This window comes from Panthera uncia, chromosome D4 (assembly GCF_023721935.1).
Source record: "Panthera uncia isolate 11264 chromosome D4, Puncia_PCG_1.0, whole genome shotgun sequence".
Lineage (NCBI taxonomy): Eukaryota > Metazoa > Chordata > Mammalia > Carnivora > Felidae > Panthera > Panthera uncia.
In genome coordinates, this window is record NC_064807.1 from 31,039,455 (window position 1) to 31,111,543 (window position 72,089).

General features: G+C 37.8%; 1 protein-coding gene across 4 annotated transcripts; it reads left to right on the plus strand.

Moving 5' to 3' along the window:
• Positions 1 to 14,364: 14,364 nt before the first annotated feature.
• IL33 (interleukin 33) lies at positions 14,365 to 53,088 on the plus strand. 4 transcript variants are annotated; one of them, XM_049634509.1, is made up of 11 exons: positions 14,365 to 14,426; positions 25,446 to 25,582; positions 27,753 to 27,836; positions 35,171 to 35,297; positions 37,816 to 37,923; positions 44,791 to 44,913; positions 45,463 to 45,594; positions 47,193 to 47,300; positions 48,082 to 48,132; positions 49,079 to 49,176; positions 50,534 to 53,088. In XM_049634509.1, exons 5-11 carry the CDS (start codon positions 37,827 to 37,829, stop codon positions 50,729 to 50,731), a joined length of 807 nt encoding a protein of 268 aa, XP_049490466.1. In that variant the 5' UTR covers positions 14,365 to 14,426; positions 25,446 to 25,582; positions 27,753 to 27,836; positions 35,171 to 35,297; positions 37,816 to 37,826; the 3' UTR covers positions 50,732 to 53,088. The 4 variants fall into 4 exon arrangements, with proteins under 4 accessions (XP_049490466.1, XP_049490491.1, XP_049490482.1 ...); XM_049634534.1 differs by lacking the exon at positions 45,463 to 45,594; XM_049634516.1 differs by lacking the exons at positions 25,446 to 25,582; positions 27,753 to 27,836 and having other exon boundaries at positions 14,382 to 14,426.
• The last annotated feature ends 19,001 nt before the right edge of the window (positions 53,089 to 72,089 follow it).

Here is a 72,089-nt window from a genome sequence, read left to right on the forward strand (position 1 = left end):
TTTTAATCAATATCTATATCCATATCCAAGTCTATATTTCTTCTTTTTTCTTAATAGAGTTACGCTTACAGAGGGCAACTTTGTATGTTAAGCTGCACTGTAGAAGTGTTACAAGACCAAATGAGAAGATGGCTGAGAGTAACATCAGCATTATGGTAGAATAATAATACTTCCCTTGTTTTTGTCCCCCCACTCAATGACAATAATTTTGGCATTTATCCACAGACAAAAGTGCCTTTATTAAAACTGTGGGATCAAGCACCATATAACAAGAGACCCAGGAGGAGTCTCACCCACATGTGTATTGAGCAATAGGTATACAAACTTAAATCCTGGCTGTGGACTCTGCAGTGACCCATGGACCTGCTCCAGTCCTTCTTGGCCACAGTCTGGGACTCCATGAAAAACATTGTCTTAGACAATCACCCACAGATGAGAGAGACTTTGTGGAAGTCCAGGTTTCCAGAGGAGAAGTTCCAGCACACTGCTGAAGAAAAAAAAATGAATTTGGACATACTGAAATGGGTAAGAGAAACAGCTTGACTTTACCAACATCACTTCACCCCAGGCAGCACAGTAAAGGGCCAGGAAAGATCTTCTTCAACCTTTGATGTATCCTGTGGGGGAAAGGAGAGCATGTGAGTGAGCACTGGCTTCCCCAGCTGTGCAGGACACTTAAAAAGGGACTCATTTCTCTCTGGCCCAGCCAGAGTACTGAATCATGAGATACAAAACTTAGGCATGGAAGAGGCAGATATGACTCTAAGAGTGCAGTAAAGGGGCACAGATCTTATTAACTGCATCATTCACCCCATCAAAAAGCCTACTATGGACCACTGGGAATGCCACACCTGTGGATGCCCCCAGCTGGCCCAGAGGCATCCTCAGCATTTCATGAGCCTTGCCCACTCCAGCCCATGACCAGAACCCCATGGTCACTCCTGATAGCAGTGGTGGGAGTGAGCTTTGGCAGAAGCATGTGAGCATGTGGGGAAAGGTGGCCTGAATCTGAGGGCCAGGCAGAGACCATACATTTAAGCTTTAGTGCCATCTTTGGGAAAACAAGGGTGGCTATTAGCACTCAGCCTACTGCAGAGAAGGCTTATAAACTCAAAAATTCTGTCACAAGAGAGCAAGAAGCATGGAGAAGGTGTATCTATAGAAGGTTTGAGAAAGCTCCAGAAATACTAGCAGGGTTAAAAGAATGTATTTCTCACCTCAAGGCAGTTAGTAAAGATGGAGAAGGTGACTGCTACTTCAAATGCAAAGACAACAATGCAACACTTCAAGTAACATGAAAAATCAAAGAAACATGACGTCACCAAAGGATCACAATATTTTTCCAGGGACATTTCCAAAGACATGAAGGTCTATAATTTAAAGAATTCAAAATATCTATTTTAAGGAAATTCAAAGAGCTGTGAGAAAACACAGAAAGACAATACAATGAAATAAAAAAATACACAAACAAGATGAAAAGTTTAATAAAGAGACAGAAACCCTAAAAATCTGATACTGGGAGGGGCCAACATGGCAGAGAATAGGGGGATCCATACTTCCCGTGTCTCTCAAAGAAGTGTAAAAGCCAAAGGACTTTGAACACCAGAGCCTGGGAGGAAAAGAGACTGAATCTACTAGGAAGAAAATGGGAAAGCTGGAAAAAAGATAGGTGGGTAACTGTGAACTGGGGGAGATAAAAAAAAAAAGGCTGCGTGGGCATGGAGGGGAGGGACCCCCTGCTATGGAGAGACAAAGTGGAGAGAAAGAGTGTCTAGGGAAGTGTAGGATCACATCTGGACAGGAGGAAGACCTCGGACTGACACTGAGAGGGATCCAATCTCTGCAGGGCTTTCTTCAGACTGGAGCCAGCTCCCTTGCACACCAGGGGAAGAGAGGAGCCAGGGGCCTGGGTGTGGTGGTAGGTCAGGGGCTGTCTGCAGTTGGAAAAAGTGGTTCCCTCCCTGGAGGGCTGTGTGAGAGTACAAACCTGCCTGCGTCCACCATCCCCGGGCTCAGTGGCTGGGCTGAGGGCACAGTCTGCAGGAGGAAAAGGCGGCCGTCTCCCTGGAGTGCTGTGGGAAAAGACAAAGCCTGGCTGCGTCTGCCACCTTTGGGGCTCGCGGCGAGGGCAGCGGCTCTCAGTCCGCAGTAGGAGAAGGCTGTCCTCCCTGAAGTGTGGCAGCACAGACAAAGCCAGCCAGGACCACATATTGGGCCACACTGAGAGGCGCTTCCCCAGTGCCAGAGCGCACGGAGTAGGACTTTGAATCCTAGCCAAGCACAGGGTCAGGGGAGTTGGCGGGGAGAGAAGGACCGCACCCTCTGTGCCTGCAGCACAGTGAGGACGACTGAAACGGAGTCTACCGGTCCAGCTCCACTCATTGGAGGAGACTAGGGGACCACCATCCCCCCCACACACACACACCACCACCACCAAGGTGGGGCCTCAGGGATCACTCCTGGGGCCCAGAGTGGAGGTGGGTCCAGATTACACCAAACCACGCCCCTTTGCACTGGTTTAACTGCATATCCACCTAAGCGGCACAGACCCTGCAGACAGCTACTCCCGACAAGTGATGCAGCATTGCCTGGATTAACTCTAGGTCAATTCTGGATATATAGATATATCCCCCCCCCCCCCCCCCCCCCCCCCCCGCCCCCCCCCCCCCCCCCCCCCCTGCCATTTCTCCTCCTTATCTCTTCCATGCCCTAGACTGGTTACTCTGGTTACTGGTCTGTCTAAACAGACATATTTAATCCATTGTCTTGATACATGTTCTACACACCTTCTTTACATTCTTTTCTCTCTCTCTGGAATAATCAAGCCATATAGTTTCTCTGTCTGGGTAACTTTATCTTCGTTTCATTTTCCCCACCTCCTACTTTATTTTCCTTTCTCTCTCTCTGGATTAAGCCTTTTAGTCTCTCTAACCAATGTTTATTTTTCCTCCCCACCCCCCAGCCCTCCACTCCTGTCATATCTTTGTATGTTCCCTTCCATCAGCACCGCCTCCAACCTCTTCTTTACTTGTAGTCAGTGTCTTTGGGTGTTTTGTTTTTAGTCTTTAGTTTTCTGTTTTTGTTTATTTGTTTGTGTTATTTGTTTGAGTGTTTGTGTGTTTTTGTCTCCTGTTTGTCTATCTGTTTTCCTTTCCAGGGCTATGCCAAGGGACAAGTCAAAGCACACCTGGTGGAGGGTCCAAAATGTCACTACAAGTAGGATAATAAAATAACCAAAGTCACAACAACAGAGAGCAAGTAACAATCTCTGAAGAAACACCTCCTGAAGGGCCAGGCCCTGGACAGTGTACGACCCTCCTTTAGTAGAGCCGTGCCCGCAGGTGCAGAACACACAACAAGCTTGCAGAACACATAGCAAGCTTTTAAAACACACAAGGTACAGAAAACTAACCAAAATGATGAAACGGAAGAATTCCCCTCAGAAGAAATTCCAGTAAGTAGTGACAGCTAACGAATTGATCAAAACTTATTTAAGCAATATAACTGAAAAAGAATTTAGAATAATAGTCATAAAATTAATTGCTGGGCTTGAAAAAAAGCATAGAGGACGGCAGAGAATCTATTGCTACAGAGATCAAGGGACTAAAAAATAGTCATGATGAATTTAAAAATGCTATAAATGAGGTGCATAATAAAATGGAGGCAGCCACAGCGCAGATTGAAGAGGCAGAGGGGAGAATAGGTGAATTAAAAGATAAAATTGTGGAAAAAAGAGGAAGCTGAGAAAAAGAGAGATAAAAAATCCAGGAGTAGGAGAGGAGAATTAGAGGACTAAGTGATGCAATCAAATGGAACAATATCCGTATCATAGGAATTCCAGAAGAAGAATTGAGAGAAAGGGGCCGAAGGTGTACTTGAACAAATCATAGCTGAGAACTTCCCTGATCTGGGGAAGGAAAAAGGCATTGAAATCCAAGAGGCACTTGGAAGAGACTCCCATCAGACGTAACTTGAATCTATCTTCTGTATGACATATCATAGTGAAACTGGCAAAATATAAGGATAAAGAGAGAATTCTGAAAGCAGCTGGGGAGAAACGGGCCCTAACATACAAAGGTAGACACATAAGGCTAGTGGCAGACCTATCTACTGAAACTTGGCAGGTCAGAAAGGAATGGAAGGAAATTGTCAATGTGATGAACAGAAAAAATATGCCAAGAATCCTTTATCCATCAAGTCTGTCATTCAGAATAGAAGGAGAGATGAAGATTTTCCCAAACAAACAAAAACTGAAGGAATTCATCACCACTAAACCATCCCTACAAGAGATCCTAAGAGGGACTATGTGAGTGAAATGTTGCAAGGACCACAAAGCACCAGAGAAACCACTACAAGCATGAAACCTACAGACATCACAATGACTCTAAACCCATATCTTTCAATAATAACACTGAATGTAAATGGACTAAATGCTCCAATCAAAATACATAGGGTATCAGCATGGATAAAAAACAAGACCCATCTACTTGCTGACTACAAGAGACTCATCTATTGAGTCATCTGAGGACACCTTCAGATTGAAAGTGAGGGGATGGAGAACTATCTATCATGCTACTGGAAGTCAAAAGAAAGCTGGAGTAACCATACTTATATCAAACAAACTAGACTTTAAATTAAAGGCTGTAACAGAGATGAAGAAGGGCATTATATAATAATTACAGGGTCTATCCATCAGGAAGAGCTAACAAATACAAATGTTTATGCACCGAATTTGGGAGCACCCAAATATATAAAACAATTAATCACAGACATAAGCAACCTTATTGATAAGAATGTGGTAATTGCAGGGGACTTTAATACTCCACTTACAGCAATAGATAGATCATCTAGATACAGGATCAATAAAGAAACAAGTGCCCTGAATGATACATTGGATCAGATGGACGTGACAGATATATCCATAACTATGCATCCTGAAACAACAGAATATACTTGCTTCTCGAGTGCACATGGAACATTCTCCAAGATAGATCACATACTGGGTCACAAAACAGCCCTTTATAAGTATACAAGAATGGAGATCATACCGTGCACACTTTCAGATCACAATGCTATGAAACTTGAAATCAACCACAGGAAAAAGTCTGGAAAATCTCCAAAAGCATGGAGGTTAAATAACACCCTACTAAAGAATGAATGGGTCAACCAGGCAATTAGAGAAGAAATTTAAAAATGCATGGAAACAAATGAAAATGAAAAGACAACAATCCAAACGCTTTGGGATGCGGCAAAGGCAGTCCTAAGAGGAAAACACATTGCAGTCCAAGCCTATCTCAAGAAACAAGAAAAATCCCAAATACAAAATCTAACAGCACATCTAAAGGAACTAGAAGCGGAACAGCAAAGACTTCCCAAGCCCAGCAGAAGAAGATAAATAATAAAGATCAGGGCAGAAATAAACACTATAGAATCTAAAAAAACAGTACAGCAGATCAATGGAACCAAGGGTTGGTTTTTTAAAAAAATGAACAAAATTGATAGACATCTAGCCAGGCTTCTCAAAAAGAAAAGGGAGATGACCCAAATAGATAAAATCATGAATGAGAATGGAATTATTACAACCAATCCCTCAGAAATGCAAGCAATTATCAGGGAATACTATGAAAACTTATATGCCAACAAACTGGACAACCTGGAAGAAATGGACAAATTCCTAAACACCCACACCTTTCCAAAACTCAAACAGAAAGTAATAGAAAGCTTGAACAGACCCATAACCAGCGAATAAATTAAATCAGTTATGAAAAATCTCCCAACAATAAGAGTCCAGGACCAGATGGCTTCCCTGGGGAATTCTACCAGACATTTAAAGCAGAGATAATACCTATCTTTCTCAAGCTGTTCCAAAAAATAGAAAGGGAAGAAAAACTTCCAGACTCATTCTATGAAGCCAGTATTACTTTGATTCCTAAACCAGATAGACCCAGACTTTAGCCTCTACTACAAAGCTGTAATCATCAAGACAGCATGGTATTGGCACAAAAACAGACACATAGACCAATGGAATAGAATAGAAACCCCAGAACTAGACCCACAAAAGTATAGCCAACTAATTTTTGACAAAGCAGGAAAGAATATCCAATGAAAAAAAAGACAGTCTCTTTAACAAATGGTGCTGGTAGAACTGGACAGCAACATGCAGAAGATTGAAACTAGACCACTTTCTTACACCATTCACAAAAATTAACTCAAAATGGATAAAGGACTTGAATGTGAGATAGGAAACCATCAAAACACTAGAGGAGAAAGCAGAAAAAGACTTCTCTGACCTCAGCCACAGCAATTTCTTACTTGACACATCTCCAAAGGCAAAGGAATTAAAAGCAAAAATGAACTATTGGGACCTCATGAAGATAAAAAGCTTCTGCACTGCAAAGGAAACAATCAACAAAACTAAAAGGCAACCAATGGAATGGAAAAAGACATTTGCAAATGACATATTGGACAAAGGACTAGTATCCAAAATCTATAAAGAACTCACCAAACTCCACACTTGAAAAACAAATAATCCAGTGAAGAAATGGGAAGAAGACATGAATAGACACTTCTCTAAAGAAGACATCCGGATGATCAACAGACACATGGAAAGATGCTCAACGTCGCTCCTCATCAGGGAAATACAAATCAACACCACACTCAGATACCACCTCATGCCAGTGAGAGTCACTAAAATGAACAAATCAGGAGACTATAGATGCTGGAGAGGATGTGGAGAAACGGGAACCCTCTTGTACTGTTGGTGGGAATGCAAACTGGTGCAGCTGCTCTGGAAAACAGTGTGGAGGTTCCTCAAAAAATTAAAAATAGATCTATCCTATGATCCAGCAATAGCACTGCTAGGAATTTACCAAAGGGATATAGGAGTGCTGATGCATAGGGGCACTTGTACCTCAATGTTTATAGCAGCACTCTCAACAATAGCCAAATTATGGAAAGAGCCCAAATGTCCATCAACTGATGAATGGATAAATAAATTGTGGTTTATATACAATGGAGTACTACATGGCCATGAGAAAGAATGAAATATGGCCTTTTGTAGCAATGTGGATGGAACTGGAGAGTGTTATGTTAAGTGAAATAAGTCATACAGAGAAAGACAGATACCATATGTTTTCACTCTTTAGTGGATTTTGAGAAATATAACAGAAGATTCCATGGGGGGGGGAAAGGGAAAAAAAAAGTTAGAGAGGGTGGGAGCCAAACCATGAGAAACTCTTAAAAAACTGAGAACAATCTGAGGGTTGATGGGGGTGTGGGAGGGAGGGAAGGGTGGGTGATGGCTATTGAGGAGGGCACCTGTTGGAATAAGCACTGGGTGTTATATGGAAACCAATTTGACAATAAATTTCATATTAAAATTAAAAAAAGAATGAATGGGCTAAAGAAGAAATTAAAAAGGAAACTAAAAGTACATGGAAGCCAATGTAAATAATAACAGCACAGCCCAAAACCTCTGGGAAACAACAAAGGTGGTCATAAGAGGGAAGTATATAGCAATCCTGGCCTTCCTAAACAAGGAAGAAAGGTCTCAGATACACAACCTACTTTACACCTTAAAGAGCTGGGAAAAGTACAGTAAATAAAACCCAAAACCAGCAGAAGACAGGAAATAATAAAGATTAGAGTAGAAATCAATGCTATCGAAATGAAAACAAAAACAAAGCAACAACAACAAAAAACAGTAGAACAGATTAATGAAACCGGGAGCTGGTTCTTCAAAAGAATTAACAAAATTGATAAACCCCTAGCCAGTTAGGCACAAAATAAAAAGGACCCAAATAAATAAAACCACGAATTAAAGAGGAGAGATCACAACCAACAGTGCAGAAATACAAACAATATAAGATAATATTATGAGCAATTATATGCCAATAAATTGGGCAATCTGGGAGATATGAACAAATTCCTAGAAACATAGAAAACTACGAAAACTGAAATAAGAAGAAACAGAAAATTTGAACAGGCACAAAACCTGTAAAGAAATAGAATTAGTAATTTAAAAATCTCCCAAAAAACAGGAGTCCAGGGCCAGATGGCTTTCCAGGAGCATCCTATGAAACATTTAATGAAGAATTAACACCTATTCTTTTGAAGCTGTCCCAAAAAATAGAAATGGAAAGAAAATTTCCAAACTCATTCCATGAAGCCAACCGGATTCAACAATACATTAAAAGAATTATTCACCACGATCAAATGAGATTTATACCTAAGATACAGGACCTGATACCTGCAAAACAATCAATGCGATACATCACACCAATAAAAAAAAAAAAAAAAAAGGACGAGAACCACATGACCCTCTCAATAGATGCAGAGAAAGCATTTGATGACATAGCTTGACAACAAGCATCCTTTCTTGATAAAAACCCTCAAGAAAGTAGGGATAGAAGGATCATACCTCAAGATCATAAAGGCTGTATATGAAAGAGCCATTGCTAATATACATCCTGAATGGGGAAAACTGAGCTTTCCCCCTAAGGTCAGGAACATGACAGGATGTTCACTCTCACCACTGTTTTTCAACACAGTATTGGAAGTCTTAGCCTTGGCAATCAGACAACACAAAGGAATAAAAGCATCCAAATTGGCAAAGAGGAAGTCAAACTTTCACTCTTTGCAGATGACATGATATTCTATATGGAAAACCCAAAAGATTCCACCAAAGAACTGCTAGAAATGATCCATGAATTCAGTAAAGTCACAGGATATAAAATAAATACACAGAAATTGGTTGCAATTCTATACACAAATAATGAAGCAACAGAAAGAGAAATCAAGGAATCGATCCCATTTACAATTGCACCAAAAACCATAAAATACCTAGGAATAAACCTAGCCAAAGAGGTGAAAAATCTATACACTGAAAATTATAGAAAGCTTATGGCTTCCAGTAGCATGATAAATAATTCTCTATCCCCTCACTCTCAATCTAAAGGTGTCCTCAGATCTAAAATGAGTCTCTTGTGGACAGCAAATAGATGGGTCTTGTTTTTTTATCCATTCTGATCGCCTATGTCTTTTGGTTGGCACATTTAATCCATTTACATTCAGTGTTATTATAGAAAGATACGGGTTTAGAGTCATTGTGATGTCTGTATGTTTTATGCTTGTAGTGATGTCTCTGGTACTTTGTCTCACAGGATCCCCCTTAGGATCTCTTGTAGGGCTGGTTTAGTGGTGACAAATTCCTTCAGTTTTTGTTTGTTTGGGAAGACCTTTATCTCTCCTTCTATTCTAAATGACAGACTTGCTGGATAAAGGATTCTCGGCTGCATATTTTTTCTGTTTAGCACACTGAAGATATCGTGCCAATCCTTTCTGGCCTGCCAAGTTTCAAAAGAGAGATCAGTCACGAGTCTTATAGGTCTCCCTTTATATGTGAGGGCACGTTTATCCCTTGCTGCTTTCAGAATTTTCTCTTTATCCTTGTATTTTGCCAGTTTCACTATGATATGTTGTGCAGAAGATCGATTCAAGTTACGTCTGAAGGGAGTTCTCTGTGCCTCTTGGATTTCAATGCCTTTTTCCTTCCCCAGTTCAGGGAAGTTCTCAGCTATAATTTCTTCAAGTACCCCTTCAGCACCTTTCCCTCTCTCTTCCTCCTCTGGGATACCAATTATGCGTATATTATTTCTTTTTGGTGTATCACTTAGTTCTCTAATTTTCCCCTCCTACTACTGGATTTTTTTATCTTTCTCTCAGCTTCCTCCTTTTCCATAACTTTATCTTCTAGTTCACCTATTCTCTCCTCTGCCTCTTCAATCCGAGCTGTCGTCGTTTCCATTTTGTTTTGCATTTCGTTTAAAGCACTTTTCAGCTCCTCCTGACTGTTCCTTGGTCCCTTGATCTCTGTAGCAAGAGATTCTCTGCTGTCCTCTATACTGTTTTCAAGCCCAGCGATTAATTTTATGACTATTATTCTAAATTCACTTTCTGTTATATTATTTAAATCCTTTTTGATCAGTTCATTGGCTGTTGTTATTTCCTGGAGATTCTTCTGAGGGGAATTCTTCCCTTTGGTCATTTTGGGTAGTCCCTGGCGTGGTGAGGACCTGCAGGGCACTTCCCCTGTGCTGTGGTGTATAACTGGAGTTGGTGGGCGGGGCCACAGTCCGACCTGATGTCTGCCCCCAGCCCACTGCTGGGGCCACAGTCAGACTGGTGTGTGCCTTCTCTTCCCCTCTTCTAGGGGCGGGATTCACTGTGGGGTGGCGTAGCCCATCTGGGCTACTTGCATACTGCCAGGCTTGTGGTGCTGGGGATCTGGCGTGTTAGCTGGGGTGGGTAGGCAAGATGCATGGGGGCAGGAGGGGCAGGCTTAGCTCACTTCTCTTTAGGTGATCCACTTCAGGAGGGGCCCTGTGGCAGCGGGAGGGAGTCAGATCTGCCGGAGGGATGGATCTGCAGAACCACAGCGCTGGGTGTTTGCATGGTGCCAGCAAGTTTCCTGGCAGGAACTGGTTCCCTTTGGGATTTTGGCTTGGGGATGGGCGAGGGAGATGGCGCTGGCGAGCGCCTTTGTTCCCCACCAAACTGAGCTCTGTCGTCCGGGGGCTCAGCAGCTCTCCCTCCCTTTGTCCTCCAGCCTTCCCGCTTTCTGAGCAGAGCTGTTAACTTATGACCTCCCAGACGCTAAGTCGCGCTTGCTGTTGGAACACAGTCTGTCAGGCCCCTCCACTTTTGCCAGCCAGACTCAGGGGCTCTGCTTGGCCAGCGAGCCGCCCCTCCGCCCCGGCTCCCTCCCGCCAGTCCATGGAGCGCGCACCGCCTCGCCGCCCTTCCTACCCTCTTCCGTGGGCCTCTCGTCTGCGCTTGGCTCTGGAGACTCCGTTCTGCTAATCCTCTGGCGATTTTCTGGGTTATTTAGGCAGGTGTAGGTGGAATCTAAGTGATCAGCAGGACGCGCGGTGAGCCCAGCATCCTCCTACGCCGCCATCTTCCCTCTCAGTCCCTGAAAATTATAGAAAGCTTATGAAAGAAATTGAAGAAGACACAAAAAAATGGAAAAACATTCCATGCTCCTGGATTGGAAAACAAAAATTGTTAAAATGTTGATACTACCCAAAGCAATCTACATATTCAAAGCAATCCGTATCAAAATAACATCAGAATTCTTCACAGAACTAGAACAAACAATCATAAAATTTGTATGGAACCTGAAAATACCCCAATAGCCAAAGCAATCCTGAAAAAGAAGACAAAGCTGGAGGTATCACAGTCCTGGACTTCAAGATGTATTACAAAGCTGTAATCAAGATTGTATGGTACTGGCCCCAAAACAGACACTTCAATCAATGAAACAGAGTAGAGAACCCATAAGTGGACCCACAAATTTATGGCCATCTAATATTTGACAAAGCAGGAAAGAATATCCAATGGAATAAAACAAGACTCTTCAGCAAATGGTTAAGGGAAAACTGGACAGAGACATGCAGAAAATGACCTTTCTTATACCATACACAAAAATAAACTCAAAATGGATGAAAGAACTAAGCGTAAGACAGGAAGCCATAAAAATTCTAGAGGAGAAAGCAGGCAAAACTTCTTTGACCTCCGCTGCAGCAACTTCTTACTCAACACGTCTCCAGAGGCAAGGGAAACAAAAGCAAAAATGAACTATTGGGATTTCATCAAAATAAGAAGCTGTGCAGTGAAGGAAACAATCAGCAAACCTAAAAGCAACTGATAGAATGAGAGAAGATATTTGCAAATGACATATCAGATAAAGGATTATTAGTATCCAAATCTATAAAGAACTTATAAAACTCAACACCCAAAAAACAAATAATCCAGTGAAGAATAGGCAAAAGACATGAATAGACACTTATCCAAAGAAGACATCCAGATGGCTAACAGACATATGAAAAAATGATCTACATCACTCATCATCAGGGAAATACAAATTAAAACCACAATGAGATAACCCCTCACACCAGTCATAATGGCTGAAACTAACAACTCAGGCAACAACAGATGTTGGCAAGGTTGTGGGAAAAGAGTATCTCTTTTGCACTGTTGGTGGGAATGCAAACTGGTACAGCCACTCTGGAAAACAGTATGGAGGTTCCTCAAAAAGTTAAAAATAGAAGTACCCTATGACCCGAAATTGCACTACTAGGTATATACAGAAGTGATACATGTGTGCTGTTTCAAAGGGGCACATGCACCCCAATGTTTTTAGCAGTGCTATGAATACCAAAGTATGGAAACAGCCCAAATACCCATCAACAGATGAATGGATAAAGATGTGGTATATATACACAATATATATGTGGAATATTACTCACAATCAAAAAGAATGAAATCTTGCCATTTGCAACTATGTGGATGGAACTAAAGAGTATTATGCTAAGTGAAATTGGTCAGTCAAAGACAAATATCATGTAACTTCACTCATGAGGAATTTAAGATACAAAACAGATGAATGTAGGGGAAGGAAAACAAAAAGAATATAAAAACAAGGAGGGGGGCAAAACAGAAGAGACTTAAATGCAGAGAACAAACTGAGGGTTGCTGGAGGGCCTGTGGGTGGGGTGATGGGCAAATTGGGTAAGGAGCATTAAGGAAGACACTTGTTGGGATGAGCACTGAGCATTATAAATAGGGAATGAATCACTGGAATCTACTCCTGAAAACATTGCACTGTATGCTAACTAACTTGAATGTAAATTAAAAACGAACAAACAAATACATAAATAAATAAACAAATATATTTTTTTAAAAAGTGTATAAGCTTCTGGGAAGTCTCACCAACCTCTAGCAAGACCAAGGGGGTTTGCAAGGGTTTTGTATCCCTGCTTATATTCCCTGAAAGCACTCCTACCCTCTAAATGTGTGGGATACTAAAGCTTGTCCCTCAGGCTGAAGCTCTAGGCTAAGTAAGCCTTTTTCATAGGAAGATTGGGGTTTTTCTGTCTGTGCAGTGCCTAAGGCTAATGGCCTGCCAAGAACTGTCTTTCCAATTGTTACAGTCTTGGCCACCAGGGCCAGGCAATTAAAGTGTGTCCCCTGTGTGGATTGCACATGCCCATTGGTTTGGGCAAGGCAGCTAGAGATTATAGAGGGTAGGCCACATTCACCAGCTTCAGAAATGCAGCGGGCAAATGTCTTCACTGCATGCCCCTACATACTTTAGGAATGTAGTGCAAGAGTGCCTTGTCTGTGCACACACACCAGCTTTAAGCTGAAAGGTGGAATGTGGTAACTACTTGCTCTTGCTCACTCCAGCCAGGAAGTGGGGAATCACTACAACTGCCTGCGCTCTCTGGCCTAAGCAAGTGCTATAACCATTTTCCTCCTCCCTCCCACACAAGTTGGTGAGAGGGTGCTGTATCTGAGCTCACCTGCCTGTGCTTGCAGGCTATGTGGAGAATGCAACAACTGTATCCACCAGCGTCTCCATTTCCAGGAGGCACCTCAATTATCCCATCCCTCCAGCCAATACTTCCAGATCAGCAAATGGATGTCCTCGCATAGAGTCTAGGTGCTTTTCAAACTGCTGTGTTTTGTTTTGTTTTGTTTTGTTTTGTTTTGTTTTGTTTTTACTGAGTCTTGGGGCAAGTAAGGCCACATGTGAGTTCTCCAAGAAGAGAATCTCAGTTTCTTTTTGCATTTTGGGACTTGTAGATTTCCTGGGGCCTTGTATTTCCCATGTAGATCTCACAGGCTGGAGCACCCAATATTGTATTCTAACCCTTCACTCCTCTGATAACTCCACATTAATCTGGTGATACCTCTTCCTGTTCTGTGTTGCCATGCCAGGGGATGGGGTTTTTGTGAGACTGTGTCTTTGCCTCTCCTACCCATCTTTATGTGGTCTTTTTATCTTTGTTGTATCCTTTTGTTGCTATTCTTTGTTTTGAAGAGCAGTTCATCTACTTTTCATATCTATTTCAGAAGAAAATGATCCATATATAGCTGTAGATTTGGTGTGTTCATGGGAGAAGAAGGTAAGTTCAGGAACTTATCATCATCACCTAAAACTTCTTCCAAAAATTTCAGTATGAACAGTGCTGGGGGTGAAGTTCAACTTTGAAGAGAGCCAAATTGTAATGTGTGGGGGCAGAGGATTGTGAGTTGCAGATGGGAGTGGGGATTGCATGTGAGATAATTCTGATGTGAGTTGGAAATAAAAAACCACAAAACATAAAATCCATAATTGTTTAATTAAATTTTAAGATGGAGATGAAGAGAAGGCAGAAAGTAGGGAATCTTGAATGTTGACAGGATTGTAATTCTATTGGCTCTTTACATGCAATTAAAACCTGCCAAAATCTCACCCACTCGGATCTCCCTCCTTTGGAGATTTGATTCTCTGCCAAACTTTGAGTAATAAATAGAATCTGCAAGCCCTCTGAACACAGAGCTGCTGCTTTTCAGAGGAGAAATCAAAACAAGATTACACGGTAAGAATAAGACTAACATTCTGGTAGATTCTTTTCTCAGGTTTGGCAAAATAAGATCTTGGGAACCATGGAGAACTATTTTTTATTTCTATAAAGGATTAGGCTGAATTGTTGCTATTTATTGCCAATACTAGTAAAAGTTGATAATAATGATAGTTGCTACTAACTTATAATTCCACTTTGATTTCCTTTGGGTGATTTGGAAAATCATTAATAAATTGCTAAAATTGATTATTAATAGTCTTTATAGTAAGTTTTTCTCCCCCACCACAAAACTTCATAAAACAAGTTGATAACTGTACTTCCAAGACAAACCTACTCGCAAATGTTTACCAGTGGTTTCAAAAAAGGAGGACAAATAGAAGAACCGAGAGGGGTCATCCCTTCAAAATCATCTACTCAAAAATAAACAAGTTTTTGAAAAAATAAGTAATTTACATCCTAAATGACTAAATGGGTAAATTCAAAAGCTTATTAGTTTTGCTACTATTCTTCATTTAGACAATTTCATTTAAAGATTTTTTTCTCTTTATTTGTTACTGTCTGCCTTGTGGCAATTTTTTTCTCCTTGCACTTTTCTCTGCCTTATCTTTCCACACATGAATACATACCTCCAGACTATTTTAATAAAGAAAATGGCACAAATCCAAAAGTACTGTTGCTTCACAAAGTTGATTCTAGAAGGTCTTTGGAAATTTGAGAGTTTAGGACTAAGTGTGGTTGGATCTTCCTGACTCTCACTCCCTCCTCAGCACTGTGCTTCTTCAGCTTGAATCATCCCTGTATACTGTGGTCCTATGCTGTTCCCAATATCCCTATCTATTGCTTCTCACATTTGTCTTTAGAATACTTGATGCCCCTCTTTAAATTTTGCCCCAAAAGGGCATGGCTCTGTGTTCAGAAAACTTCAGAGTCCTCTATTTCCCAAAGTTTAGGGTGCTTGAGAAGAATCACATAATTGAGTAATATGCTTAAATAGTTAACTCTCTGAACAAGCATAACTCTGCAGCTCAAATTTCACCTTTTCTCCATTCTTCTCTGAAAGGATCCTAGATTTCCCATCAAACCTTGGCTGGTAGCTACATAAAGCATTTTCTCGGCAATGACCTAGATATTTTTCGATTTCCCATCACTGTTTAGCTTACAATATATACAGCCAGAATGTACCTCTTTCTTTTTCCCATTTATGGAGAGGGAAGAATTCTTAGAATTTTTACTTAGGGTTTGAAACAGGGCTAAAAGTAAGGCAAGAGACTGAGAAATGGAAACTGCCACTCCTGGTTAGGGTCTGCAGAGGGTTAAAGAAACAGAACTTACAACTAACTTCTGGGAATGTGTGTGAGATTCAGTTGTAAAAGGTTCACTCATGGGGGAATTAAATCATTACAAGCAAATACTGTTGGGTGTGTGTATGTGAAGCACAGAAGGGAGAAAAAAATAAACACCAAGGAATATTTATGTGAGTATTTGACAGAACAAGGCCTTTTTTGGAGATACTCATGCAGAATTCAATCTTTACAGGGAAGGGGCGCCTGGGTGGCTCAGTCGGTTAAGTGTCCAACTTCAGCTCAGGTCACGATCTTGTGGTCAGTGAGTTCGAGCCCCGTGTGGGTCTCTGGGCTGCTGGCTCAGAGCCTGGAGCCTGCTTCCGATTCTGTGTCTCCCTCCCTCTCTGCCCCTCCCCCGTTCATGCTCTGTCTCTCTCTGTCTCAAAAATAAATAAACGTTAAAAAAAAATTTTTTTTTTAAATCTTTACAGGGAAGTACTGCAGAAGGGACAGCACTGGGAGGAAGAAAATTCAGGGAATTTTTATGCCAGTAAATCTGATAGCATGAGGTCATTTTTGGAGATGTGAGTGTGACTGTGCCAAAATCTATGTATCTTTCATTCAACAAGTTGAAATTTTGGCAGACATGGTAAGAATCAAGAACGTCTGTCAGAATCTTTCTTATTTATATCACAGCCTATAGCAGGGACATTTAGAAACAAGACCAAAAATAATCTCCTTGAAGAGCAGAAAAAAATCTTAATTCCTTCAAAAAAAGAATGATGCTTGGTTCAAGGACTTCAGGAAATCATGGTAAAAACGTCTAATCTTTTTTTCAGTTTCCCTCTGGGTTCTCTGGTGTTGACATCTGCATGCAAAAGAAAGCTTTAAGAGGAAACAGCCTCACAGGGCAGGCAAAGTTCATTATTGTAGGATAGTAATGGGCAAATAAGGAGTTTGGAGCACTTCCTCCCTGTAACAGACTCCTGGCAGATACTCGCATGCTAGCCTTGTTACTATTGGTAGATCATGCTATATCTGTGAACACTTTTGTTTTTGTTTTTGCTTTAAGAGTGCAATATAGCATAATAGTAAAAATACACATATTTTTTGAGCCAGACAGGCCTTAAATCCATCATCTATCATTGACTACCTGCGTGATTTTGGATCTTACTTAACATTCCTGACCCTGAATTTTTTCCCTCTGGTGCAAGATATAAAAATAAACAAACCAATAATAATAACAACAAAAAATCCTACCTTAGAGAGGTGTTCTGATACCTATAAAGATAAAGCAAGCCAGAAGTAGTCATTAAAGGTAACTTTATTAATCACTGAACATGTACTAAATGAGTTATTTTCCCCCCATTATCCCATTTAATCCTCAGCACTTCTGTAAGATAATAACATTCTCCATTTATAAAGTTAAACAAGTAAGATTTGGAAAGATTGTACTAACCCAAGATAACGCAGTCAGCAAATTTCAAACCAGAGGTTAAAATCCAGAGTTAAGTCCCATGAAGGAAAAGGACCAAGAAGGAAGATGGATTCCAAACAACTTCATTTAGTATGACCTTAATCTTTTTGTAAAGCGATTTTCAATTCAGTTTCCATGATTTCCAAATACAGAAACATGAGTGAGATGACATTAAAACTTTCCACCTATTTTTTTAGGTCTACATTCATTGCCATCTGAAGAAGTTTCCCTGCCAGCCACCATTTTCTTATGTAACTTTCTTTTGCCATTCCTGTTGGTATTGCCAGAACCCACAAACTTGGCTGATTGCTTTCACTTTTAATTAGCACAACAGTCTACATCTAATTCCTCTTCACTCTGAACACCTCAAAAATTAGATGATTGCCACAATTTTCCCTCACAATACTAGTGCATCTGAGACATTTAGCAATCATGTTTTGCTCATTACTTCTCTTGAATTTCCTAGCAAAGATTCAATGCTTTCTTAAAGAGTTTGACAGAGGTTCATTGTTTTGCATCTCTGCTGTGTTCAATATCAACCATTCTAACTTCTTAGCCTGTTGCTCTATCAGTGGCAGTAAGAAATGCTATCAAGCAGTTTATATATTTTTTTTCTTAAAGAGAGTAAGTGATTTTTAAAAGTTTCAAATGTAATGTAATTTGAAAGAAAGAAAGAAAGAAAGACAGTAAGGCAGGAAGAAAGGAAGAAGGAAGGAAGGAAGGAAGGGAAAGAAAGGAAAGAAAGCTACCATACTGTCAATTTTTAAATTTCTCTTAATAATCAAATTTAATATCATCTAATATATGATACAGTTTATTACTAGGTGGCTATTTGGTTGTGAAAAATATCTCTTGGTTTATCCACGGGTGATGATGTTCATGTATGTTCTGATGTTCTGGTATGGCATAAGCAGAAATAAATAAAAGAACCAGCCACATGGAGCATATTCAGCATGCCCGCTGAATATCAGCATTAGAAGGGACTCTCGTTCTCATTTTGGACTATACCAGCTAATCTGGGATAATGTGTCAGTGAGGGTGGTGTGGAATAGCTAAAGTTTTACATAAGTATTAATAATTTGGCCAGTATTTCTGTAACTATTTGATAGACATATCCCAAACATAGGAGAAAATTCCTATAAAAGTTATGCAAGCAGTAATTTCAGTCTTTGTACAAGGAAAAACTTTCACATATTATGAGAAAATATTTACAATTAACTTATGAATATAGGTATTCTGAAATGATATTTTGAACAGAAAACAGTTTTTAGTGCTTTTCTCTTTTGAGCATCATTATGGACTCATGATTTTTGTTGACATTGTTGTAAATAAATCATTTTCAAACTTAACTTGTTTTGATTAGCTATAATTTTTTTATTGTTTTGACTCAAATTGCCACTATTTGGCACATAGAAGCCTTTTTATGCTGGTTCATTTGCTCTTTTATTAATCACCTTAGAACTCTACAAAATGCATCACTGCTTTCAGGCAACAAGTTATTCAGGTTCATCTTGCATTTCTTCTACCTGTAACAGAAACCAGCTATTCTCCAAAGAACTTTGATTTCTTTAGTGGAGAACATTATTAGATTACAAAATATAGGCCCTAGGATATATAGTAGATTATTTCATCTTACTATTGACATTAAATTAGTTCAGTTACAGAGATAGGGGAGAAAATCTGTATATATAAAATCACTAGTTCATTTTGGCAATTTCAATGGAGTTCCAACATCACTTTATTATATACCTACTTGAGTTTTTACCTATTTTACTATGTGATGAGCATGGGATGTTGAATATAAGGGATAAATCACGAAATTCTACACTTGAAAAAAATAATAAAATTCAAATATTTTAATTAAAAATATATTTTTTATTTATAATTTGGCCCAATTGTTTCAGTTTTTTTAAATTTGAAAATGTTAATACCTTATTGACAGTTGTTGTTTTTGCCCCTTTGTTAGCTACATTAGTTACTGGAGGATATGAAAACCTGTTTAAAAGTTCACTTTATAAATAGAATGTTAACTTTGTTCAAAGTGTTTACAAGTCATTTCATTTTGTCACTATTTGTCCAAGCACAATGACCAATATGTATATGTATATGTAATTTTCATAATCAATTTTACACACAAATTTAGACAAATTTATACATGTAAAAGTTTTTGGTAAACAAATCCAGTTGATGTTTTGCAAAAATAATAATATAATAGTATATTGGCAATCTATAGAATTAATTGTAAAAATAGTAATAACAGTACTGCTATTGGCCATCTGAATTTATTTTTTAAAAAGCATCTCAGTTACTTATATGTTTTCAAAATCTTGTCCTGATACAAAATATTTTCAGTTTATCTTTTCTATTTCTGACATACCATGCTTTTTCTCTCATATACAATATGTTATTGTTTATAACATATCAATTTATATATCCATATTGTTATGCCATAATTTTTTAAATATAACATTATTTAAATATTAAACTGTTTAGCTGCTATGGAAAACAGTATGAAGGTTCCTCATAAAATTAAAGATAGAACTACTATATTATCCTGCAATCCCACTTTTGCGTATATATCCAAAAGAATTGAAAGCAAAATCTTGAAGAGATATTTGTACACCCATGTTCAATGCCATATTATTCAAAATAGCCAACAGGTAAAATCAACCTAAATGTCCATTTACCAATAAATGGATAAAGAAAATGTGGTATATACATACAATAGAATATTATTCAATGTTAAAAGAAAGAATCTTGTCAGATGCTACAACATGGATGAACCTTAAGGACATCATTCTAAGTGAAATAAGCCAGACACAAATACTGTATACTATATCAGTCCACTTATGTGAGGAATCTACAGTAGCCAAACATACAGAAACAGAGAGTAGGACAGTTTTGACAGGGGCCTGGGGAAGAAGGAAATGGGGAATTGTGCAATGAATATAGTTTCAGTTTTGCAAGATGAAAAACTTCTACATACCTGCTGCAGAACAGACCTAGTAACACTACTGAAATGCACACTGAAAAATGGTTAGATGATAAGTTTTATGTTATATATTTTTTACTACATTAAAAACTAAAGGAAAAAAAGAACTTTGAGCATGGCAGGGGGAGGGCAGGGGAAATGTTTAAATAATCCAGCTGTATTTAAAGATATGATTAAGACAATGTCCAGAATACATTAGTTGTTTGCCATTTCATTTTAGGATTTAGAAAAAGCCGATGTAGATTACATTTAGGCAAAAAAAAAAAAAAAAAAAAAAGCCAAAGATAATTTGTATCACTTGATATGCTTTAGCTGCAAAAATATAATAATGAATTAGATATGGCTTAAAATATAAGGACACTTGGTGCTTACTTAACAAGAAGTTCTGAAGTGGGCAATACTAGAGTTGGTGCAAAGAATCAAGGACGTCACCAAGACCCAGGCTCTTCTCATCCTTCTGCTCTACCATCTTCAGACTGTCCATGATCTCTTCCTTTATGGGATATTGTTGGCCCAGCTCTGAGAATTACATCTTCACAGAGGCAAAGTCAAAAAGTCAAAAAGTTCTTACTCCTAAGGAGAAAAATTGTCCCACAAGTCCCAGATACGCCACCCCTTTGTCTCATTGGCAAGATCTGGGTTACATGCCTAGTCCTAGACACAGTTGGCAGATAGACAGGATTGCTATGAATGGTTTATGTTTCTGCATATCTAAATTTTGTCTTTGGTGAAAGAAAAGAGATTTGTCAGCTAAGAAACAACATTCATCCTAGGTAACAAATAACTTCCCAGGTTGTTGACATCCTTTGATTTCTGCAGAACTCAAACCATTTTTCGTTTTTAAGAACTTCTGCAAAGGGCAGCCAAACTCTTTTCAAAGTTACCCTGAGGATTCTGCCTTACTCTGAAAAACACCTGAAAAATCTCTTTTAATCTGATTAATTTTCAATTTTTTCAGGTCAGAAAACTAAGTCTTTTTTTTTTCAATATATGAAGTTTATTGTCAAATTGGTTTCCATACAACACCCAGTGCTCATCCCAAAAGGTGCCCTCCCAAATACCCATCGCCCACCCTCCCCTCCCTCCCACCCCCCATCAACCCTCAGTTCTCAGTTTTTAAGAGTCTCTTATGCTTTTGCTCTCTTCCACTCTAACCTCTTTTTTTTTTTTCCTTCCCCTCCCCCATGGGTTTCTGTTAAGTTTCTCAGGATCCACCTAAGAGTGAAAACATGTGGTATCTGTCTTTCTCTGTATGAAAACTAAGTCTTTAATCAGGCATATCAGAACCACTTATTTTGTACAAAGGGAAGAAGAGAATGTGTTCATTTCCGTCCATTTTCCAGTCAGCTCAATGCATTCTTAAACACAGACACTGACACTTCTTTAATTCTTTTTAACCACAATATAGAGGGCTTATTTAATTCTGTCAGTGTCTCTTTGACCACCACGTTTAAGGATATAGAATGTGTACATTTTAGAATTCACTGATAGTCTTCTCTTTCCTTTAACTTAAAAAAAAATTCATTAACATATAACATACACACACAAAAACTGCCCAAATCTGACTGTATAGCTTAATGTTTTGTTACAAGGTAAACCAACCTCAGTAATTATTTAAAGAAATAGGAGTATAGAACTCAGAGTCTCCTTATGCCCTCTTCTAGTCACTACTCTCTACCTCAAGAATAGTATTTTACTTTCTAACATCAAACACCACATATTCAATTTGTGGGGTTTTTGAACTATTTACAAATGAATTCATACAGTATATGTTTTGTGTCCAGCTTTTCACTCAACATTATGTTTATGAGATCCCTCTGTGTAGTTGCACATATGTTTATTCTCATTACTGGTTAGAATTCCTCTAAATAAATGTGTTACAATTTATCTGTTATAATGTAGATGAACATTTTCCATGTTTCCAGTTTAGAGTTATATAACTAAGACTGCTATGAACATTCCCTTACTATGTCTTTTGGCATTTTTATGCCTTTCATATATACCTTCAAGTAGAATTGCTTGGTCAAAAGTATGCGCATGCTCAGCTTTAGTGAATGCTACCAAATTATTTCCCAAAGTGGTTGTAGCAATTTATACTCTAATCAGCCATGTATAATTCCATTTGTCCCAAATCCTTGCAAATACTTGATATTTTCTATCTTCTTCATTTTAGCCATTTTGATAAGCGGGCATTATGCCAGTCTGGGGCAGCTAGTAATTTTTCCCCAGACTTGAGTTAGCTAGCAGACACACTTTAGAAAAATATGTATCTTCCCTAAGATTGTAATTTTGGGGTTGAGGCATTTGCTTTTTGTGTCCCAGTTGCAAAGCAACATTAATGGGTGGGGGGAGGAAGAACCATTATATTGTATTTGGGATTCAGTGGGGAAAAAAGTCAGGAACCACTTTTTTTAAGTGTCCTACCTTGGTAGGAAAAAAAAAAAAGGACTATTCTCTTAACCCCATGGTCACAAATTTAGTTTCGATAGACTATGTGGTTGTTTTGTTTTGTTTTATTTTTAACAAACCTACACTTTTATTTATTTGCTTTTCAGTAAGTTTAAATCCTTAAGGAGTACAGCATCACAGGGATTCTGTGACTTTAGCAGAAAGGTGACTTTGGAATTTGGCATGACTGTACCACTGTTTCCATGAGCGTGAGTTATTTTTACCAGATTACTAGGATTTTTTAGATTACTAAGTTTGTCACCAGGAGTCACTGGGTTGTTCTTTGATTTGTACACATAGATGCATCTCTTGCTTGGTAGAATTCATTTTCATCTCAAGCATAAACACCTTCAATTTTAAGAAGAGCTGTGTGCTCCCTCTGGTTCCAGAGACCCTGCTGATAGCCAGCAAAAATGGCCTTGGACTACAGCCTTCTGTCGTTTTAGGAGTACAGTTCCCAGCAGGTCTCCTCAGGTTCCAAGATGGCAGAAAGAGGTAGTTTTTTTATAGACTTTGAACACAACATACTTTAAGAAAGTTTAAAGTATTGTTAAATCATTATGAGCTAACAATAATCCACCCTGATTATTTTTCTTGATTTAAACATTGTTCAAATGATGTATAATTTAACAAAGTATCTGCTTTGTGTAATTTATCGCATTTGATAAACCAGATCATCTTGAGATTCTGCATGTGACATCAAAATAGTAAAGGCTCATTGGCTGACCGGTTTCTTAGCACAAGGACAATTCTTATCTTCTGGCTGGGTGTCAGGAGACCGAAACTTATCTTTTGCAACTTATCTTTTATATCTATTTTTGAAACTTATCTTTAGTCTTCATAATGTAGCTAGCAAGCACTTGACTAAAAAGTAGTTGATTTCCATTCTTAAAGAGAAAACTTTTTTTAATGTTTTTCTTATTTTTTTAAAGGAGATCTGCTACATTTATCTTCCACCAATGCAAAGTTTTGTTATCTCAGCTGCTGCTTCAGGCTGCCTTCTCTTGCTTCTAAATTTTAGAGACTTGAGTTCCACTTTCCACATGTCCGTAAATATCTGGCTCATCCTTTTAGAAATTCCTCTTGTTATTCCTTAGTTTTCCAAAGCTGCCTTCATATGAAGCCTATTAGTTCCCAGAATCGATTCCAGAAGTATCTAAGTGGCATCCCTGTGCACTGGAAATTGAAGTTAAGTGTACTTTCATTGGCTTTACATATATATCTGTGGTATCTGGAATAAATGTCTCCTCATCAATGTTTTATGTGTTTTATGTGCCAAGTCGACCTCTTTAGAGCCAAGTTAAAGATACATTACATTTTACTCAGAAGATATGCTTCATAATGTAAATCTTTGCCTGTCTAAAACTCATGTATGTTTCTCTTGAATAACAAATGGTAAGTCACTTGATAGAATTTAGGATACTTCCCAAAGACTTGTATCCTTGTTAGGATTTCAAATTTTGAAAATATTAAATTACTTTAGGCTTTGGAATCTGGGGACTATCCCCAGAGTCAAAGCTAACATTAATGGGCAAGTTTTCATCCTTGGTTAAGCAATCTGTTTTGCTTATATTGTTGCCAATTCAGAGATGTTCTTAACACTTGTTGGTACATATTTGCAAAGAATTAGGCAAGACTCAGAAATAAATCTCCCATACGTACATATACATAGATGCAATTACTATCTTTTCATGAACAGAGATGACATATTTTAAAATATATACAAATGTTATACACATTTGTCTTGGGACACTACCTTTGCAAGTTGTCTTCCTTTGTGGATCTAGGTACAAATAAAAATTTAAAAAGTAAAACAAGCCAGGTCTAAAGCAGTGAACTGAAGCAAGACAGATTGTATTTCATCTCCAGTTTTGAGAACTAATTCACAACTTAGTGACTCAAGTCAATACACATTCTGTGGCTTGGCATCTGCTTTTTCCATGTGCGTGACTCTGAAAAGCATTTGTCCAGGTTGAGATTTTAGATCTATCTGCTCCCACCTTGTTTTTCTGCCACCTTATACGGAATGTTCTGCCAGAACTATTTTCTGTGACTCAGCTTTAATTACATCTTCTAAAACCTTCCTCATTATTTAATGGATTTCTTTAATTTTTTAAACTTGCTTGGGATTCTTAGATCTGAGGATTGGAGTCTTTCAATAATTCTGGAAAGTTCTTAATTTTTATTTACCTTCAAATATTTTCCCTTCCCTATTTTATCATCTTCTTCTAAAATTCCAAATAGATACACATTAGACTGTCCAATTCCGTCCTTCAAGTTTCTCACCCTCTTTTTCATATTTTCCATCTCTATGTGTCTTTAAATTGTTTTCCAATGAATATTTTCAGATATATTTTCTAATTCATGATTCTTCATCTAATTCACTATGTGTAATCTGCCATTTAATCTGCTATTTAATGAAGCTTTAATTTCAACATTGTATTTTTTATTTCTAGATATTCTATTTGGATCTTTTTCAACTCTAAATTTTCCTTATTCATTTTTTTCAATATTTTTAAAACTCTACCTAAAGATATTAAAACCAGTTGTTCAATATGTCATTTCTGATTGTTCTAATACATGAATCAACTTTCAGGTTGGCTTCTGTTGTCTGTTCCTTCTGTGGCTTTCATCACGTTGCCAAGTATTTTTATTTGTTTTATAAATCTTGACTGCAAACTATTCATTTGCCCTGGAAATTTTTCTGTGTGGATGAATACTTTATGGCTTGGGCTGCAGCTGAGTTCATCAAGATAGGATTTGTGTTTGCCTTTCCCATTTGTCTTGGGATACTACCAACCTAAAAGCATTTGATATTTAATTCTCTATTTCAGGCTTTTGGAAACACACAGGTACTGTGATTTCAAAATACAAACCCGTGTGGGGGCTGACTTTTCATGAGGAATCATCCTCAGAAGAATGATTTTCCCTCCATCTAGTGCCAGAGCTTCCTAGCAGTCCCCTTCTGCAGGTGAGGTTTATTTATCTCAACCACCCTTACACTTCAAGTGTAGCCCTTTTGGTGTTCAGATTTAGGCCATGCAGTTTCCTATTAGGATCCCCATTTTAGGCATATCCTGGACTTTATCTCCTGGGCCCTGAACTTCATGTAGTTGTCTAACCTGTCTCTAGAATATAGTAGATGACTTTAGGAAAAAGCCAAGGTTTCTTGTCTCCCAGTATTTTGAACACTATACATTCTTTACTTTCATTCCAGTTCAACAAATGAGTTTGAAAGATTTTTTAAATATTTCTTTCAACATTTTAGAAGTTTTAGTAAGGAGGATTGGTCATAATAACTAATCCACCATCATGCTGAAAAGAGAAGTCTCTGGTTAGTTAACATTATAATGAGCAAATATTAAAAATTTAAACATATGAACAACATTTATATTAGTAAATTACTGATTTGTCAAATCCTTTTGGGGTTTCTAAGCAATATTTCTTTTTCAGAAAAGGTTTCTACTCATGAAAAAGTTTTGAAAATTCCCTCTTCCAGCCTTAAAGTATAATGGTTTCTTCTTATGATGTTGCTAAATCTCCTCACCAACAAGACCACCAATGATGGTATACGAATTGGACTTTAGTCTCACTCTCCCTTTACAGGGTTAAATAATCCAGGTGTTATGGATTTATGCCATATTCTCACCCCCTTAATTTGTTTTCTTGTATCAAAATATTCTTGACCAAGTATACTTTAAGCAGAAACCAACTATGGGTAAGGAGTTTCTGCTCTGGTGTGAGGGATCGGGGGGAAGATGTGAAATCCAAAAGAAACGCCTTTCTAGAGCACCTCATGAATTCTGAAAACATTTGCTTCAGGTTTTAGCCAAGGGACCTTGGGCAACTTACTTGACCCTTCTGTGCCCCAGTTTCATCACCTGTAAAATAGGGAAAATAACAGTACACTTTTGACAAGATTGCTATGATAATTGAATTAGTTAACTATATAAAGCATGTAGTACAATACTTAGCACATAGTAAACACTATACAAGGGTAAATTTCTAAAAACACAGAACTTTTAACTCTGCATACTCCTATTGCATTTTTTATGCTCCACTAAATTTTTACAAAATTCATAATTTGTATATTATTTGTCCAGCTTTACTTAAGATTTTTTTTAAGTAAACAAAAAAAGATCTCAACTTTAAACCTCAGAATTAACTAAAACCAAAGACGTATTTGTTCCATGTTGTTTCTTTCCCATACATTGTTTTCCTCTACACTTAAAAGCTTCCTGAATCCATAAAAAAGAAAATATATACTACAGACTCTATAGACTTCCTCTTTCCCTATAATTTTGCCCTAAGACACAATGTACCCAAATCAATGGCTTAACTGGATTTCAGATCTGCCTTTGCCAGGACATGACCCCAGGTTAGTTAATTGCCCCCTTGTCTAACCCCATTATGCTATTTGCTGTAAGGTAGTGGAAGGAGAAGAGAAGGGTACAGGGCTGAAGCAGAACTTGTGCAGTTTTCTGAGGCTGACATCTTTTGGGTGGGCAATGGGCTGGTACAGCTGCTGGTATTGAGGAAGCAGGCCCAGGGAAAGGAGAAGGAAGAGGCTGAAGTGGAATCCTGTATAGGAGCACAGGAAGGAGTCAAAGGGATAGGAAGACACTGGCTTTCATGCACCCTCTTCATTTTTGAGAAGAGGAAACTAAGACCGAGAGAGCTGAAGAGCCCTGCAGAGAGGGAGCAAATCTTGAATGTAAGCTTAGGAATGGAGGTCATTCTTCTTCTGTTTCTTCAAAAATTGTTAAAGATTTGGTTCAACACGTAGCTAGATCTCCAAAGTATGTGAGACATGGGGAGGGTCACTGGAGGGGAATAAAAACAATACATTGAACTGAACAATTCGAAATGTTTGGCCACACTAAAACCACAGGGCCATAGACCAAACAGAAAGTCAGCTTCTTTGAATGCTTTAGAAAGAGCATTGACCCAAGAACAAGAAGACCTGGGTTTCATTAGACTGAGTCATATAAAACTGTCATCTTTGTAGGTCAAAATGTAGTAGTGCCAACTCTATCTGTTCAACTCACAGTTCCAACTCTACCACTCAGTAGATGTTTGGGATTTGGACAAGATCTCCACATCTCTTCAGTGGGTAATACCTGCCTTACCTATTTTTTCAGGGTTTTGCAAGGACAGATCCAAAGTACACAACATTTACTGAGTGCCTGCTTTCAATAACTGCTTGGGAAACAAAGATGACTAAGGTACAACCCTTATTTCTAAGGAGTTAGCATTCCAGCAGAGGATATAGGAAAACTAATTTAGTTGGATATGATAAGCAAGTAAGAAAAGGAAGCAATAAATTCTGTTTGATTGTGGGTGGTTAGGGAAATGAAGGCATTTGAACTGGGCTCTAAGGGTTAAATAGAAGCTTCCCAGGCAAAGAGGAAGAGGCATCTCTAGCAAGAGGAACAGCTTGTACAAAGGCATGGAGGTATACAAGTGTGTGGTGAATTGAAGAATAGTAAGCAGTCCAATGGGTATAAAATGTAAAGTGTGTCTGTGTGGGAGTAGGGGGGTTACTGTTGTGTGAGGCTACAAAGGTTGAAGGGGTAGGTAGTGTCAGTGAATAAAAATGACTGGGTAAGAATGCATCCAGGAATACTGTGGGAAAGCATAGAAGTGCTTTACAAATGCTAAGTAAAGAACAAAAGAAATTTTTCCTAAAATCTCAACATCCCTCCCCTCCTGTCACAAGGAGTTCTGCTTGAATCATATACTGATTTGCCAAATTTCTTTGTAGTGTTTCCTCTCCTTGGGAGAAATGTTCTCTCCTGGGTCCAGGTAAGAGGCATGTAGAAACTTTCAGAGTGCCAGGGAGTCAGGAACAGGAAGTGATTCAGTTTGAACAAGGACAATGCTATCTCATTGTTCCCCAAATTTCAACCTCCCCTTCTGTGACATCACTTTTTCTGACCTCCCCCAAGAAAGAAGTGAAACCACTATACCCAAGGGAACAGAGGATAATGTGATCACCCTCCCATCTCACCCTCTCCCTCCTGCTCCCCTGTGAAATCTCCCAGAATGAAATCATATAGCGTTGTCAAACTTAATCATTCTCCCCATTTCCTGTCCCTCCTACCAGCCAAGACAAGTTGTGGGGCACTGTCTTCTTCAGTAATTTTCTAGTACCCAACAAGAGTTTTGATGACCCCTCTATACCTTCATAGATCTGCTCATGCAAAAGTATGTAAGCTTTACAAGGTGGTGAATGGAATTTAAAACCCAAAAATTTAATTTCACCTCATTTTACGAACAGTTCCCATGGAATAAGAGAAAGAACCAGATGGACTTAAGTTCAGATCCTAGCTTTGCTACTTACTAGCTATGGGGTCTTTTGCAGCACACTTAATCTCTTTGAGTCTCTATTTCCTAAATTTTAAAATGGTACTCAAATACCAGGGTCATGGTAACAATTAGAGATAACATATGGAAAGCATCTGGCCCACAGAAGATGCCCAAGACACTGTAAGTGCCATCACCATTATCATCACCACCACCATTATTAAGAGCTTGAACTAATGCAGACTCCTTGCTGATTTCATTTCTTTCCTCTTCCTACCCTCCATCTATTCCTTATATGACAGCCAAAGCAGTCTTTAAAAAATGAAACCCAAGTCACATCCCATATTACTTAAAAACACTTCATTGGCTTCCCACTGAATTTTGAATAAAATCCAAGCTCCTCCTTCTGGTATCCAGGGCCCAGCCCTACCTGGCTTCTGTCCTCTTCTACTGCCAACACCATTACATTATACTCTCCTCATTGTCCACTGTGCTCCAACCATACTAGCCGTCTCATTTCCAAATACAACAAATTCTGTGAGACCCTTTGACCCTGGGGTTTTTTCTGCCCAGAAAGCACTCTCTGTCCCCTCCCTTCCATATATTCTTCACACCCTTGGAGTGCAACATAAATGCCACTTTCTGTGACCACACTACTTTAATACTACTGTTTATCTTCTTTACCAGCCTAGTTCTTATTTATTTATCACTGTTTATAAATGATTTATTTGTGGGGTCATGATACCACCATTCATGAGTTTGAGCCCCACTGACAGTACAGAGCCTGCTTGGAATTCTATATCTCCTTCTATCTACCCCTCCCCCACTTGTCCACACACTCTCTTTTTCTCTCTCTCTCTCTCGGTCTCTCAAAATAAAAATAAACTTTAAAAAATAAAATAAAATAAATGATTTATTTGCATGATTATTTGTTCAACATCTATTTCTCCAAAAGAGAGTGAACTGCAGGAGGCAGGAAAAACTTTGTTTTGTTCACTGCTATACCCCAGCACCTAACGCAGCACTAGACAAGTGTTTGAGTTATTACTGTTGTTATGATTACTCAGCAGCACTCTGTGGTATAGTATAGACATGTACAAATCCAACATCATTTGGGACTTTTCTTGGGATATTAGGAGGGCAGAATTTCTTTACAATGATTACTAGGCATGTTTCTTTTCTTTCTTTCTTTAAAAAAATTTAATATTTATTTTTGAGAGAAAGAGACAGTGAGAGCAGGGGAGGGGCAGAGAGAATAGGAGACACAGAATCCAAAGCAGGCTCCAGGCTCTGAGCTGTTAGCACAGAGCCTGATGTGGGGCTCAAACTCAAGAACCAAGAGATCATGACCTGAGCTTAAGTTGGACACTTAACCCACTGAGCCACCCAGATGTCCCAAGACTTTTTTTTTTCCCCCAAAGCATTTAGCTACTTTCTAGGGCATCAAATGTTGAACTTTATATTTTGTATTCCAAAATTTCCATAATTAACATGTATTTTTAATAAAAATTTCTTATAAACTCTACATGTTAATGACAAGCCTCTTCACAAGAAATCAATCTAATCAAATGAATTTATTTTACAAGTAAAATTCACAATCAGGAAAGAAAAGTCAACAGCCAACTTAACATTATAAAGGGTATTGGTATTTTAAAAAAAGGAAATTGCTTATCAAAGGGCATTGCCTGACATATGAGAGGTGGTTGGTAATTCAATAAATGATTTTCCAGTTGATCAGATGTAGATAAGAAGACACAGTGAAATGAAAATTTTCATGCAGTGTCCCATGGGTTAATGGGGTTGGAATACATAGTCCTTGGCAAGTAATGGGCACTTGATATTTGTTGAATGCATAAGTTTCTGGAAGACTTTGCCAGGCAAAGAGACAAACATAACACTGCAGTTTGGGAAATGACTACACTTCATACATTTTTGTTTTTGTTGCTCAGATGTGAATCACCAACTAATGAATTTCCATGCAAGATATTATTTCTTGATAGATTAAAATCTTCTTTCAGGTTGTTTGGGGTTTTTTTTTCTTTCATAATTTAAATGTGTGTCATTTCCTCTGGAATGTCATCTCCCTCCTTTTTTTCCTTAAAAATGTCCTTCTATTTTCCTTTATTAACTAAAATGCAGCTTCCCTTGGTGACAACACTATTCTCAAAACCCACACCCTTTCTTTGTGTGCCCATCTCCCAGGGACAATAGAGAAGTGACACATTTCTTATTTTTTACTGCTCTTGCTAACCCTCACCATGGGTCCAACTACCTACTTATGTTAATTCCTTTCCATTCAGGTTGATAGAGACCCTAAAGTCCTTTCCTGTTTGATGGTGCCTCTATTGAGGTCAACTTTGGTGACTCCAGTGCCTGTTTTGATGAGTCTTTAATATTCTTCTACAGTTCACCTGCAAAAGCTAATCTTGACTACCACTATCATCAGAACTTTGCAATCTCCAAGATAGAGAACATTCCTCAGAATTCCCCCAAATTCCTCAGTTTACAAACAACCTCCAGTCTTTCTACTTCTCCCACGCCAATTTTTAAATTCTTTGTAAAATCACCTTTTAAATTGTGGTAAACTTTACCATTTTAACCATCCTATGTATACAGTGCAGTAGCATGAAGTACATTCATATTGCTGAGTAACCATTACCACAATCCATCTCCAAAACATTTTTCATCTTCTAAAACTGAAACTCGATATCCATGAACAGTGGTTCCCCATTTCTTAGTAAATTCTTTTTTACATTCTCTAAGGAACTGTTTCAGACTTTTCCTACTCATCCTCAGAAATTAAAACACATGCTTACTTCTCTTAATTTCTGTAACTCTCCTCACAACTTACTTTCTGAAGATGCAAGCCATTTTTACAAGACTGTCAAGTTCTTGTCCCTTAAAACTTTACATCTCTACCATTCTTTTGCTTTTCCTCCTCTACTACAGAAAGAAGAATGCCTCCTCCTTTTCAAAGCCAACCCCTCCACTACTGCTCTCTCCTTTCACTCTGTTTCTTCTGGGACTTTATTATATCAGTTTTCTCCTTTTTGTTTCTCTCTTTCATTTTCATTTTCTCTTTGCATTGTAACATGTCCGAGAGTCCCATATTCCAATAAAAAACATCAATAATAATATTAATAACAAGTATTAAGTTCCCACTATGTGCCAGGTACTGTCCCAACTGCTTAAAATATATCTTCTCATATAATTCTCACAATGACCCACTGAGTTCAAATTATTATGAAGAAAATTATTATGATGAAGAAATTGAGAGTTTAGAAATATTGAGCAACTTGCCCAAGATTGTCTAACTAGTAAGCAGTATTTTCCCTTCTCCATGCTATTCTAGCAAGATTCCATTGTCTCTTTGTTTCCCTTTCATTACTGTATTTCTTGAAAAAGTTTCAGTTCCTCCTCTACACTATGCAATCCACTGCAGTTTCTTGGAGAGTCCCACGCTTAATGGTCTCTCTAAAAGGTCTCTAATCCCCAGCTGGGTCACTGTAGTGCTCATCACCAAATGTTGCTTTTTGGGATGGTTTTCTCTCTTAGTCTTCATAATATATGACCTCTTTTTTTCTGGTTCTCTTCCTAGTCTTTTCTAACTCCTTATCTTCTCTTACTCTTTAAATGTAAGATTTCCTATAGTTCCATCTAGACATAGCCTGCTTCCTGTTCCACATTCAGCTGAGACATTCTCATTTGCTCCTACATCATCAACTCTCATGCTGTAACGAAGAACAAATCCACACAGCTAATTCTGGCCTCCCCTACCCACCCACAACCTAATTCCAGCTCAGTGCTGAAATTTCCATGTAAGTGCTCCTCAAGTATCTCAAACTCCATCTGCCCCACATTATACTCATTACCTGTGCTTGACAATGGACTCCCCACCTGAGTTTCCTACCATGAACCACAGGCACCCCCTTCAATTCCCTTTGCCTCCCTGCTATCCCTGTCCAGAGCTGATACAAACACATCCAAAAAGAGCTATGAGGGCTCTGTAGTGGACACAACCCTGAACTGAGAGTGAAACTTGGGTTTTAATCCTGACTCAGTCACTAAGAAGCTAAGTGACTTAGTGGAGCTAGAACAGGGATCTCTGGGGCCTTTTATCACTCTAATATTTAAGGACTTATGACCTTCATCCCCTCCTTACTGGCCTCACTAACATTGCCCTGACCCTGCCCTCACTGCTTTTTGCCTGGGCTATTTTAATTGGCCTCCTGACTGACCTTGTTTCCTGTCTTTTCTTCTTTCATTCCTCCAGACACAACCATAAAATTACAGTTTTTATAATATAATCATAAAACACAGTTTTTATATACTTCTCACTTATTTAAAAAACTTTTAGAAGATTCCTGTTGGCTATGGGATAAAATTCAAACTATTTATTTCTGCATTCATAGCCTTTTGCATGTTAGTTCCAACATAACACATGAAACATCACTTTGTCTAAATTGGATTACATGTGAGGTTGGAGATAAGCACTGTAGGAAAAAAAATACCTTATTCTTCATAGTAAAAGTAATAGTGTATCAAAGATTTAGGTGTTTAGTAAACGATATAATTTTAGGAAATGGTATAATAAATTTATTTATAAGTTTAGAAGACGGGAGGTATTTTGAAGCAGGATGCAAAATCCAGGAATTCTAAAACAGTGATTAAATTTGACCACATAAGATTTGAAAATTTATTTACAGCAAAAAATGGAAAAAATTTCAACTCATACAGAGATAAGGCTTTCATTTCTTAATTTACAAAGGATTCATATAAATCAATAATTGACAGAAATTGAGGACAAATAGATTTTTAAATATTTATTTTTGAGAGAGAGAGAGAAAGAGAGAGAGAGCACACATGGGTGTGAGTGGGGGAGGAGCAGAGTGAGAGGCAGACAGAGGATCTAAAGTGGGCTCTGTGCTGACAGCAGACTCAGACTCACAGGGTTCAAATTCACTAACCATGAGATCATGACCTGAGTTAAAGTCTATGCTTAAATGACTGAGCCACCCAGGCACCCCAATAACAAATACATTTTGTTAAGTTGCTTCATTTCACTAAATAAAATTCAAAACCATGAAATATTTTCCTTTCTTTAGAAAAGCAAATATTTTTTAAAGTTTTTATTTAAAGTCCAGTTAGTTAACATGCAGTGTAATATTAGTTTCAGGTGTACAATATAGTGATTCAACACTTCCATATAGCACTGGAAATGATCTCAAGTGCACTCCTTAATCCCTATCACATATTTCACCCATTCCCTCTCCCACCTCCCCTCTGGTAACCATTGGCTTGTTTTCTATAGTTAAGGGTCTATTTCTTGGTTTGCCTCTCTCTTTTTTTCCCCTTTGCTCGTTTGTTTTGTTTCTTAAATTCCACTAGAAAGGCAAATATCTTACAGGTGATGACACCATTGCTGCTAAGACAATGATGAAAAGGCATTTACTTGGATTGTTGAAAAAATTTGGAATTCAATGGGAAAATATCTATCAACATGTAAGATGCAAGAACCCTTTGATTCAGCAATCCCAGTACAAGGAATTTGTGCTACCAATGAACGTACAAAGGTTTACCAAGAATCACAACACACACACACACACAAACACACACACACATGTCAGCTGCAACATTGGTGATATTAGAAAAGAAGAAAAGAAAGGGGAAAAAATAGAAACAAGTGTTAATAAAAGATTGGTATGGGATATTTATATAATTGAATGCTAATTATAATGCTTCCTGTAAAAGAATATTTCTGACATGTATTCATGATGTAGTATTATTGAAAAATCAAAAAAGCAGCTTATAAAATAAAATTTGTGGAAGATTCTATTTTTTTGGAAGATTCTATTTTTATGAAAAAATAGATATGCATAGTATTTCTACATTGGAGAAAGAATGTCAGGAAATACAGCATATATGCTTTCCTATCATTTACCTATCTTCTGAGAGCATGTACATCATTTTTATAATCAGAAAAAAAATTACCTAAAGTTTTCAACTTCCCAAAAGAAAAGAGAAAGGCAATGAAACAATCTGTGCCCTTGTATGATCTACATTGAGCAATAAACAGTACCTAGAGTCCATGTCATAGAGGTTTCATAAAAATTAATGATTAACTGAGTATAACTCATTGAAATTGCTGCAGTTAAAATAATCTAAAAGTTCTGTTTAGGATTTGACTGTGGGAATAAAATATACTCCCACTCATTCTAACTAGCACTATTTACACTGCCTCATTCATCAAAAGCTGTCACCCAATGTTGCTTAATCCAAGTGTGTATATATAAGTGGAGTTGAAATATAACTGCAACTACTACCAAACGTCGATGACAAGAAACTTCATTTGAGAGCAGCCCTTCACGTTTATAACTAAGGTGAGTTATAACCGGTGTATAAGAATATTTGCCTATGTTTTTGGGAAAGGCAGCATGAAGGAACCAATGATGTTTATATTGCTATATTTTCTGAAATATTTCTGATTTTAAAATAGGAAGGTAAAGAGTAAATTTTAAGTCTGAAAAAAGGTGAAAAGAATGCTTGTATTTTTTAAAGATATGTAGGTTGTTTAAAGAAATGCTTTTTTTCTTTTTGAATAGGATTTGAAAATATTTCTTGACTATGCTTTTGACTTACCATTTGATTCTTAAAAAGCAGCTAACTTTCTCTGTGTCAATGACTGCATTGTAAATGTGGTATTTCAGTTGCTTATCTATGTTGCTTAAATCAGAAAGCTAATTTTGGTTTAGAGCTGAGTTCCTCCAAGTATGCTATCTCAAATTAGCCCATGCTAATAGATAGTCCATGTTAACAGGGTTGTTAATAGAGGTGGTGGGGGAAGTTACAAGATCAAATAATAACCCAAAATAATTAAACTAAAGTACCTATGAATCGTCAATGAAAGACTGCTTACCTCTTCACTCTGGTAATGTGGTTCTGACTTCACAAGAGGTGGAATATAAATAGGGACATTTCCTACATTTATTTGAAACAGTTTGTTTTGGGTTTTATTTTTTTTATGTCCATCCAGGAGTAGTTTTTTTCCTGGAATGTAAGGATGCTTGGATAAAAAAGGAAACAAACTTAAAAACGAGTGTTATAATTTTCATTTTATCAGTATTGCCTGCACACCTACTGTGTGCAAGGTATTATTTGAACTATTTTCTATACATTTAAAATTTAACTACAATAATACCAAACTATTCCACATGTTATGATTACAAATTACCATATTTAGAAATTTATTATTTTCAAAGAAGTTGGACAACTGGCCAAGCATTTGAAACTAAATTCCAAGTTTTGATTATTTTCTTCTTACATTTGGAGGAGGAAGAGAGGAGATAGGGTGGGAAACTCAGGCATAAAGAAGGAAATCAGGAAACCAGATTCTGGTCCCAGTTTTGCTTTTGTGATCCTGGGCAAGCCACTTAATCTTTCAGTCTTAGCCTACTCATCCATTGTTTTAGGGGTTCAGGAAAATGATATCAAAGATTCTCTGCTTCTAAGTGTTCTTACCATTGAAGAATTTTGCTCATGAAACCCAGTGTAAATAAGATGGTTGCATGTAATATTATCCATCTAAACAATAACAACAACAACAAAAACAATGGAATTTCAACCTATGTGAAGTCCAGAGACAAAAACAAAGTTGTATAATACAAGTAGAAATAACTATTAGCAGAGTTTCAGGCAATATAAGGGAGAATTTAAAGCTGAAGAAATGCTGCTCTCTCCACAAATCACAGCACCACTGCCTTACCTTGATAATGAAGCCAGTCTGTGGTACCTTACTGAAAGAATTTGAGTTTTTCTGCAATTTATAATAGAGAACGCAACATTCTTTCAGTAACATATTGCCACCCAGTTTGATAGTCAAGGTGCAGCAACCATTAATGATCCTTGCCTGAATAAGTATTAAATTGGAAGCTACAAGACTGTTGTTTTTCTAATTCTACCATTCTTTCTATAATGAATAAATCCCTCATTCATTCATTCTTGAGAAATTCAAGACTGGTGGGTTTCTTTTTGCATTAAATGCTTTATAGTAAATTGCCTTCATTTTTCTTTTTGATGCTCAGATTATGCCAAATTTGGCCAGTGGGAAACCCTTTAAGGGCACTCCTGTGTCCTTTTGACACAGCCTCACAAATTTTTGAATGACACATGGCTTTTTGGCATTACTGAATGCCAAATTTAGGGGTTCAGGAAAATGATATCAAAGATTCTCTGCTTCTAAGTGTTCTTACCATTGAAGAATTTTGCTCATGAAACCCAGTGTAAATAAGATGGTTGCATGTAATATTATCCATCCAAACAATAACAACAACAACAACAACAAAAACAATGGAATTTCAACCTATGTGAAGTCCAGAGACAAAAACAAAGTTGTATAATACAAGTAGAAATAACTATTCCATATTCACTTCTACATTCCCAACCCATATCTAGAGTTCTGGTTCCTTTTAGTGAAAAAACTGTTTTTAAACTAAGATGGGCATACTGATATTGCTGATTCAGATTTAGCACAACAGAGATTTTCCTTTGGCTTCTTATATTTTATATTTGTATCTCCTTTCCCCTGTGGTAAAAATCCTGTAACATTAACATATCTACTTATTTGTTCTATACTCTAGTATAGAAAAAACTGTTTCAGAATTCCAAAATCAGTAATGCCACCAACAAAAAGCCCAGTAAGTAAAGGTTAAGATTTCTTTGCAGTTCTTTTTGTCCTCTGACTATATTCCAATATAGATATATTTTCAGAAAACTATGTTCAAATATTATTGAAATAATTACTTTCCTTATGTGGCTGTTATTAATATTGAGTTTGCCACAGTTGTTTCTGTTTATTTTCAAGTTGAGACAATTGAACTAATATTGCATTTTAACCTACAGAAGCCTGAAAAATGAAGACTAAAATGGAGTATTCAACCACCAAAATCTCCCCAGCAAAGATGAACAGCTCAGCAGGCAAGGCTTTGGTAAAATCTCCCAAGTTGGGAAGTAAGAACTTAAGCATTTCTGATTGTTTTACACACTATATTCATCTGTTATCAAATCTTTATGATTCTGATGTTCATACATGATATCTTGCCAAAAGCTACTAAGAATACAAGAGCTGAAATTAGGAAGGATGGCTCATATGTTTGTAATACAGCAGTCTTTGGTTTTAGACAAACTATATATAGCCAACTTTTGCTTATTTGATACATACCAGGACAAGAATGGTTTAGGTAATTTAAACCTGCTAATAGTGATAAACATGAATAACCCTTAATATCAATCCCTTCTTTCTACCCACACCTCTTTCTACCTAACCCAAAATCTTTTTCCCAGATCAATAAAATTTTAAACTGATTTTCTTTCATTCAACAAACATTTATTATGTATAAAACACCTTTGGTGTACTGTGGTCTTGACTTGCAACTTCTGATAAGGGAGAGAATAATAAGTGAAGATATTTGAATAATACATGCCCCAAATAAAGCGGAGTTGATCAAATGATGCTCAAGTCTATCCAATTGAAAACTCAAAGGAATTGGCATAAATTGAAGGGTAAATAAAGGCAGGTAGTAGCCATAGTTTTAAGATGAAAGAGCTAATATCTTTGATCCTGAAAATCATCCTAGAAAAGAATTATGCAAATTTACACTCATGTTTTTCATACAAAAGAGGTAACACCAAAGAAAGTTAATAGAAGTCTGCCAAGACTGGAGAGAAAATAGAGGATGAGGAATGATAGTGGGGACTGGCATATCTTTGTTCTTTGTTCTCTTCATCTCTTTGAACATCGTTAAGGCTAGAAGAGAGCAGTGGTAAAGAATATCATTTTCTGTCTTCCCTAAGGCTGTGGCCCACCCATGCTGTTTTTAGTAACCAAGGAAAACATTAATTTAATTGTAGTTTCTGAATGGCCAGAAAATCACAGTTAAGTTAATCCTTTTATTTGTGTCTGAATCAAAACTCTGTGTAGAAACAGTGACTCAGTGGAACTAACTCTATGTCCTCTTAATAAAGAATGTGTTTTCTTTGTACACCAGGAGATGTGGCCGCTTTATAGATACTGGAGTGGAGGAGCAGGCTGGAGTTTATGCCAGAGTTGCTGGCATTGATGCAAAAATTAAAATGTAGCCCCTCCTTTAAGGGTGCAGTGGCCCTAACAGCTTACTTATACCATTTAGAGAAACATGATAAAGATAATCCCCAAATCATGCATATGGCTTTGGAATACAGCACATTATTCTTATTGTCCCTTAACAGATCTTCTTTTCCAATAATATTTCTCAGTTTAACACTAAGATTTTCATTATTTAGACACTGTTGGATAAAATTTCAACAAATATCTATAAAGTGTGTGGCAGGTGCACTTCTCAAAACTCAAGGTGCAAGTAATATTGTATCTTATTTTTCTAAATTAACTGCTGTGAGCCTCCAAGCAACAAAGCAAGAAAGCTCATTTTTGTTCCTTCTCCTTTGGACTGGCAGGATCTGATACAATCACAAAGCCAGAAAACTCAATATCGGCTAGAGGTATACATACAATCAGGTTCCATATGAGTTTGGTCACCACTAAGGTACTTCATCCCTAGTACCAATAAGATACAGGACTTAATGAGCTAGAGAAAAGCCCCTCCCCAAACTCATTTCCTTCTTAGTTTCAAGGAAACTACTTGTAGAGTCAGGCCATTTTCCTCTGCTACTTCTTCTCCCCTACATTCATCAACACTTTCTCTGTCCTGACAATCCAGCTTCCTAGTGAATCTAGCCACCAGTCACCGTATGAGAGCCATGGGACAGATCCATCCAGCAGAAGTATTTTATCTGGCCTGAACAGTATATAGTTGTTTTTTAATTGAGGAAACATTTAAAAATTAGAAGATTGTGCATAAAAATCTCCATATCTTGAAAAATCTGAAAATCTAGCAACACTGGGTCCATATCCCTACATGGCAATAATTGGCAATAGAAATGAGTAGAGGTCACACCCTTTAATTTGAGTTATGTCCATGGAATATCTTCTGTTACAGTGATGGAGCTCAACTTTATCCTATGGACAGTAAGAAACCATTGAAAACATTTAATTGGGGAATAGCAAGATTTTTTTTTTAAGATAGAGTGCATGAGCAGAGGAAGGAGGCAGAAGGAGGGTGCATGAGCAGAGGAGGGAGGCAGAGAGACAGAGAGAGAGAGAGAGAGAGAGAGAGAGAGAATCTCAAGCAGGCTCCATGCTCAATGTGGAGCATGATGCTCCCACAACCCTGGGATCATAACCTGAGCTGAAATCAAGAGTCAGATGCTCAACCAACTGAGCCACCCAGGCACTGGATATTTTTATTTTAGAAAGATCAATCACATTGATGGTGGCATATAGAGTGAAGGGGCAAGAATAGAAACAAAAATGGGTTAGAAGTCCACTGCATTCATCTAGGGGACTGATGATGAGGGCCTAACCTAAAACAACAGAATAGGAAGGAAGAACTAAATTTCAGATACATTCAGAAAGTGAAATCAATAAGATTTAATGACACACCACATAAATTGAGGCATGGACAGAGATGGAAAAATAGAAGATTCTCAGCTTTCAGGATGATTTAAGAATGGGCAGACAATGGTAGAAAGTGGTACTGTTTTTCAAGATAGGATTTCAGGAGGAATATATTTTGGGTAGAAAAAGATAACGAAGGGTTGATTTTTTTATGAGTATATTTGAATTTGGAGTAGGTGTTGGTCATCCAGGTAGAGATGTCTAGAATTCTGGTGGCTCTACATAGATAGATACAGAGATGCTGTAGGATAACTTAAGTCAAAATACCCTGTGAAGAAAGAGCAACAGATAGGAAACTCAGGAGACAGAACTAAGGGACAGTTACAGTTTGGGGAGTCATCAGTGTATAAGAAGATGTCATTGGAGCAGGCTTGCCCAGAAAAAAAGTCTAGAGTGAGAGGAAAGGCAAAGGACAAATTTTGAGGAACACCAATATTTTAGAAGCAGCCAGACAAGGAGAAAACCAACAAAGAAGCAGAGAGATGGATGATCAGAGAGAAAAAAGGAGAACATAAGAAGACTGGTGACATGACAATAAGAAAAGAAAGAGTTTCAGAGAAGGATGTGGTTGCCAAAGTCAAATGCCACAGATAAATCAAGGGTAGTAAGCAGTGAGGAGAGACTGGTGAAATAAGTGTTTCGGAAAGAAATGAAAGATGAGTGATTCACTTACGTAGTTCCTGTCAGCCATAGTCTGGCTCTCTTAGTGACAGAAGTACAGAAAGATTTCCAAGCCCCTTCCCATTTACTCACCAGAAATGCGTGAAGGATTTCATCATGTTGTTGCTATGATGAAATTACTTATGAGAATTTCCTTAAAAACCACCTGAGACACTGCCCTCATACATGAGGCAGGATAGAGACATAGGAAGTGGCAACAGCCCTTACATAAGCTTGAGTTGGCCTTTTGACCCCAGCGGAGAACTCTCTCTCACAGAGTCCCCAAGGCCATGCCAGCTTTGTGCTTCCCGTCTGAGAACACAACCCTCACAACCATACTTTCAGCTGCCCTGAACACGAAAGTATACCTTCTTACAAATTCTCCCAATGTAAATTATCTTCAATACTTCAAAGAATTTTTTAAGTTTATTTATTTATTTTGAGAGAGAGAGAGGGAGAAGGGGAGAGAGAGAGAGAGACAGCATGAGCAGGGGAGGGGCAGAGAGAGAAGGAAACAGAATCTGAAGCAGGCTCTGAGCTCTCAGCACAGAGCCGGATGCGGGGCTCAAACCCACGAATGGTGAGATCATGACCTGAGCTGAAGTCAGATGCTTAACAGACTGAGCCACCCAGGTGCTCCGTCTTCAATATTTCAAATGTAGTCATCCCTCAATAAATTATACTAGTGTTCGTCCCACTAGATGATAGCCTCTACATCAATATCTTTAGCTCCTCTCTTCTACACCCATAATACTTCCTCAATATCATGACTGTTACTTCTAACTACCCAAGACCCACATCCTGCTCCCTACAGGATCCACTCTCAATGTTAGACATGCCTGTCAGTTATGTCCAATGGGATTCTGAATATAACATAAAGATAAGCATGTAAAGAATGAGCATACTTTCAGTATCATCTTATGCCTTTTAGTTCTGGAGAGACAATGTGAAACATTTAATAAAGTATTTTATTAAATTAGTCGTCAGGAAACTAAGTTCAATGCTGGCATTGGCATAGGTTTATAAATTATCCTTGCAATTGTAAAAACATTACATAAATGTGATACTACAGTTGATATTTATAAATTTGATGCAATGATAGGGAGTTCCAAGGTAGATGTTAGTATAATTAAGTGGTCTTGCCCCATTCAGAGTGTTGAAGATACCTAAAGGCAGATGCCCATCTGAATTGGAGGTAAGATATAGATAATTCAAAATAGTAAGTTACAAAAGTTTACTTAACTTTCAAAAGTATATCAGGAAGACAAATCTTCTAGAGAATTAAAAGGAGGAGGGGTGCCTGGGTGACTCAGTCTGTTAAGTGTCTGACTCTTGATTTTAGCTCAATAATGATCTCGTGTTTCATGAGATCAAGCCCCACATTGGGCACCAAGCTGAGTATGGAGACTACTTGGGATTCTCCCTCTCCCTCTCTCTTTCTGCCCCTCTCCCACTCTCTCTCTCTCAAAATAAATAAGCAAACATTAAAAAATGTATATCATAGAATGGATCCTAAAATCATAATTTTCATTTTCTGAATCACTGAATAATTGAAATTTGGCTGTATTGATACAAATTGCTTGATAATTCATTTACCAAAACACTAAAAGTTGAGATGCCATGACTCAAGTGTTACAACTTTCTTTTCCGTTTGACTCTGAAAAACCTTTTATGAATTTACAAGTAGAAAATTTAATTTTTTATTTGAGACTTTTTCTTTGACTAAATGAAAGAATTACTAAATAGGTGATTAAATTTTTTACTTTAACTGATTTAATTTGGATTTGTATTATGTTAGTTCCTAAAATTGCAGTGTAGCATTTTCTTAGATGGAAGTGGATGGAAAGAGTAGCTTTGATGCTAGACATACTTGAGTTACAACTTCTCACCAGATCTGTAACCTTGGGCAAGTGTGTTTGAAAATCCATGATGGGCCAGGAACTGGGCTTTACTTAGTCATTTCACCTAAACCTCTTAGCAATTTTCTGAGACAGATTTGGCACATGACCCAAGGACCAATGAGGTTAAGACGCTTGGCCAAGATCACACTAATCTAGTGTTGAGATGTGGATATAAACAGCAGCTGAGTTGCTCTTTGGTTTTGTTTTCGTTTGGAATGGGTGAATGAAACCAACTGTCTTCTAATCCAAATAGAGTATCTCCTTAGAGAGACCCAGAGTCCACCAGCTTGTCTTTCCCAGACTCCTCATAAAGGTAACGATGCCCTCCAAAGGTTCACAACATGCACTCTTGGAAACACAGTTTGGCCTCTGGGAAGACCAATAGCTATTCTTTCATTGCAACAAATCAGACAAGAATCTGCCTTTAATTCTAAGATAAAATAAAAGAAAGAGAAATACCAGGAAAGTGAAGAGCTGTGCCCTGGAGCTGTGTGTGTGTGTGTGTGTGTGTGTGTGTGTGTGTTGTGGGGGGATTCCCTTTACTGCTTAAAAAATAACCAGCAAAAGCCAAATTTGTCATTCATATTTTTTCATGACTCACTAATTCCTCCTGCTGATAAGTATCAGAGTCCTCTTAAGAGTTTTCAGAGCCTCTGATCATCACTTGGAAAATGAGGAGAATAACTTCCTTGTAATATTATTGTAAAGGATTAAATGAAACAGTAAGTAAAATTACTAGCACAGTGCTTGGCGCACTGTAGACATGCTAATATTTGAGAAGGGAGCAAAAAAATACTCAAAGGAGAAAAGATGGTCTCTTCAATAAATGGTGTTGGGAAAACTGGGTATCCGTATGTAAAAGAACTCACAAAAACTGACCTGAAATGGATTAAAGACTTAAATGTTAGACATGAAACTCTTAGAAGAAAATAAAGGAAAAAAGCTTGAAGACATGGGTCACTTATTTTTAATATCAATAACCTCTAGAGACTATAGCCATTCTTCTAAAATTATTAAAAGTGTATTCTAGATAAGTAAAAGAAGATTACAGATTTCATGTGATCACAAAAGTTAGGCAAAGATTGATACATGCTTGATGTAGATCCACACTCCCTTATATGGAATTCTGAAAACCAAAATTTTTTTCTAAGGACCTAAAATTTTCCATAACTCATTTGGAAATAAAATACAATCTGAACTCATGTGACAATTAAATCCTGATCTGAACCAACGTGAAGTCTTTATTTATTTCACTTTATATGAATTTTCCTATATTTCACTTTAAATCATGAATTATTTGGTTATGAGTGCTGCCCTAGTCCCTGCTGGGAGTACTACATATATACAGCATATAGTCTACCTGACAACTCTAAAATCTAAAAAATCTCTGAATTTGGGGGCACCTAGGTGGTTCAGTCGGTTAAGCGTCCGACTTCGACTCAGGTCATGATCTCATGGTTTGTGAGTTTGAGCCCCATGTCAGGTCCTGGGCTGACAGCTCAGAGCCTGGAGCTTGCTTCAGAATCTGTGTCTCCTTCTCTCTCTGCTCTTCCCCTGCTCATGCTCTGCCTCTCTATCCTTCAAAAATAAACATTAAAAATTTTTTTAAATAAAAAACTCTGAATTTTGAAACACAACTGGCCCCAAGCTTTCTGATAAGATACTGTGGATCTTTAGTTGCTTTCGTGGACTGCTATGCTCAGGGTTTGTAAAAAGATAAATATGGATGGAATGAAACAGTATCAAAATTTTTCAATTGTTTAGAATCCCAGCAGAAGGCTGAAGAAGTTTGCCAAATGTACTTTATGCAGCTACGTTCTGGCCTTATAAAAAAGACAGCCTGTTATTTTAAGAAAGAAACCACCAAAAGACATTCAACAAGAAGAGGTAAGGGGAAACTACATTTCCTGGTAATTTTTCAATATAGTAATGAGCATCTATTAGCCTTCATTTACCACATCTTAGATATATAATGTTTTCCCTCGACCAAATTTTCCTTCTGAAAAATAGTAAGGATGCTGAACTATTTTCTAGCCATTTTCAAAAGGACATATAAAGAGTTTTATAGCATGGTAGAAAAAGTCATGTCATAATAAGTGAAAACAGAGTATATTAAATTATAAATATATTTACAGTATTTTACATTTTTTTTCATTTAAAGGTATTAAACTAAAATGTTAATAGCAGTTGTTTTTTTTGGGGTGTTGAGACCATGGATCACTAGTTTTCTCCCATCTGGACTCCAGTGAGTGTACCCTACTGTGGTATAAGTGTGCCAGGAAATATTGATCCCTTCAGACTGTGGGGTGGCTGAAGCCCTGGGGTCAGTCATCACTGTCAGCAAGCAGCTTTGACTCAAAATCCTCAAAGTGGGGGTAAAGGGTTTGGGCAGAGTGGGTACTGACAATCCACTCCTACTCCACCCTTATCCTACAGCTGGAAAGTATAAAGAACATCTAGTATTCACTGCCCGTCATCAGCAGCTGGAACGGCCTGTGGAGGGCTTAGCCTTTGGTGTGCCTATGGTCCAGAAATGCTTTGGAACAACTGATGTTCCAAGTATCCAAGGTATGCCTGGTGATGGGCATGGTGTGGGTGTGAGGAGGGAGGTAAGACACAGGACCATGACAAGTGCCACTTCAGGAAACAGCTTCAAGTCCATGCCTACTTGTGTAACAGAAACTTCTGTCCATTTGCTGTCATTGTACCCATTTAGTGGTATCCAAACTAGTCATAGTGTAGCTGCTCTCACAATATATGTGCATTCTATAGTTAGCCCTCCATCATTATTTTGAAATGCTTGTCATGGGTTGGAATCCCATATACATTACTCCTGGGGAAAATACATAATCCTTCAGGGGAAAAAAAAAACACATTTCCTCCCCAAATTTCAACATTTTGACAATGAAAGAAAATGAAGAACTATTATATTTTTAAAATATAATTTCAGCTCATAAACATTTTAAATAGTTGTTAAATTGGTTTTAGATTGTATCACCTACTTGTGCAAGTAAACCCCAAGTTGATGGTAACTATCAAGAAATGAGGAGATCATTAAGAAAACTTGACCAGGAATGGCATATTGCCATTTCAAGCATAACTCCTGATATAAATATCTTAAGTTTCCAGAAACATACTGAGGTTTCTCATTAAGAATTTATGCTAAGCAAAATAAGTCAATAAAAGAAAGACAAAAACCATATGACTTTACTCATATGTGGAATTTAAGAAATAAAACAGATGAACATAGGGGGTAAGAGAAGAAAGGGAAACAAACCACAAGAAACTCTTAATAATAGACAACAAACTGTGGGTTGATGGAGAGAGGTGGGTGTGAAATGGTCTAGATGAGTGATGGGTACTAAGGAGGGCAATTGTTGTGAAGAGCATTGGGTATTGTATGTAAGTGATGAATCACTGAATTCTACTCCTGAACCCAATATTGCATTGTATGTTAACTAACTAAAATTTAAATAAAGACTTTTAAATAATTTTACTTCAGAAATTCATATACACATTCAATATTTAACATTCTTCTATTTTGTATATTATTTCTCTTAGCACAATTCTATAATATAAAGAAAATGTAAAGATTTTTTTTCTTCAAGGACCAACATAGGTCCTAATTCTACACCAGTTTACCCCAGCGTGCCATAGAAATATTATCATTTTCTATGTGTGCTAGGACATTGTTTTAAAAGTTGAGAGTGCTGCTGTAAATGTCTCTGTTATTTAGCCAGAAGACAGAATGGGTCTCCACACCTTACAGATGGGTATTCATTTAACCATGTCTCTCAAAATACAGTCCCTTCTTGTCCACAGTCCCCTTGACCATAAGAAACAAGGAAGCTGGCAAAGTCTGTCACTTTTCCAGCTTACTTCTCTCCATAAAATCCTCCCATAAACACACTAGCATGACCTCCTATAGTCTTCATGAAGGAGACCAGCATCTTTAATCCCATTCAAGCGACATACCTCCGCCTTTGAGCTATGTTAAGCTTGCACCAAAGGCTTTTATTTATCCAACAATGGTGGACAAAGTACAGCTCAAATTGGAAAAACAGAAACAAAAACCTTAAACAAAGTGGTTTTTTTTAATTGCTGAGGATTGTTCATGGGAACAAGATATTTTGAATTTTTAATGGCAAGCTTTTCACTTGTTACAGAATATTCTGCTTCCCTGAGCACATACAATGATCAATCTATTACTTTCGTTTTTGAGGATGGAAGTTATGAGATCTATGTAGAAGACTTGGGAAAAGACCAAGAGAAAGGTAGAATATTTCCTTTTGTCTATAATGATATAATGATGACTAGTAAAGTAAAAAATAAATTTACCAAGCCATAAATAATGTATTACTTCAGACATGACACATAGATTTCATACTGTGTGCTAACTCCAATACATTGGTGGACATGCCTAAATATCACTAAGTTGAAGAGAATTCAGAAGCTTAGTGAGGATTTAATAGGAAAGGATGCTGATATTGAGAAGCGGTATCTGTTGTGAAAGATGGAAGAGGGATTCCTGGGTGGCTCAGTCAGTTAAGCATCCAACTCTTGGTTTTGGCTCAGGTCATGATCTTAGCGTTCATGGGATTGAGCCCCATGTCAGGCTCTACACTGACAGCACAGGTCAGCTTGGGGTTCTCTCTCTTTCTCTCTCTCTCTCTCTCTTTCTGCCCCTCCCCAACTTGTGCTCTCTCTCTCTCAAAATAAATAAACTTAAAAAAAATGGATGAACCGACCACATATATTTGCTACTGCTAATTACCTGCTATGTCTTTCCAGTCCTATCAATATCACCAAAGTACAATCTCAAATAAGAGAATATACCAGTGTTATGGACAATTTGTTAAATATTTTAATAATAACTGTGTTAGAGAATTCATCAGAGCATATTCATACATTTTTGAGACCTTCCTTAAAATCACAAAATTTCTTTAATTGATGTATAATAAAAGAGGATATTGTCTGACGTTATGTATTTTTTAAAACTGAAACATTTTGATAAAATTGTATCTTACTGAAGGGATTTTATGCATTCTCTTTCAGATAAGGTGTTATTCCGTTATTATGATTTCCAACCTCCCTCACGTGAAACAGGTAATTTGGAAGACTAGGTAGCTGTAGTACTTGAATTCTTGAATTTGGGGCAAGGACAAATCCAAAAATGCTCCATAAAAAAGGAAGGCAGTCTCAGAAGACTCTCTCCAGCCCAGCCCACATTCATGGTTAAATCTTAGATTCTTAGAGGATTTATTCCATCCCATCCATTTGCAGTTTAATAACTAGGATGAAGGTTTACATTTAAAAAAGATCCAGGATAATAGTGGTTTAAGCTACATAAAACTTCATTTCTATCTTAGCCAGGATGAGAATGGCAGTGCTGCTCAACAAGTTGTCCGGGGACCAGGATCCTTCTCTCTTTGTCACTCTGCCAACATCTACATGGTTCAAGATTACTTGCTACCTCAGCAATGCCCAATCAGCAGGACAGTGGAAGACAGATGCATGAATTATCTTTCCCTTTAAGGACAAAACCTTGAAGTTGCACGTGACACTACCATTCACCTCACATTGGTCAAAACTTGGTCACATTGCTACACTTAGTTACAAGAAAACAGACTGGGAAATGTTCTATTACACAAGGAGAGTAGTTGGGATATTGAAGGAAAACTATCAGTGGCTTTACATGGAGACAGGGAAGCTGACACCCAGACAAATAACCAATAGAGTCATAATTCTACAATTAGAAACCAAATAAGAAAACTAAGGAGCTTAAAAATACCCCCAAATTGTCCAATGACTCTTTAGGAGCTTAACATTACCCCCAAATTATCCGGTGACTTTTTAGTTTCATTTGGGTACAAATACTTCTATAAGACATGTTGGTTAATGAAGCAATTATTTTACATCACATCTTGGATTCTTTTCCTAGGTGTTAAATTCATTTCATTAAATTGAACTTACTTGTTCAATTCTTAGCTTTATAATTTAGATTTTTAAATTAATTTATTATTTTTAATTTACATATTTTTTTAATTGCAAGGTGATGCTGATGATGGCCATACGTTATTGGTAAATCTGAGTCCTACAAAAGACAAAGACTTCCTGCTGCATGCCAATAACAAAGAACACTCTGTGGAGGTAATAGAAATATTCACTTAACTGTCATAATTGACTCCACTCTGTTGTGCAGATTTGGGTGTTTGGCACAGTTCAAGGAAAAAGTTTTGTTTCTGCTATTGTACATAAAACACAGTTACTACTAATAACTTGCTTCTGGAATAGGGAAGGGAGGGAAATGGCATGTATAGCCTTGCTACTTAAAGTCTGGGCTCTGCCAGTAGTGCAGAATCAGCTGCGAATTTGTTAGAAATGCAGAATTTCAGGCTTCCTCAGAACTGAATGCGAATCAGTGTTTTAACAAATCTCCAGGAGACTCATATGTGCATTAAAGTTTGAAAAGTGCTACTATGTAGAATGATCTGAAATTCTATCTACTCAGCTTTAGGAACTACTTTGTTTTTCCAGGAAGCATTTCTTAATAAAATAGTTTTCTTAGGCAAATGCAAAAGTAATTTTACACTCCAAGCCTGCTAAAGGGAAAGTCATAAATATTTCCATCTGCCAAGATTTACAATTATCATTATAAATAATAATCTACATTCTAATCATAGGATTCACTACACAGCCTTTTTCAGTTAGTAAATGTTAGTATAATATTGGTCATGATGAAGAGTTACAAACATTTTGAGGAACAAACAAGCCAAAGATAGAGACCAGGAAGAAAACATAAGAGTATAATATAGATGACAAATTACATAAATACAAAATTATAAATCTAACTAATGCAGCCATGTAAGGTATTAACATAAACACTGGATGGTACCCCACATCTTCCTTAACAAATGCTCCTCAATGTATATAACAGTGTTTGGCATATATAATTACTCAATAGTAAGAGCTAACCCATACAGAACTCTCTTATATGCCAAATACCATGCTAAATGTTTTACAAGCAGTCCCCTTTAATTCTTGTAGTAATTCTATGATGGAATTATTGTTTTTGTCAGATATTACTGTATAACAAACCATTCCCAACACTTACTGGCCTGAAATAATAATCATTTATATCACTCACATGTAGAAAACAGATTAGGCTAAAAAATTGAGGCTTGAGAAGTAAAGCAATGTGCACAGGACTCAGAGATAGTACATGGCAAAAGTGGGGCACAAATCCTGAGCTGCTGTATCCAAATCCAGTCATTCTAAGCTACAAAGCATCTCAAAGTATGTAGACCATCAGTAAATTAAATTAAATCCACCCCACTTCAGCCCTCTACTAGCTTCTTCCTACCCCATTCCCATCCCCTACTTAGTAAGTAGCCTTGCTAGAAATACCAAGTTATAATTATTTCTCTTTAGTTTCTAACACAGGGAGGTGAGGTTGACTATGGATTTCCCACTCACGTACTGATTGCTTTCTTTCTTGTTTCCTCAGCTACAAAAATGTGGAAAACCATTGCCAGACCAGGCCTTCTTCCGCCTTCATAGGAAGTCTTCCAAATGTGTTTCATTTGAATGTAAGAATGACCCTGGAGTGTTTATAGGAGTAAAGGATAACCACCTTGCTCTAATTAAAGTAGAGGATCAAACTGAGTATTTTAGTACAGAGAATATCATATTTAAACTCTCTTAAACTTAATGTTATGGAAAGCTGTGGATCTTGTGTTGGATAACTCAAATAGCTACCACTGGAGAAATGATCGAGAAATAAAGAGGTAACATTCAAGGGAAATGGAGGGTATTTAGTATGCTATGGAATGTTTTTCTCATTATGTGTAAATACTTTTTTATGGTCTTTCATTTCTGCATTTTATTTCCTTCTGTATCATTACATATTCAATAGGATATTGCTAAAGAGACCTCAGAAGAGGTACAACCTGAACTTTAATTTTTTCTACTTTCAGTACAGAAAGAACTTCATATTAGAGCTGAAACCTCTGGGGAGAAGCAAGGGCCTTAATCCAAGTCTCATTTTAGACAGGGATCCATTTTAAAGAGCTACATAAAGACAAAATTTTCCCTGGTTCCAAACAATGAGTTCAAACACTAAAGCTATTGGTGAAAATACAACCAAATCTATTTGGACTGACCATTTCACAACTGGAATAAAACACCAAATTTGTTTGAAGATGCCCAAAACTTCAGATACCTACCTACATAGGTAGGCAGATAATATAAATATATGAAATGACAAAGACAGTCAAAACATTAAGAAAAATAAATCCAGTATTTGTAAAGTAAATAGTTTTGCCTCTAATTGTTTGTAAACTGCTGATTTTTTATAGACTTAGTTAAGTTTAAGCAAAGCATTCTTATATTAGGAAATGAAATAAATTTTAGTTCAGACATATAATTGAAATCATTAGGAATATCCAACAAATTAAAACGTTTTTTTAAAAGCACTGAGACACAACTTATTTTAGGACATCCAAGTACCATGGGATCCAAGTACCACAGTGAATTCAGAAATCCTCTAATCTACTACAGCCTAGATAGGACACAGGATTATCATCACAATTTCAATAACTGACTCTTCCTGATGTTTGTAGTATACTATGTCCTTCTGACCCTATTCTCCAGGGATCTATGACTTTTGATATACATATCACCCTGGACAAAATTTCTTCTAATACTTTCTTCCCATGTATACAAATGTTTTTCTTGTCCAGCTTTCCGATTACCCTACTTATTATGGCATATTTGTTTGACTTTTATTACTTCTTTATTCTTTTGACCAAATGTGTTCTTGATATACCTTTTGTGACTCCTGAGCTTCATTACAAATCACTTGATATCTGGATGCCATTTTTATTCTACTTCATCTATCTGATGTTGTAGAATTTCATATAAGCCTATTAAAGAGCAATATTTTTTTATTAAACATCTTTGCATTTTACATTACTAAAGTAATAAAATTCATACTCAACCATATAATAAGATTTTTCAACTACTAAAGGAATAGTTTTGCTTATTTTAAGGCCTTAATTCTACTATAATTTTTCCTAGGCTTAACACTGACAATAAATGATAAAACTAATGACAATACTTATAAAACGCAACTTTTTCTGAAAGTGTAGGCTTTTTAATTTTTAATTGTTGAGATCTATTAGATTATAATGCTGGTGGAACATAAGATTAAAAAGGCTGAGAATTACTGTGTGAGGGTAAGCAATTATAAACAATAATAAATCTTTCATTACATTGCCAATTTTATTATTTTTTTTGTATATTGTTTCAAGTTTCTTTTTTTTTTTCAATGTATGAAGTTTATTGTCAAATTGGTTTCCATACAACATCCAGTGCTCATCCCAAAAGGTGCCCTCCTCAATACCCATCGCCCACCCTCCCTCCCTCCCACCCCCCATCAACCCTCAGTTTGTTCTCAGTTTTTAAGAGTCTCTTATGCTTTCATTGCCAATTTTATTATGGAGACAAAAATAAACGCAGAATCTATAATATCCGCTCTGAAAAACACTAAATGTTAATCATATGCATCTCTATGATATACTTAAAATTATTGTTTTTAAGTAACCAGATATATCTATTACATTGTTTAAGTTCTTGAATAAATTATATTTTTCAAAAGTCTGTGAGGCCACGTTTTTATCATAAAATGACTCAATATTCTGAAGTTTTTAAGTGAAAGTAAGTACACTTTACTCCACCAATGTTGGTATATGGAGTAGGTCATTTGTCTGATATTTTTGGTCATTCAAAATTAAGTAAGATATTTCAGAAAAGGGATTGTCTTTTACACCTTTATATTCCCAGTGCCCATCATACTGGCCAGCACAGATGAGCTATTTGGTGACTTTTACCCCAAATCAAACAGCCAACATACACCTGCCAAAGGAAATTTAACCTGACCTCTGATCATTTAGGTATCTTTCAACCTGGTTATCTTATTTTTCATGTTCAATTCTCCTTTTCTAAAAAACACTTTGTACCATCACTATACTGAGTATTATTTGATTAAAATATTTAAATGTGTGATGGTCTTTTGTCACTTACTTTCATGTGTTTTGATGGTCGATAACACAGACATAACTGGAAGGAATTTTTCCATTTCATTGTATCAGAATAACAATTATGCCAAAACTTACTTTTCCCTCATTTTATTCATATTCATTAGATTTTTATGTATTTATTGGATACCTTGAAATACTGTCAAGAAAACTTTATTTGAATAAGTAATATGACTTAGAATTGGAAAGAAAATGAAGTAAGAGTTAAGATTCAGCGAATTTGGAAAAATGCTAATTTAATTAGAATGCAACAGCTTGACGGGGTGCCTGGGTGGCTCAGTCAGTTAAGCATCCAGCTTCAGTTCAGGTCATGATCTCGCTGTCATGGGCTCAAGTCCTATATTGGACTATGTGCTGACAGCTCAGAGCCTGGAGCCTACTTCAGATTCTGTGTCTCCCTCTCTGCCCCTTAACCACTTGTGGCATCTCTCTCTCTCTCTCTCTCTCTTTCTTACAAAAATGAACAAACATTTTTTAAAAAAAGAATGCAACAGCTTGATTAAAATCTTAAAAAATTGAATTATAACCACCACATCTGCAAAAAAAAAAAAAGCCAAAAAATAAAAACAATTTCAACCTTTATGCCTCATGCTGAGAAATTGCATGATGGATGGGAAAATCTTAAACAAGGGTACTCAAAATTCCTCCCCCATCCCCATCATACAATGACCTATACAGCCCAGAAGTCTTGTCCTCTAGCAGTTGCTCCCTTAATACATGTCATGCATATTGGACTTTGCTAGGTAGTATGAAAGCACCTCCCCCCCCCCCCCCAAAAAAAAAAACCTAAACTATGCTCCTTGTCCACATGGAACTTAAAACATGTACAATTTATGTATTAACCCCCAACTCTGCAGTACACATTTGCACAAAGGTAAGATAGATCAGTGTGAGTTTCACATTAGAGAAAGAAATAAGAGTGAATTCTCTACCCTACTACCCACCCTGATCTATTCATGTATCCATCCTCAAGGTTATGTTATATAGGTTCCTTCTACAGGTCCCAGTCAGGGTTGGGATTAGGGGGTTTAGGACTCTGAGAAATGGATGCAAGAGATAAAAGTTAAAGCCAAATTGGTAGAGATAGAATCAATGAGGTACTTCCTGTTGAGGTGCCAAGATGATGAAACACTTGTCCAAGTCCAATTATAGTCCCTAGCCCATATGGTATTCCCATAAAAAGAATGCATGAATCACTACCCAGCATAGTAAGAACATAGATTTGGGGGCACTTGGTTGGCTCAGTTGGAAGAGTCTGCAACTCTTGATCTCAGGGTCATGAGTTCAATCCTCGCATTGGGTGATGTTACATATATACATACATACATAAACAAGGAAACTAAACAATTTTTTTTTAAAAAAGAACATAGGTTTGGTTTACTGCTTACAGGCTGTGCAACTTCAGCAAATTATGTGAACTCTCTCAATCTCTGTTTATTCTCTGTAAGGTGAGAAGTTACCAAATATTGTAGTTGTTTACCTAATATCCAACACCACTATCCCCACTTTCTTAACAGGATTAAGCCTTCCCAGACTCCCATGTAGTAGATATGGTAACCACTTGACACCGTTCTGAACAATAAAATATAGGCAGGATAAAGTTTTGAGAAAAACATTTATTTATTTATTTATTTATTTGAGAGAGAGAGAAGAGAGAGCCAGCTCGAATGGGGGAAAGTGACAGAGGGAGAGAGAGAATCTTAAGCAGACTCCATGCTTAGCACAGAACTTGACATGGGGCTCGATCTCACAACCTTGGGATCATGACCTGAGCCAGAAATAAAGTCAGACACTTAACCGACTGAGCCACCTGGAGCCCCAAGAAAAACTTTTTTAAAGGGACATATTCAACTAAAATGCACTTTTTGTCTTTCACCCTCTCTGCCTTCCTCTTACCTAGACCTAGACCTAGACCTCTTACCTATATGAGGCTGAATGTAGAACAGCCAACTTCTGACCATGGGGCAATGAACATGGGGATAAAGGTCAATACATTAAAAATGGTAGGGAGGAAATATGGACGAACGCTGGTGTTGTGAACAATAATGGTGTTCTACCCAAATCCCCTTGTTGGATCCCTTTATATTGAATTCTTTTATTACATTTCTGTGTGTACCATACACCCATATAAACACCACCACCACCACCACCATCTGTGCACTTTCAATATCCATCACTTACAGTTTTTCTTACAAGAATTGTTTTTATGGTACTGATGTTGCTTTGCCCTCTTGCACAGAGAGTTGAAAATTTCTGCTAGTTTGCATTCCTCCCATCAGCCTCACGAGACTTTTGGAAGTTTTTGCTTGGGTCAAAGAACTCTATCTTAAATTTCACTCAAAAATTCTCTTAGAGGCTTCATGCTGAAGCTACCCTCTGCTGGACTTAAGCATGAGATCACATTCTTACTTAGATTCCTGCCCATCCCTGTTCTGCCCAACTCCCTTAGCAATCTTTCTTGGGAACATTTCCTTAGTAAATTGCATGCTCATGAATCCCTAACTCAGGTCCACATCTAGGGAGCATAATGTAAGACAGCGGGACATGTGTGCCACTGTTTTCTGCTGTGCTAGTCTTGTAGTATTAACTGCAAACTTTCTTTTTTTTCTGTTTATATATATTTTTAATATGAAATTTATTGTCAAATTGGTTTCCATACAACACCCAGTGCTCATCTCAACAGGTGCCCTCCTCAATAGTCATCACTCACCCTATCCTCCCTCCCACCCCCCATCAACCCTCAGTTCGCAGTTTTTAAGAGTCTCTTATGTTTTGGCTCCCTCCCTCTCAAACTTTCTTATTGAGAGAGAAAAATAAATCCATGTGTGCTTAAGCTAGAGATCGGTTTTCTTTTTAATGTGGCTTCAAGCAAACTTCAAACACTAGGAGATGATGGGAACACCTGCTTCTTAGGACACTCATAAGAATTGCCTTGCACATTGCAAGCTCTCAGTGAATGTTAACTTTAAAAGGCAGGAAAACCTGACTGATATTAACTGAGAACAATGTTTCTTAGGTACAATTAGCACATAGAGAAACATGCTCAAATTTCTCTACAACTTTAATAGAAGTTAACCTGTAAGAGATAAAGTGTGTGTGTTGGGGGAGGATAGGAATCAGAATTAAAGAGATCTGACAGGTATAGAAGTAATCCACCAACTTCATAGGTGTTTATTTTATTATACTTCTTTACCTACAAGTTACATATAGTCTTTTATAAGTATAAAATATTACATTATAAGTAAAAAAGTTTAATAGTAAAAATGAAAAGACCCATATTTCTTCAAAAGATAATTTGATAGGGGCACCTGGGTGGTTCAGTCGGTTATAAGTGTCCAACTTCAGCTCAGGTCATGATCTCACAGCTTGTGAGTTCAAGCCCCGCATCAGGCTCTGTGCTGACAGCTCAGAGCCTGGAGCCTGCTTTGAATTCTGTGTCTCCCTGTCTCTCTCTGCCCCTCCCCCCCTTGTGCTCGTTCTCTCTCTCTCTCTCTCTCTCTCTCAAAAATAAACATTAAAAAGTATTTTAAGATAATTTGATAAAAGTACAGATGTTTCAAGATATAGGAAAGATATAACTATAAAATTATGTAGTAATATATTAAGTAGATTGGAAAAATGATAGAGGAATCAATGAAACCAAACGCTAGATATTAGAGAAAAATTAATAAAATTGATAAGCCTCTAGCCAGACTGATCAGAAAAACAAAAAGAAATAATACAAATTACCAATATTAATAATAAGAGAATTGGCATTACTATAGACTCTAAAGATATTAAAAGGATGAAAAGGAGAATACTATGGACAACATTTTGGTAATTTCAGTGAAAATAGACAAAATCCTTGAAAGGCACAAAATATTAAGACTCGCTCAAGAAGAAACAGACAATATGAATAGCCCTATATTCATTTTTTAAAGTGAATTTATAGTTTAAAATGTTTTAACAAAAAAACTTCAGTTCAGTGGTAAATTCTTTCAAACATTTAATGAAGAAATAATATCAATTCTAAGCAAACTCTGTCAAAAAATTAAAAAGGAGAGAATTCTATTGAACTTATTTTATGAGGCAACCATTACACTGATATCAAAACCAAAGATATTACAAGAAAAGAAAAATACAGATCAATATTTTCATGAACATAGATACAAAAATTCAAAAATTTACATGCTAAAATTTTAATCAATCCACAAATATAAAAAGTAGATGTATAATATATATAAGGATATGTATTATATGTATTAAAGGGATATAAGGGTATATAATGATCAAGTGGGGTTCATCCCAGGAATACAATGTTAGTTTAATATTCAAAAATTAATGTAATTTACTATTTTAACAAGCTATAAGAGAAAACCATATGATCATCTCACTAGATGCAGAAAAAGCAGCTGACAAAATCTAACATCCATTCCTGATAAAAACATCTATAAGGGAACTTCCTTAGCCTGATAAAGGGCATAGACCAAAGCAAACTTACAGCTAGCATCATAATAGTCTAAGACTGAATAGAAGACTGGTTAAGATCAAGAACAATAAAAGGAAGTCAGTCTCACTACTTCTGTCCAGAATTTTTCTGGAGGTTCGAGTAATTGCAATAAGGCAAGACAAAGAAATAAATAATCCAAATTGGAAAAGAAAATGTAAAACTGCCTTTATTTAAAAATAAGATGATCATCCATGCAAAAAATCCAATGGAATCTACAAAGAAGCTAATAGAACTAATGAATTTAGCAAGGATGCAGAATGATACAATATCCATACACAGAAATCAACTGTATTTCTGTATAATAAAAGAAAACTGGAAATTGAAAATTTTAAAATACTATTTATAATACAATTAAACATTTTTAAATACTTAGGGAGAAATATGACAAAGATGTGCAAGACCTATAAACTGAAAACAACCAAACACAACTGAAAGAAATTAAGGAAGACCTAAATAAGTGGAGGGATATACTTCGTTTATGGGTCAGAAGATCTAATATGGTTGGGGTGCCTGGGTGGCTCAGTCTTTTGAGCATCCGACTTTTGATTTTGACTAGGGTCATGATCTCACAGTTTGTGGGATTGAGCCCCACATCGGGCTCTGTGCTGTCAGCAGAGCCTGCTTGGGATTCTCTCTCTCCCTCCTTCTTCCACTCCCCAACTCATGTGCTCACTCTTTCTCTCTCTTTCTCTCTCTCTGTCAAAACAAATAGTAAACTTAAAAAAAAGAAGACATAATATGGTTAAGATGTCCATTTTTCCCAAGTTGGTATATAGGTTTAGTGCAATCCCAATCAAAACCCCAAGCTGATTTTTAAATTTATATGGAAATTCAGAGGGCCTAGAATTGCCAAAACAATTTTGAAAAAAAAATTTTTTTTGTCTACTACTTACTTGCAAGGCTTGCTATAAAGCTACATTTATGTGGACAATGTGGTATGTCCATGAAGATAGAGCATAGACAGTTCAGAAATAGACTTAATCATATATACACAACTGATTATTTACAAAACTGCAAAGACAATTCAATGGAAAAAGGAAGTCTTATCAACAAATAGTGTTCATACAATTGGATATCCATATACCAAAAAAAAAAAAAAAAATGAATTGGTCCAAGATGGTGGCATAGGAAGACCCTGAAGTCCTCTCCACCCACAGAAACACAAAATCTAAATGCGTACATATACAGCAATCTCTCCTTAAGAGAACTGAGGGCTGATTGAACAGTTTCTGTATAACAAATGATAGAGGGACCACAGAGAGAAGGGTAAGACAAATGGTGACACAATAATTATGGGAACACCACCCCCCAGGCAGCAATCTGAAGTAGGTAGGGACATCAACAAGTCAATAAGGCTTCCCCATCTTGGCACAGCAAAACTTTCAAGGAGCACCTAGTTTAAAGGGACAACGAGACTATAAGTTAAAGAAACCTATTTACTAACTCTAGAGCATCTGCAAAACAAGGAACTGCTGGAAATCTCTCTCTCCTGGGTTGGAGGTGCTGGCAACTGCCATTTTTTACATTCCCTTTCCACCTTGATAGCATGGAGTAAGCATGATCTAGGAGCTCTAGAGGGACTAGTAGGGCCACCCCAGCTTGCCCTGGGCCCTGGCCCATACCAAATCCAGCTGTCCCCCCAAGGTAGCTCTGTTGCAGCATGCCCTAGTCCTTCCACACACACACTTTTGCCAGCCCACTCCATCTCCAGCCCTCAAGCTCAAAACAGAAAATCTATAGAAATGAAAAGTAGATTAGTGTTTGCCTGGAGCTTAGGGTAGAAGCAGAGAGTGACTGCTAATGGACCAACGGTCTTTTTAAGGTGATGGAAATTACCAAAAGTTGGATTGTGATTATACAACTCTGTAATATTAAAAATCATTGAACTGTACACTTATAATGAATGAATGTTAAAGTACATAATTTATACCTCAATAAATCAATTTAAAAAAAGATGTTTAAAGTAAGTAAACATACATCTATCATATGATCTAGCCATTCCACTCTTAGGTATTTACCCAAAAGCAATAAAAGCATATTTCTATACAAAACATGAATGCTATTGTTTGCAATAGTAAAAAACTGGAACCCAAATATCCATTCACTGGTGAATGGATAAACAAACTATAGTGTATCTATACAATAAAATTACTCCTCACCACCAACAAGGAATAAACTATTGAGATTCACTACAACATGGATGATTCTCAAAATAACTAAGCTGAGTGAAAAAGCTGGATTAAAAAAGAAGAGTACATACAAAATGATTCTATTTATAAAAACTTTAGAACACGCAAACTATAGTAACAGAAAGCACATTAGTGGTTGGTTGAGGATGGAAGTGCACAGGAGTGGGGAAGAAAGGAGCAATTACCATAGATCAAGAGGAAACTCTGGACATGATTGATATGCTCACTAACTTGACTGTGCTGTGAAGGTGTCTCAGGAGCATTCATATATCAAAACTTACCAAATTGTCCATCTTAAATTATGTTTATTGGTTATCTATTAAGCTTCAATGAAACTATCAGAATGCTTAAAGATATTTAATAGGCTACACTATCAATAATTAATAACTGTATTTTTGACATATTTTCTCTTATTCAGTTTCTTATTGTATTGTCCTTAAAGTTATTCACCACTAACTGCTTAAAATACGTGATTAACTGAATTAATAAAAACTGCAATAGAATAAAGAAGTAACCCACCAAATGATGTTGCATGTTGAACTGAACAACAACACAACAACACGAAAACTAGTTTTTTGGTTCTCAGATCCAGGTTGGAAAATCATGGCCTTAGATTTATCAGTAAGTTACTTTTAACATCATTCAGCATCTGTTTCAGTCTGTGAAGGGGAATGACAATAAGATCTGTCGCACAAAGCTGTTCTGAATATTAAATAAGGTAATAAAATGAAGGTGCCTTAATGCCATGCCTGTTGTCTCACAAAAATTCAATACATGGTTATTCTTCTTCTCACTTTTCAGACATAATCTGGATGGGAGAAGCATTTGACTAAATAAAACTGTTTCTAAGCAATTATCTCAAGATTGTGTAAACAGGAGGTAGGGGTGGAAATGGATAATTTCCAAAAATTGGGTAGTATTTATTTAGAACTCTGGCAAACAAGAACTTCAGTTCATACAGAGATATATTCCACAGTGTAGGTATTTCCAAGACCTAGATGAGATAGCACTTCAAACTATTGCCCTCCTCCAAAAGCTAACAGTTGCTATCATTGGATTGATGGAGTTGTGGACAATTTTTATTTTTATCTTGATATTAGCTTATCTTGATAGCTAACTGCATTACCTGAATTCATTACAATGAGCAAAGATAGTGAGAAAAATAGTTTTTTCCATTTTGAAAATGAAATTGATTGAAAAGAAAATTAATAAAAAAACACTTTATACCTATCAAGGCGGGGGGGGGGGTGTTTAAAAAAGGAAAATAACAAGTGTTGGCAAGAATATGGAAAAATTAAGACCTTCATACAATATTTGTGAAGAAGTGAAATGGTACAACCAGTATAGAAAAGTTTGTTTATTCCTCAAAAAGTTAAACATAGTTACTATTTGACCCAAATTCTACTCCTAGGTGTATACCATAGAGAAATGGGAAAATATTCACACAAAAAACTTGTACACAAATGCTCATAACAGCACTGTTTATAGTAGCCCAAAAATAGAAATGTCCATCAACAGATAATAACCATACAATGGAATATTATTCAGTCTCAAAAAGGAATAAAGTACCAATAGATGCTACAACATAGATAAACTTTGAAAGCATTATGCTAAGGGAAAGAAGCCAGACACAAAAGGCCACATAGTATGTGGTTTCATTTATATGAAATACCCAGAATAGTCAAATCCACAGAAACAGAAAATTAGTGGTTTGCAGTGAAAGGGGGTGTGGGCCAAGGCCAGTGGAGAAGAGCATGAGAAGTGGTTGCTAACAGGTATGAAATTTCTTTCTGGAATGATAAAAATGTTCTGGAGTGAGACAGGGATGGCTCCACAATATTGTGAATACAATAAAAACATCTGAAATGTACAGCTTAAAATTGTGAATTTTATAGTGTGAATTACACATAGTTTTTAAAAATGACCCTGTTTGGTATTTGTCTTTCTCTGCTTGACTTATTTCACTTAGCTTAATACTCTCTGGCTCCATCCGTGTCATTGCAAATGGCAAGATTTCATTCTTTTTTATAGCTAAGTAATATTCCAGTTTGTGTGCTTGTGTGTGTGTGGTGTGTGTGACATCTTCTTTATCCAGTCATCCATCAATGGACACACTTGGCTGTTTCCATAATTTGGCTATTGTAGATAACACTGCTATAAACATCAGGGTGCATGTATCCCTTTGAATTAGTTATTTTTGTATTCTTTGGGTAAATACCTAGTAGTGCAATTGCTGGATTGTAACAATTTTTTAAACTTTTTTGAGGAACCTCTATACTGTTTTCCAGGCTACCTGCACCAATTTGCATTCCCACCAACAATACAAGAGGGTTCCCTATTCCCACATCCTCACCAACACCTGTTCTTTCTGGTGTTGTTGAGTTTAGCCATTCTAACAGGTGTGAGATGGTATCTCATTGTAGTTTTGATTTGCATTTCCCTGATGATAAGTGATGTTGAGCATCTTTTCATGTGTGTGTTGGACATCTGGATGTCTTCTTTGGAAAAATGTCTTCTGCTCATTTTTTAACTGGATTATTCAATTTCAAGGTGTTGAGTTTGCTAAGTTCTTTATAGATTTTGATTACTAACCCTTTATCAGATATGTCATTTGCATATATCTTCTCCCATTCTATAGGTTGCTTTTTAGTTTTGCTGATTGTTTCCTTTGCTGAACTTGTGATGCACACTGTGTGTTGTATGGAAGTGTTGAATCACTATATTGTACACCTGAAACTAGTATTACTGTATGTTAACTAACTGGAATTTAAATTAAAGCATTAAAAATTTTTTAAATTAAAATGACCTTGTTTAGAAGTAGTAAGCTACTTAGTTTGCCACTACTAGTATAAATAATAGAGCAGGGATTAAATGTTATAAATATGAAGATTAAGGCTCAGAGGGATTAAATGTTGACTCTCTTCCTTTCAGACCTAGTTTGGCCATTAGGAATAAAAACCTTCTCAAAGTTGTTCAACAACAACAACAACAACAACAACAAAAACTGGTATTGGTTCACATTCTTGAAAGAGAATCATATTGCCCCAGTATATCTACCTATCAAGCTATACTTGATTGCTGGTCCATCCAGTCACTATGGCCATGGGGTCGCATTCTCATAATATAGATATGAACACCTTCATCAGGGACTACCAATTGAAATGGCTGAGTTGTAGACATCCTAGAACACATCTCCTAGTTTATGCCAGGCCCACAGTCAGTGAGTGGTGGAGTCAGAGAACCTAATGAGAAAGAAAAATCAATACACCTGATGGCTGAAGAATCAAAATTAATTCCTAGATATTGAGCCTGAGAGACTGGGAAAAATGAAGTCGCCAGAAACAGAAATGAGGAGGTGGGAAACAGGAATTAGTGGTAAGGAAGAGAATGGGTTTGTTGGAATAGTTTGAGTGTGAGCTGAAATGATCATGATAAGGAAATAAAACCAGAAATAAAAATGGTGTAGTCCACAACCTTAAGTATAATTGGTGATCAAAACATTAGTTGTCTTCCACCATCCCTTAATTCAATCCTACCTCTTACACTTTTCCACTTATTCTTGATAGACAGTCCTATTGTCATATTACATTGCAAACAGCCTCAATACAATAATTAGAATGTCCAGTTCAGTGCAATACTCAAATCTCTGAACTTAATTTAGCATCACATCTTTTCCCCACCCCTACCCTTCCTACCCCCCACCCCAAAATCCTGCTTCAAGTTGGGGTGAGGAAAGGGACTTGGCCTTCTGGTTACATTCTCCTTCACTTGCTACCTGAAGACTTGCTCTCCCTAGGGATTAAAGTTGGGTGGGGAGCGGGGAACAGACAGAATGAAGAAGAGAGGAGAGGTGAAGAGATAAAACAGTTCTTTATTTACTTGTATGGCTTCAAGTTTGCCAGTCTTAGTAGACAATTAAAGCTGATATATCCCTGAACCAGACTGGCAGATGATTAAAGTTGATACTTTCTTTCAAAGTGCCCTTTAAAGATCTCCTGCTGGGCTCCTCTCTACTGCTGCTCTCCTAAACAGGTTGTAGGGTTAGAAGTGTTGGAATATATTACAGTTTCTTCCTCAGCCCCTTGTCATTAGCTGATACACCTTTATCTTTTTTCCACTGGGGTCTCCTTGCCCTCTCACAAATGTCCCCTTGATGGCTTTCTCTCCTGCATGGCCCCTTCTGGTCCTCAAGAAACACTCAGACATTTATTATTGACCATTTCAAACACATCATAAGCTTAAAAAGTAGTCTCATAATAGAATAATGAGGACCCATCAGATAGCTCTAATGGAGAATAATCAATAATCCTCCATTCTTATTTAGTTAATTCCCCATTCCAATCCCACTAAATTTTTGATGTTGTTGCTGGAGTATTTGAAGGATGTAATTTCTCCCATAAATACCTTAGTATCCATTCTCTCTGAATTCACTGTTCTATGGTTTCATCTTTCTTTCTCCTATCCCTCCCCTTACTCTTCCCCACACATATCTTTACACACATATTCTATCAAAACTGTTCTAACAAGGTAGCATGAATACATCTGAAATGAAAAATCCAATATTCACTTTTCAGTCCATTTCTTCCACTGCTCCCAGCAGCATGTGTTCTTCTCAACCACCCCATTCTTATTGGGTAGTCTCTTTTAGTTTGATTTCTCTGATATACCTCCCCAGCTTCTCTTCCAACTTCTCTTACCACTCTTCTTCGCTTCCTTAAACATGCTCTTTTTCTCTCTGCCATCTTGAGTATTTGTGTTTCTATATAAGAATATGAGACCCACTTTCTCAGATAAGCAAGAGCTTACTTAGATCCTAGACCCAGGCTGGGAATACCACGTCTGAGTATATGGATCATTTAAGAAACACAAGACACTTTCTTCTACAGCCTGGGGTGGTAACCTGACTGCCAGCTGAATTTACAGCCATGAGTGATGTGGTTTGAAGTGTTGGTGTTCAGACCCAGGGACCAAGAAAGAATTCTTGAGATGTCTTTGCTGCAAAAAGGTGATTTTATTAAAGCACAGGGACAGGACCTGTGGGCAGAAAGAGCTGCATGAGGTTGTGAGGAATAACTGATTATACATTTGGGAGTTGGAGGAGGTAAAGGCAAAGGGAAGTTTCAAAAGGGGCTTTCATATGTTAAATAAGACTCACAGGATCCTGGAAGCCTAGATATTGTCAAGCTAAGGTTGTTTTTCCCTCTAGCAAAGCATTAACATTAAGACAGCTGGAGTTCCTGGAAGAATGTCATACTCTGCCTGTCTCAAGTTATACGCCAATGGGCTGTGGGTTAAATGGAAATTTAATTTTATCTACAGTTCCTTTTGCCTTTGTTTCCCACATCAAGGAGGACTATCCAAACCTATTGTCAATATAAAAGTGTGTGTGTGTGTGTGTGTGTGAGAGAGAGAGAGAGAGAGAGAGAGAGAAGGCCGGTGGTGTTGTTGGAGAAGTGGATAAAGTACACTAAAGATGGCTGATTGGACTAAAACAAACTCTGGTCTCTAGCTTAGAGACCCCTCCTCTGGGCTCTTCTTCCTTTGCTGCGTGCATGGGAAAACCATCCCCCCCCCAACACACACAAATATGGAGGCTGATAACTATAAATTACCCTTCCCGCTCGCATTCGGAGCTCAGATCTTTGGAGAAACGGTCTCCTCTGAGCCCGCTGGTGTTAAATAAATCTCCAATCCACCAAGGTCTCTGAGAGCCACTTGGTTTTTCTGCCAGAGTTTCAGCCTGATTCCATAACAAATTTGGTTCCCTGACTGGGAAACCCAACAGCGCTGGCCCATTGTTGCCACCAGTTTGGGAGAAGAGCGAGGCAGTTACAGAATGAGGGATCACAAGGGAGAGTGTGCACCCTGCCTAAATTTCAGCAGTCTCCTTCTCTGTCCCCTTCAGGCCGGCCCACTCCACCGTTCCCACCAGACTTGAGGATACTTGGCAGGTGAGGACCTGGACCCCACTGTCGAACAGTAAGGCTGGGGCCCAATCTAGTCAGGCCTACTTGCAAGAGTGGAAGGGGGACCTGATCACTACCTGAGACTTCAGAAGTCTCACAGGTAGGGATTTTATGGTAGGAAATATAATAACCTCTGGTGTGTATGTGAATGTGAATGTGTGACTCGGTCTAGCTTGCCTGCTGAGTTAGATTCTGTGGCTCCACAGGCAGGTGCCCTTGGGGTCCCCAGGGGGGCATGGAGTCTGAGTGGGTCCATCTGTGATTCCATGATGGATGGCACTCGGTGTGGCGATATCAGAATGGTTTCTGATTGTGGGTGGCAGGGCTGGGACCTGTGGGCTGAGCGTCGCCTAGGTTCCTTCAAGACACAGCCAGGCGGGCATCTGGCTGGTCTCCTCACTGGAGGGGATGCCCCTGTCCCTCTGTCTTTGTGACTCTGCCTCACAGGAACATTGTGGGGTTGGGACAGAACAAGGAGAGCCAGGTAAAGGTTTTAGCTGCTTTATCCGGAGACTCACCCAGGGAGCCAAAGGAGCGACCCACCGCTCCCTTAATGTTACCCTCTTCATGACTCTTTAGGCTCCCTCCCCCCTCCCGAGCTTGAAACTCCTCCCCTGGTGGACTGCTGCCACTGCTGCCCCAGCCAGAGCGCTGCTGCTGCTGCAGCAGCCGCCCATTTCTCCTCCCCTTCCAGGCCAGAGAACCCTCCCCCACAAGGCTCATGGCCAGATTGCACCCTAGGCCAAGCACAGGCGCCCTCCATCAGGGGCAGGCGCTCTCCAGATGCCAGTCCACATCCACTGATATCAAGAGGCTCTCAGGAAGATCAGAGCAGGGGTCTGACAAAGCCATAAATATGCCCAGTAGCAAGGGGGGATGCCCAGAACATCCTTAGCAAGGGGTCAATGAACCTACTGCAAGGGGAAAGGACATTAAAAAGAATAAGTGTCCCAACCAGGGAAAGTCCCCAAAACCCAGCGGAAATCAGGAGGAACCTCCAGAAGGGGACCTTGTTGGTCTAGCTGAGACAGAACCAGACTAAAAGGGGACACTGACTCTCTCTCCCTGTTCCTCTGCTTAATAGATGTGAGGGATTCTCCCTCATTTCCCAGGTTAAAAGCTATAGTTGGAGCCAACTGTGGTTAGTCTACCTCAGGACAGGGACTTTAAGGAATATTCCCAAGAAGTTGCTGCTTCTGCCTTCCCCTTCCCCTCATGTTTCTGCACCAACTTGGGTGTGGTCCTATACCATCCTCAGTGTCTCAGGCACCATTGATTCCTCCTTCCACCCTCCAAGTCAAGGAGCAAAGTGCACCCTCCTTGGACCACCCATTTCAGATATCTCCACTGGTGCCCCAAATGAAAATTGACAATGGGGAAAAGTTGATTGACTTTTAGGTGGATGCAGTTAAACATATTCGATGTTTAAACTAATCTAAGTTTATTGGACCTGTCTTTAAAGTTATCAGCAAAGGTCAAATAAGCTCATGTTATTTCTGTTGCAGTTTGTTAATGATAGTTAATTTTGTTTGTCTCAAAGTTTTCATGGGTAATTGTTAAGATAACTTTCAAGGTCCTTGGCAACCTGAAACTTTCCAAATAGTATGGAATGCTAAAGCTTTGATTATTGAACATAGGTTTGTGTTTTTAACTTCTTATTGCTGAGAAATTAAGGCTATTCAGACCTATTGGAAAGCATGCTTTGTACTTAATTGATTCATGAATTTACCATCTAAAAAAATTCTGATTAAACACCTCTTAATTGGTTACCAAGTCCTCATTTGGAGACTAAAGTTTCCTAAGAGTTTAAATTTTGCTAAATATACTTAAGACTGATGAAAATAAAGAAAGCAACTCTGTATGTAGGAAAATAGGAGGTATATAAGAAAGATATAAGGAATGGAAATACAGTTTCTTCGAGGGTAGAAGAAAATAATTTTGTCCTGAATGAAACTGGTTATTTGGAAAGAAATGTCTTTGGGACAAAATTTAGAAGCAAAAGAAAGTTATAGAAGGTTGAGATGAATGGAAGTTTAAAAGTACACTATTATAAGGTTGAAATCCTGCTTTTCTCTCTGCTCAAATGACAAAGTTTTCTTAAACTGTTGATCTGCTTTTGATAAGACAATGCAAACAAAGGTTTATCCTCCAGGAAAATCAAAGTTTTAGGTCTCATCTCTATCAGGTCTTTGATTACTTAGTTAAAACTTCTGAATGTTAAAGGAGCTAGGTTTTGATAACAACTGTATAATGCTATACATTCACCTTTGGGATCTTTTATTGCCACTTTGGTTGAATATATAAAATTGTAAGATTTGTAATGATCTGTAATCCTATTTAGGATGCACTTATGACTTTTGGGGTTTTAACAAACTTCTCAGGATTTAAATGGTAAATGAAGTCTTCTTGACCAATTAGGCTCTTTTATTTGGGATGTCAAGTTACTTGGAAAAGCTCTGTCATACAATAGTAAACCTTAGATTGTATTGCACAGGTAAATGCTGTAACTGCCTGAATATATGCAATTCCTAAAATTTTAATGTTTTGATATAAGGTCATCACTTAATATTCTGATTACTTGAGATGTTATGTGTCACAGAAATAACCGAATTTCTTTGTCAATTGCATCATAATGAACTCTCATCAGATCTTTAATGATGTCTATTTCTGAGATTTTGCCATTTATAATTGTTCTTATTCTCTCACAAAACATGTCTCTTCTTCAAGAAGATTTATAAAAAGGAATTTGGGGACAAATACAGGTATTCAACATCCTTAAGATTAATACTAAAATGGGTAAAAATTTCCATAACTAAAAAGCTGCATTCAAATTGAATAAGAATTAGGAACATGAGATTAAATGAACTGAGGAAGATTATAGTTTTGTGATTCTTGTTAAAAATATTGTTGGTTCCCTAATGTTTCCTCTTCCAGATTAAGGAAACTTTCTCTTAAGATAACTATGATATATAAAAATGTCATAAAGTATGCATTTGTAAACTGAAGCATTTATCTTTTCTCTCTACATAATTCCCCTGAAATTCAAAACTCTCAATGAGTATTCTTTCTTTCATGGCAATTACAATTGTTTGCAAAAGTTCAATAAGAATCTGTTCATCTTATAACAGGTCACCATTTGGAAATACTGGTTATTTTACCAAGGCTTTGACTGGAATGTCATATTTGAGGATGACATTCATAGACTCAGATATGACCAGACAGCTTTAAGGAATTAGGGTTGGCTTTATAAAACATGGAGCCATAAAGCCCCTTGGAAGTGTTGGCCTGGTCCCTGCTTACAGAGTTCCCAGCAGCCTCACCGGGTAAGTAAAGAAGGTCACTTCCTGGCAGGTGCAGGAACCTCAGGATATCTTGGGGACCTCATGAAGAGGAATTCGCCCAATTCTACAGGTATTGCAGGCCTGTCTGATGGCATGTATTTGGCTTGACTTCTGGCCTGGAGAGGCTACTAAAAGTTCAACCTGGAGATTCCTTATAAAAGGTTCCAACAAAGCAAACTTTAAAAGATCCTCACAATCAATCGCTATTCTTGCTGAGCTTATGTAAATAATTAGGCCAGATTTGTTAAGACTGGATTTGTTCTACAAATGCATTGGTCTCAATTTGGCTATCTCTGGAAAGGGGGGGGGTGTTTAGAGAGAACAACTATGTTTCAACAATGCATCGTTATGGATGTTAAATTCTAGTTATGATTGCCTTTAAATGTTTGTTGTTTGCCTAAACTAGACAACTTGAGATAAACTTCAGAAAATTGTCACAGTATTTCATATATAGGCAATCTTCTGTGCTTGTTATACTATGGGGATAATAATAAGACCCTATGGACATATGATTATTTAAACAACTGAAAAACACTATGGATCTCTAAATATGCAAACCATATCTTCCCTAAACCTGATCTGACAGTTACCAGAAACCTATCCCTTTGGAAGACTTGGAGGTGGACTTTACAGACATACAACCAAATAGAGGATTCAGTTTCAGGTATCACCCCATGGGTTCATCACTCCAGAGCTAAGAAGGCCAACTCAGAGGAACCTTCAACCTGGCAAAGTGATCCAGGCAACCCACTTAAACTGACCCTCAAAAAGACACTGGCCCCTGAGATCTCCAGCCCTGCTCCAACCACACCCTGGAAGTTGGCTGGCCTGTGCATGGCAGAAGCTTGAGGAATCAATATATGCACCGAACCCAGGGATTTGGATACAACTCTGCCAGCCCTTACCTTTCACTGGTGTCATAGCCCTCATCTTCTTACTGTTGGGCTGATAGAGACTGCACCAACAAGCTGGACATGGGACAAAAGATGTATGCTGGATCTCACATACCTCCTCTAGATGGGAGGATTATTAAGTATTGTCTGTATATTATGATAACCTCTCTCACTTTCACAACTGCCACTTACCCACTTTGCCCCCAGGATTGTTATATGACAATAAGGGGGTCAAGGTCGTTCAGCACCTTCACCTCCCTCCACAAAGATTGCTACAAGGGAAAAACACCCACTATCTGTCAGGCCCCCCAGGGCCCCAAGGACTAAGGTTTGGACCATGGGGATAACCCAAAATGTCAGAAATCCATGTCACAACAAGGGCCTCCAGAGAGGGAAGCTTGTTACACTTAGCTTCCTCAATGGGGGATCTCAGACAGGGGAGGAATGCAAGACAGGGCCCTTCAAAAGTTTATAAAATATACCCAGGATAGGGTAATATAAACCATAAAGGCGACCACTCCCCCAGCAGCCTACCAGTGTTTGAGGCTTTCAGCCCTCAGTCAGATGCTTACCAATTCCCCACTCCAGCTTTGGACTAACACTACTCTAAAGTCCTCCATCAAATAGATGATCACACCCCTACCTGCTGGATGTGTTTGCCCCTCAGCTGGAGGGCTTACTTAGCCACTCCTATCCCTTTGACCTGGGAAGCTCCTGAAAATCTCAAATCCAACACTTCTGTCTTAATTGGACCCTGACCACTGGGCTCTGTTTCACAAATGCCAACAATCTAATCTGTACAGTCCCTGAGGGTATGAATGGTACCTCTCTATAATGAAGAAATATAACCTTAAAGAGGAATACAACCCTATGTTCAACCCCTAGGGTGTTCTATCTATGTTCTAATTCAGCCTACCAATGCTTAGAAGCCAACTGGACTCAGATATGTTATTCTGTCTTCCTAACCCCAGAGATATCTGTATACACTGAAGATCAGCTCCTAACTGCCTTTAGCCCCAAGTCCCAGACTAAACAGGCAGTCCTGCTACCTGTTCTGATATGAGCAGAAATTGAGACAGGAATAGGAACTGGAATAGGGGGCATAGGTTCATCCGTGGGACTATACCATAGACTATCTCAAGAGCTAAATGAAGACATGGAACAGGTGGCAGATTCTCTGGTAACCTTACAAAGCCAAATAAACTCTTTGGCGGTGGTGACCCTCCAAAATAGGTGAGCCCTCGACCTCCTCACTTCAGAAAAAGGAGGGACTTGCATCTTTCTGGGGGAGGAATGTTGCTATCTCCTAAACCAGTCAAGAATAGTTACAACTAAGGTTAAGAAATTCAAGGAAAGAATTCAACATAAACAATAGGAAAATATCAATCAATGGAAAGGATGGAATCTCACAGATTGGGCATCCTGCTTCCTGCCCTGGCGGGGCCCCTCCTCTCCATAATTTTACTTGTATCCATCGGCCCCTGTATACTGAATGCCATGGTATGTTTTATTGAAAACACTGTTGCTTGCCAAACTACTGCACATATCTTAGCCTTCTGAGAGTACCAACCTGTAAAACTGAAAGGTGATGCCTATTAAAAGTTTTTTTTTTTTAAGGCATCAAAGGGGGGAATGTTGGAGAAGTGGATAATGTACACCAAAGATGGCTGATTGGACTAAAACAAACTCTGGTCTCTAGCTTAGAGACCCCTTCCTCCGAGCTCTTCTTCCTTTGCTGCCCGCGCGAAACCCACCCCCCCACACACACACGCACACACAAATATGAAGGCTGATAATTATAAATTACCCTTCCCGTTCGCATTCAGGGCTCAGATCTTTGGAGAAACGATCTCCTCTGAGCCTGCTGGTGTTAAGTAAATCTCCAGTCCACCAGGGTCTCCAAGTGCTGCTTGGTTTTTCTGCCAGCATTCCAGCCTGATTCCATAACAGTGTGAGAAGGGAGATGATTCATTTTCAGAAATACCAAATAAAAGCTGTGCTGTCTAGTTAACAGTAGGTTTACAACCTATTGGAAATATGTACAACTTCTCCCCACCACAGTGGAGTCCCAAACACTTAGACCCTTCA

Excerpts from the sequence above, each read along its gene's own strand:
- IL33 (XM_049634509.1), top strand. The coding sequence starts at position 37,827 with ATGAAGACTAAAATGGAGTATTCAACCACCAAAATCTCCCCAGCAAAG. Across the intron at positions 37,924-44,790 it reads AAAATCTCCCAAGTTGGGAA|AATCCCAGCAGAAGGCTGAA; the intron begins GTAAGAACTTAA and ends TCAATTGTTTAG. Across the intron at positions 48,133-49,078 it reads ACCTCCCTCACGTGAAACAG|GTGATGCTGATGATGGCCAT; the intron begins GTAATTTGGAAG and ends TTTAATTGCAAG.